The 72,089-nt window shown below is 37.2% G+C and overlaps 1 non-coding gene and 1 pseudogene across 1 annotated transcript; both read right to left on the bottom strand.

Moving 5' to 3' along the window:
• Positions 1-39,239: 39,239 nt before the first annotated feature.
• LOC134739363 (putative ankyrin repeat domain-containing protein 30B-like) lies at positions 39,240-61,437 on the bottom strand (annotated as a pseudogene).
• Positions 43,585-43,691, bottom strand: LOC134739376 (U6 spliceosomal RNA). Its single transcript, XR_010125971.1, has one exon. It is a non-coding gene; the product is annotated as a U6 spliceosomal RNA (small nuclear RNA).
• Positions 61,438-72,089: the final 10,652 nt, after the last annotated feature.

The following is a 72,089-nucleotide window of genomic DNA, read 5'->3' as shown; positions in this document are numbered from 1 at the left end:
TCAAGATACGTTTTGTAAAATCCACATGTGAGTGAAATCATGAGATATTAACCTTTCTATGCCTTATTTCAACAACTATAGGGTCCTTTAGGTTTATCTTTGTGACTAAAAATAAGATTTTCTGTTTAAAATACAGTATTCCATTGTATATATATACCATAGTGTCTGTATTTCCTCATTAGACAATGGACACATATGTTGATTCTATGTTCTGGCTTCTGTAAAGTGTGGTGCAACAAACAGAATTGCAGATGTCTGTTCATCAATCTAGTTTCATTTGTTTTGTGATAGATATCCAGTAATTCAATTACATGTTAGATTTTTATTGTTTTGCAGTTTCTATTTTTCATAATGTCTGTTTTTATTTACATTGACACAAACAGTGTGAAAGCTTTCCTCTTTCTTTTTTTTCAAGTTTACCAACAATGTTTTTAAACATTCTAACAGGAGTGAGTTTATATCTTAGAGTTGTTTTGGTTTGCCTTTCCTTGATGATAATTGACTTTGAGCCATATTCATCTATCTGCCAAGCTATATGTATGCCTTTCTTTGAAAATTATTTATATAGATCTTTTGCTTATTTTTAATGGTTATTTGTTTTTTGTTGTATAGTCCTTTGAGTTTCTTATATATTTTTGATATTAACTGCTTTTCACATGAATAATTTGCAAATATTTTCTTCCATTTTTCAGTTATGTTATTCTGCTGATTGTATCTTTTGGTGTTCAGCAGCTTCTTAATTTTAAGGAATCTGATTTGTCTATTTCCCCCTAAAATTTTGAAGTTAAACCCTAAAGTCACTGCTCAGACCAATGTTGTGGGGCATTCATTCTATATTTCCTCATCTTAGTTTCAGATTTTTCAGGTGTCACATTTAAGTATCTAATTTGAGTTAATTTTTATATATGGTGCGAGATGAAGGTCTGATTTTATTATTTTGCACATGGGTATATATTTTCTCAACATCGTTTATAAAAGAGACTGTTCTTTTTTTAAAAAAAATCGTCATCTTTATTTACAATCAGTTGTCTGTAAATACATGAATTTGTTTCTGGTCTTTCTCTTTTGCTCTGTTGGCCTATGTGTCCATTTTTATGCAAGTAACACTCTGTTTTGATTACTGTAGCTTTGTTGGCCATTTAAAAGTCAGGTAGAGTGATTCCTTCAGCCTTTTATTTTTCATTTTTTGCTTGATTTTCTTAGATATTAAGGCCTTTTGTGGAGCAATATGCATTTTAGACTTTTAAAAATCATTTCTGTGGAGAATTTGACTGGTATTTTAATAGAAGTTTTATTATATCTGTATATCAGTTTGTGTAATGCAGATATTTAACAATATTAATCATGCCCATTTATGAATTAGAAATATCTTTTTGTTTGAATATTATTTATTTTCTAACTTCTTTTTTTTAGATTATAATGTACAGATCTTTCACCTTTTTGGTTACATTCATTTTTAAGTATATTTACTGCTGCAATTATTGTAGATGGGATTGTTTTTTGGTTTTATTTTCAGATACTTTATTGTTAGTGTATAGAAATGTTACTGAATTTTTTATGTTGATTTTGTATCCTGCAGGTTTAATAAATTTGTTTATTCTGATAATTTTTTGTGAAGTCCTAGGTTTTTCCATACTTAAGATTGTATCATCTGCAAGGAAAATATAATTTATCTTCTTCATTTTATTTAAGTTTGCTTTGATTTTGTTGAATAATTTTTCTGTCTTGGTCATTTTGTATTATGTTCAGTAAGATCAAAGAAATTGGGCTGGGCATGATGGCTCACACCTGTAATCCCAGCACTTTGGGAGGCAGAGGTGGGCACATCACCTGGTCAGGAGATCAAGACCATCCTGGCTAACAAGGTGAAACCCTATCTCTAGTAAAAATACAAAAATTAGCCAGGCGTGGTGGTGGGCACCCATAGTCCCAGCTACTCAGAAGGCTGAGGCAGGAGAATGGTGTGAACCTGGGAGGCAGAGCTTGCAGTGAGCCAAGATTGCACCACTGCACTCCAGCCTAGGCAACAGAGCAAGACTCCATCTCAAAAACAAAAAAAAAGATTGGAGAAATTGGACATCCTTGTCTTGTTCTAGCTCCTAGAGAAAAGGCTTACAGTTTTTCCTTATTTAGTATGTTGTTAGGTGTGCATTGTTGATACACATGACATTGCCTTGAATTGCATTTATTTTATAACTAGATCAAGAGATTTATTATGAGGATATATTGAATTTTGTTACACTTTCATTATGCATCTATTTGAATGTTACAGTTGTGACAACCAATCCCACCAAAATACAAAAGATACTTGCAGACTACTATAAATATCTCTGTGCACACCAACTAGAAAATCTAGAGGAAATGAATAAACTCTTAGAAATATACAACCTCCCAAGATTGAATCAGGAATAAACGGAAGTCTTGAATAAACCAAAAATGTGTAACTAAATTGAACTGGTGATGAAAAAAATCTACCAATTATAAAAAGTGCTAAACCAGATGTATTCACAGCATGATTTTATCACGTATACAAAAATAAGTTGGCTGTAATTCTACAGAAAGCATCCCAAAAAATCAAAGTGGGACTCCTTCCTCATTAATTCTATCATATAATATCAGTCTCATCTTTATATATTAATCTTGTAAAGACACAACAAAAAAATTACAGGCCAATATCCCTGATGAATATGGACACAAAAATTATTCATGAAATGCTTGCAAACTGAGTCAGGAAATCAAAGTTATTTCATTGCAACTATGTGGACATTATTCTGTGAATGCAGGAATGTTTTAACATGTGCAATCTATAAATGTGATTCAACATATAAAATAATTAAAAAACAAAACCACATTACCTCAATAGATGTGAAAATATCAATTAATAAAATGTAATATCTATTTATGAAAAAAATTCTCACAAAACTAGGCATTGAAGGAACATACCTCAAAATAATAACAAGCATATAAGACAAATCCTCAGCCAACACCATACTGAACAGGTGAAAGATTAATGCATCCTTCCTAAAAATTGAAATAAGAAAAGTATGTGCACTTTCACCACTCCTATTCAACATAGCTCTGAAAGTTTTAGCCAGAACAATCAGGCAAGATAAAGAAAGAAAAAGCACTCAAATAAGAAAAGAGGAAGTCAACTTATCTATCTTTACTGATGATATAATTTTCTATCTACTTCAAAGACTCCTCAAAAAGACACTTAAGCCTAATAAAAGACTTCAGCAAAATCACAGCAACAACAACAAAAAGCAAAACAACATTCAAAAATGAGGAACATTTCTATACACCAGTAACACTTAAGCAGAGCAAAATTAAGAACACAATCCAGTTTACAATAGCCAGAAACACAAAATAAAATAGTGTTCCATTAAACAAAGGAGGTTAAATATCTCTAGTAGAAGAACTACAAACCACTACTGAAAGAAATCAGACAAAGTGCAAATAAATGGAATAGTATTTCATGCTAATGGATTGGAATTATTAAAAAGTTCATAATACCCAAAGAAATCGACAGTTTATTTCTATTTCTATCACTCTACTAATGCCATTTTTTATAAAATTAGACAAAAAACTATTCTAAAATTTATATGAAAACAAAAAAGCTCAAATAGCCAATGCTATGCTGAACAAAAAGAATAAACCTGGAGACATTATATTACCAAACTTCAAACTTTACCAAAAGCTACGGTAACCAATATAATATGGATACAGATACACACCCACACACTACTCTACTGAACAGAAGAGAGAGCCCTGAAATGAAGCTGAACTCTTACAATTAATTGATTTTTGACAGCATCAACAGAAACAAATGGAAAGGACTCCCTACCCAAAAAAGGGGGCTGGAAAAACTGGTTAGTCATATGCAGAAGAGGAAATCTCGACCCCTACTTCTCATGATATAGAAAATTAACTCAAGATACATTAAAGACTTATCTGTAAGAGTTCAACCTATAAACATCCTAGAAGAACACGTAGAAAATTCTCTCCTTGGCATTGGTCTCTGTAAAGAATTAATGACTACATCCTCAAAAGTGAAAGCAACAAAAATAAAAATTAAAAATTGTGACCTACACAGTGAGAGAAACTATTAACAAAATAGACAACCTACAGTAAGGGCTAAAATATGTGTAAACTGCATACAACAAATAACTAATATATACGTTTTATAAGGAATTTAAGAAAAAATGTTGACAAAAAATGTGAACATATACTTTTAAAAGAAAGACAAAAAAAGCAGCCAACAAACATATGAAAAATTGATCAACATTTCTAATGATTAGAGAGATGTAAATCCAAACCACAATGTGATAACATCTCACCCCAGTCTAAATGGCTATTATTAAAAAGTAAAAAAAAAAAAAAAAAATTTTAAAATTGTGTAGAAAAGAGAACACTGTTATACTCTTAGTGGGAATGCAAATTAATTCAGCTCATGTAGAATGCATTTTGGGAATTTCTCAAAGGACTAAAACTAAAGTTACCATTTGACCCAGCAGCCTCACTACTGGGCCTATACCCAAATACAAATAAATTATTCTACCAAAAATACACCTGCACTTGTATGTTTATTGCAGCACTAGTCACAATAGCAAAGACATGGAATGAAACCATGTGCTCATAAATCTTAAGATGGATTTTAAAAATTAGGTAATTACACAACATCCAATACTACGCAGCCACTGAGGAAGAATCATGTAATACTCTTTGCAGCAACATGAATGCAGCTCAAGGTCATGATCCTAAGCAAATTAACACAGAACCGAAAACCAAATACTACATTTTCTCACTTATAAGTGGAAGCTAAACATTGGGTACACATGGAAGGAAAGATGAGAACAATAAACACAAAGGATTCCAAAATGGAGGGAGAAGGGTTACAAGGGTTAAAAAGTACTTGTCATGTATAATGTACACTACTTGGGCAATGGGATTATTAATTGCCCAAACCTCAACGTCATGCAGTATACCTATGTTACAAATCTGCCCGTGTATCCTTGAATCCAAAATAAAAATAATAAAATACTTCATGATATAATGCCATGTTAGATTTCTCCAGTTTTGGTTAATGGTTGGAATTAAGGGTGGAAGACATAGAATTTTGTCCCCTTTAGACATAGGGGTGAATGTTTCTATAACAAGTCTCCTGACATCCTATAAGCTATTTTCTCTGAAATCTCTTGGCCTTAGTGTTGAGTGTGCAGCTAAAATAAATAACTGTACATCAAGCTTGTCCAACTCATGGCCTACAGGGTGCATGTGGCCCAATATGGCTTACAGTGCAGCCCTAAACAAATTCATAAACTTTCTAAAAGCATTATGAGTTTTTTGTGATTTTTTAAATCATCATTGGTGTATTTTATGTATGGCTCAAGATAATTCTTCTAGTGTGTCCCAGGGAAGCCAAAAGATTGGACACCTCTGCTCTACATCTTTATTTTTCATCTATTTACAGTATGCTAGATGATAGTGTTAATTTATTACTCTACTCCTTTGGGAAACAAAGATGGTCAGTGGTTTAAGTTTCTTTGGAACCATTTTTGAAAATATGAAGCTATGGTAATCATACCTAAGTGACATAATTAGGAAGTAAAATTTCTAGAAAAAGCATGTAAGTGTTACGATTAAAGTTCAAGAACAATGAAATGGGAGTATTGACTATTTAAGATAACAGTCCTGCAAAGGCAATCATTTCATTACAACCATTTTGGTGAAAAAGAATAATTTGTCAGAAGGAATTTTTAGAATAATTTTCAGATTATATGGCAGTGTTAAATTTTTATTTGTACTATTTGTCATATATAAGTCTGTAAATCCAAAAGAAGATGGCATGACTTTCAGATGAATCTTTTCACACATATATTCTCCCTAGAAGGGCACTGATGTGTTTTTCAAAAGGGGTAGCATTGCTGGCTTTCATTGTGCTGCTATGTTTGTGTGTTAAATGAAGGCAGAAAGTGAAGCAGAGTCAACCAGGACATTTCTAGTTTCTACATCCACATCATCTGAAATCTAGTGTTATGTCAATTGGAAATAATCCTGGGGCTAAGTATTTTAAAACTGAAAAAAAATTGCATTGATAAATATATTTTCAGTTTATTTTTATAGTTTATAAAAATTTATAGTTTCTGACTTATTATAAGTTAAAACAATTTGAACATGCAGATAACTAAAAGTTCCATCTAGATGATGGTATTAATATTTAATAACTTATGTTTGTGAGCCACAATTGCCCCATTTGGCTTACGGTATTTTAAATGGAGGATAGGATTTCCATAATTCCAAGCATACAGATCTTTTAAGATAAGCACTATGCTTAGATTTTAATAGGTTGTGTTTGTAGTAACAGGAACTTTAATATTTTTTCTAACAGGAGCCAAAAAAAGCAATAAAAATAGGTAGTCAAAATTAGTTCAAAAGAAATTTCACATGTGGTCATTAAAGGAGGAGCTGGGGTTACCAACATGTGCCACCATGCCCAGTTAGTTTTGTATTTTTAGTAGAGATGGGGTTTCACCAGGTTCATCAGGCTGGTCTTGAATGCCTGACTTCAGGTGATTCCCCCCACCTTGGCCTCCCAAAGTGCTGCGATTACAGGCATGAGCCACCATGCATGGCTGGAAAAAGTATTCTTATGTTACTGTTTCTGAAACTTTCAGAAACTTTAGTAGACTCAAAAGATGATGATGTACATGCAGACCACAAATTATAAATAAAATAATAGGCTTTTAGCTTTTAACATTAAAACTAAATATATGTCAAAAGTAAAATTAGTGGCTCTTTTAAGTCATGAGAAGAATGTCAGTGTTAGAAAGCTTTTAGCAAAGTATTTGTGTTAGGCTTAGTAATGAGTGCTTTGCACCAAAAATTAAGTTCATTTGTTTTTATATCTGTCTTTTTTCTTTTTTTGTTATTTCTAGAAGTATTTTAATTTTAAAATGTAAACTATGACTGTGTTAAATGCCTTCATTTCTATGCCTTTTTGTTAATATTTTGCCTGACTGACTGAGAAGATGAGTTTTTTAAAAAAAATTCTTGAATCAAGACTATTAATTAACATAGAGACAAAATAGTAATGAAAATCGACCTTGATTAGTAAAACAATTATCTAGCTCCCAGTAATCCTTACCTGTCTCACTCAACATAAAGTCTACATCTTTGCATCTCTCTTAGTTATAAGGAAGTGGCATTTGATCAAATTGGTCAGCACGACATTGGGTAAAATGTAACTATGTTTTGGTCTGACAGTTGAACTGATTTATTACCAAAGAAGTTGATTTTTTTAGTATGTGATATTCTACTATTTTCTATTTATTTAGGGAAACTAAACTGAGACAGCACGAAATTAAAATTTTATTTCAAATGGAAAATGCTTAAACTTTTTTTATAGTAACTAAAGCTAAAAATATTTTTGGATTTTTAAGTTAAAGAGCATCTCAAGTACTTCAATTTACCTTCCCCTGACAGTAGATTACATTTTACCTTATTGCTAAAATGGAGTTTGGCTGTCTTTTTTGGCTGTATTCATCATTTTCATTCTATTTTTTTGTGCAATATTTGCATCATGTATTTCACATTTTAATAGTTGTAGTTCATGTGATGTGATTTTCAAACAATTGTCCTATTTACGTGGCAAGCCATCTGCTTAATCAGCAGTCACGTTATTTTCAGTCTTTTCAAAGTGACTTTGCCCGAGGAGCAAAGAGACAATTCAACCCAGTGTGCCAAGCTGGTCTCCTCCAGTGACCATCTATTCAAATTCACACAGGTGATCTTTTCGTGAAGGAAGGAAGGCGCACTTCAACAGCATTGTCACAGCAATGTGGAACATATATTATAAAATACAAGACGAAACATTGCCTTCAAGAAAAAAAAGTTGATTTTTCTTATTTTGTGTACATGAGTATTTGATGGTTCTAAGGTTGAAAATAAAGAATAAAGTTGGGCCAGGCTCAGTGGCTCACGCCTGTAATCCCAACACTTTGGGAGGCTGAGTGGGTGGACCACAAGTTCAGGAGATCGAGACCATCCTGGCTAACACAGTGAAATCTCATCTCTACTAAAAAGTGTAAAAAATTAGCCAGGTGTCATGGTGGGTGCCTGTAGTCCCAGCTACTCAGGAGGCTGAGGCAGGAGAATGGCATGAACCCGGGAGGCAGAGCTTGCAGTGAGCTGAGATTGCACCACTGCTCTCCAGCCTGGGCAACAGAGGGAGACTCCATCTGAAAAAAAAAAAAAAAAAAGTAAAGTTAGAGAAAGAAAACGCTTTACATTAGTAGTACCTTTTTGTTTGTCTAAAACATCCTGAATGGTTTTGTCAAGTATTAGGTTGCCATATCCATCATTTGTTAGACTCTGATAATCATTTTCTATCTTACCAGTGTAATTATGCAATTGCCATCATCCGGAGTTCATGTCTTTGATTCTTAGGTTCTCAGACATAAAACTATTAAATTATTATTGATAAAAATATTAGGTTTTATTTGCCTGTTTGTTTTACTACAGAACTTTTGATGCCAGTAAGCTTAAGTCCCTTGAACCTTTGAAAAAAATGCTTTAGCTTTTCCTGTTTGGAAAGTCAAATTTGGTCAAAAGCAAATATAACAATAAACTTGAATATAAATTATTTTTTAATTGAATCCAAAAATTGAATAAAACAATACATTGGATATTTACTTGACTATATGTCAGAAATTTTCAAAAAATTCAAATAGATACAAATTTGTGACTAAGCTGAAACTTGAAAAATATACCTGCTTCCATGACAAATCATTTTGTGATCACATTAATTTTCAGTTTAGCCATGTTTTATAATAGACTTCAGTAAAAGTCAGCTGTGGTCCAAATGTAAACACTGACATATTAGAGAAGAAAATGTTGGTGATAAAGAATACAAAACAAAGCATAATAGTACTTGCCTTGATTTATTTCCAACCAGCAACTCTAAGACCAAGATTTGACTGTTACATCAACATTGTCCACAGTGGAAAAAGCAGAATTTTAAAATCAAACACATCTGAGCTTGATTTGGGTCATTAGCTGTGTGTCCAGGATAAATTATTCCACAACCTTGAAGGTTTAATTTTTTTTTAGATGGATTCTCACTCTTGTCAACCAGGCTGGAGTGCAATGGTGCAATCTCAGCTCACTGCAACCTCCACCTCCCAGGTTCAAGCAGTTCTGCTGCCTCAGCCTCCCAAGTAGCTGGGATTAAAGATGCCTGCCACCATGCCTGGCTAATTTTTGTATTTTTAGTAGAGACGGGGTTTCACCATGTTGGCCAGGCTGGTCGTGAACTCCTGACCTCAGGTGATCCGCCCACCTTGGCCTCCGAAAGTGCTGGGATAATAGGTGTGAGCCACTGCACCCTGCCTTAATCTTTATTACTAATAGAATTACTATTTTTTCCAGGGCTATTTTAATTCATACATTGTAGCTATAAGTATTTTTCATTAAAAGTCTTGTCTAAATATGGTAAATATTTGAAAATAAGATTATCATGTAAAATATTTTATTGTAATTGTATAGGTTCTGTTATATTTAATGTATTTTTTAAATGCTAATTTTTTATTTGTTGTGGCAAGTCAGGGACCCCAAACAGAGGGACCGGCTGAAGCCATGGCAGAAGAATGTGGATTGTGAAGATTTCATGGACATTTATTAGTTCCCCAAATTAATACTTTTATAATTTCCTATGCCTGTCTTTACTGCGATCTCTAAACACAAATTGTGAAGGTTTCATGGACACTTATCACTTCCCCAATCAATACCCTTGTGATTTCCTATGTCTGTCTTTACTTTCATCTCTTAATCCTGTCAGCTGAGGAGGATGTGTGTCGCCTCAGGACCCTGTGATAATTGCGTTAACTGCACAAATTGTAGAGCATGTGTGTTTGAACAATATGAAATCTGGGCACCTTGAAAAAAGAACAGGATAACAGCAATTGTTCAGGGAATAAGAGACATAACCTTAAACTCTGACTGCCGGTGAGCTGGTGGAACAGAGCCATATTTCTCTTCTTTCAAAAGCAAATGGGAGAAATATCACTGAATTCTTTTTCTCAGTGAGGAATATCTCTGAGAAAGAGAATGCACCCCTGAGGGTGGGCCTGTAAATGGTCCCTTTGGGTGTGGCCATCTTCTATGGTCAAAACTGTAGGGATGAAATAAACCCAAGTGTCTTGTAGCACTCCCAGGCTTATTAGGAAGAAGAAATTCCTGCCTAATAAATTTTGGTCAGACTGGTTGCTCTCAAACCCTGTCTCCTGATAAGATGTTGTCAATGACAATGGTGCCCAGAACTTCATTAGCAATTTTAATTTTGCCCCAAGCCTGTGGTCCTGTGATCTTGCCCTGCCTCCGTTTGCCTTGTGATATTCTATTACCTTGTGAAGTACGTGATCTTTGTGACCCACACCCTATTCATACACTCCCTCCCCTTTTGAAAGTCCCTAATAAAAACTTGCTGGTTTTGTGGCTTGGGGGCCATCATGGAACCTACCGACATGTGCTGTCTCTCCTGGATCCCAGCTTTAAAATTTCTCTCTTTTGTACCCTTTCCCTTTATTTCTCAAACCAGCCAACACTTAGGGAAAATGGAAAAGAACCTACGTGACTATTGGGGCAGGTTCCCTGATATTTATTGGCATAATAAACTAACGGTTTCTGTATTGTGACTTTGGTAATTTTTACAAATGGTTTTTGCCTGGTACCGTTGAAGTTAGGCTGAATTTTGAACCAGTAGATTTGTTGTTTACCTTATGTGGTTTTGGGTTCATTTGTTCTATATGTATAATGCATATTCTTTTGGGGGTAATTTGGCTTTATTTCTGCTTTTTTATTTTTACATCTGGGACTGGAGAAATTGCTAGAATTTCAATAAGGTTGATTTGAAATCGGGCAATAGAAAATCCCAGAAAACACTGAAGGTTGTATGTACTGGATAATGCCTTTAGGTGAGGTTTATACCTAAAACAAAATTCAGTAAAATTTATATAATCATTACAAGTTTGTTAAATTTGAGAACAAAATGCCTATGACATATTAGGCACTTGTCTTAATTTGTCTTTGACATCCCTATCTTGCAGAAGCTGATATTACATGAAAGGATATTGCTAATATAATATAATAAGATGTGGAACAAATACTTATGTGCTAGAAAAATTCCCCTTAATAACACTTGAATACATTTTATTCTGTCTCAATTCCTTTTTTTTTTTTTAATTGATGGAGTTTCACTCTTGTTGCTGAGGCTTGAGTGCAATGGCATGACCTCGGCTCACTGCAACCTTTGCCTCTTGGGTTGAAACTATTCTCCTGCCTCAGCCTCCCATGTAGCTGGGATTACAGCACCTGCCACCATGCCCAGCTAATTTTTTGTATTTTTAGTAGAGATGGGGCTTCACTATACTGGCCAGGCCATTCTCAAACTCCTGATCTCAGGTGATCTGCCCACCTCGGCCTCCCAAAGTCCTGGGATTACAGGGGTGAGCCACCACACCTGGCTGGCTCAAATCTTTTGGCACAACTATTTTTGATCCCAGAGGCTTCTTCCCACCAAATTTAAGCCATGGTGTTTTCAAGGTGTATTTTTAGTTTTATTTGCTTGTTTTGTCTTTTACTTTCTTGGAAAAGGGAGTGTGGGCTTACCTCTGTAAAATGAGATCAGCCTATTTGTAGTTTTAACCAGTAAGCTTCATAGTTGACATCATTACATTGAGTTTCCCCAGGCCACCCTGGGCTTCAGAGTTGACCATCCTACCTCATTCCTCTTGGTTTTTCAGGCTCTGATGTGAAGTCCCTGTCACTTCAAATTTGAGCTTTCATCATGCCTCAGTTCAAAAGAAGCAGAAGAATGTGTTGCCATATTTATTTGGGTGAGGATCAAGACTTTACATCCATCATTCACAGTACAAAGCAACACATTTAATAAGACATGTTTCACTCAAATTAAATATAAGCAGTTTTATCAACATGCCAATATAGTCAAAATAAATATCAAGTTAACCAAAATGTTCTGCTTTAGATTTTCCCAGCACGAAGATCAATATGTATGCATTGGTGGATGTTAGGGTGTTTTCAGTGTAGGTTTTTGTTTCTTCGTTTTTATTTTTTACAGATTTCATCCTACTATACATTGATGTAAATTTAACTACCCAAGGCTTATCAGAAGCTTTATTTTACATTACTTCTACCAAAAATTCATATTCTCAAATATTAAAAGTGGCATTCTGTATTACCATTTTTCAAGTAATGTAGTCTGCATTTATTAGTACATTTCAATATTTTTTTTACATGGGGTAAGGTTATAAAAATGCCTTGCAGTTGATTTTCTAGGTAACAATGGAATCTGCTTTCTCAAACAGTAGCATGAGAATTCTTGATATACCACCTTCAGATGTACTGAAAACAACTACATAATTTTGCTGAAATTTGGATTTTTTCATAATTGCTTCAGAGGCTGAGTCATGGCAACATATGAAAGCTGAATTTATTCTTCTTGTCTAAATGTTGTGGAGCCATATCCATCTGTGTAAATAACCCTAACTGGGTAAAAGCTTTTTTATACTAAGCCGGAAATCATACCTGGTGGTTTTATTTTAAATATATGAACAGTATTCTATAACATTCAAATAAGTAATAGAAATTTAATTCTATATATATGGGAAGAAAAGTTATACAGGCACACTGAGAATAAATTGGAATCTGGAACTGAATGCTGATTAGCATGGCATATAAAATCAAAAGCAAGTTAATTACTTCTAAGATACAATGAGGGTACCGGCATTGGGTGAGGATGCTCCCATTCCAAAGGCCCCATGCAAGTCCAGAATCCAGCAGGGTAGTCATTGAATTTTAAAGCTCCAAAATAATCTCCTTTGACCCTGTCTCATATTTAGGTCACACTGGTGCAAGAAGTAGGTTCCCATGGTCTTGGGCAGCTCTGCCCCTGTGTCTTTGCAGGGTACAGCCCTATTCAAAGCTGCTTTCATGGGCTGGCATTGAGTGTCTGCAGCTTTGCCAGATGTACAGTGCAAGCTGTTGGTTGATCTTCCATTCTGGGATCTGGAGAACAGTGGCTCTCTTCTCACAGCTCCACTAGTCAGTGCCCCATTGGGGACAGTGTGTGAAGGCTCTGACCTCACATTTCTCTTCTGCACTGCCCTAACAGAGGTTCTCCATGAGGGCTCCACCCCTGCAGCAAACTTCTGCCTGTATATCCAGGCTTTTCCTTACATGCTTTGAAATCTAGGTGGAGGTTCCCAAACCCCAATTGTTGACTTCTGTGCACTCACAGGCTCAACGCCACATGGAAGCCAACAAAGCTTGGGCTTGTACCTACAGAAGCAATGGTCTGAATTGTACCTTGGCCCCTTTTACCCACAGATGTAGTGGCTGGGACACAGGGCACCAAGTACCGAGGCTGCACAAAGGAGCAAGGCCTGGACCGTGCACACAAAGCCACTTTTTCCTCTTAGGCCTCCTGGTCTGTGATGGTCTTCTGTGAAGGTCTCTGACATGCCCTGGAGACATTTTCCCCATTGTCTTGGTGATTAACATTAGGCTCCCTGTGGCTTATGCAAATTTTTGCAGCTGGCTTGAATTTTTCCACAAATAATGGGTTTTTCTTTTCTATAGCATTATCAGGCTGCAAATTTTTCCAAACTTTTATGCTCTGCTTCCCTTTTAAACATAAGTTTCAATTTCAGATCATCTAAGTTCAAAGTTCCACAGCTCTTTAGGGCAGGGGGAAAATGCTGCCAGTCTCTGCTTAAGCATAGCAAGAGTGACCTTTGCTCTTGTTCCCAATAGGTTTCTCATCTCCATCTCCAGATCCAAATTCGCTTTTACCTTGCTGGGTATCTTTATAGCAATACCCAACTCTACCAGTACCAATTTACTGTATTAGTCCATTCTCACACTGCAATAAAAATCTTCCCAAGACTGGGTAATTTATAAAGCAAAAAGGTTAAAATGACTCACAGTTCCTCATAGCTGGGGAGGCCTCAGGAAACTTACAATCATGGCAAAACACAAAGGAGAAGCAAACTGGACCTTCTTACATGGCAGCAGGAGAAAGAACATGTGTGTGTGTGCAGAAAAAACTACCATTTATAAAACCATCAGAACTCATGATAATTCACTCAGTATCACAAAAACAGCATGGGGGAAACCACCCCCCATGATCCAATCACTTCCCACCAGGTGTCTCCCTTAACACCTGGGGATTACAATTCAAGACGAGATGGGGGCACACAAAGCCTAACCATATCTATCATAAAGACATAGTCCCAATTCCCTGATATCTCTTCTTCCTGACCCCTGTATGAGACAGGCTATATGTGTCCCAGAATAGCCTGTTTCTCTTGATTTGGGGGTGAGTGTATTAAGCACCTTTCAGCAGAATTCACCTTCTCTTTATGAACTAAGTCCTAGGCATTATTCAAAATGCCAGCTCTCAATAAATTTGTTACTGTAATTTGTTTCCAGAAATGATATCAGAGCAGAAACACAAAGCAAAAGAAACCAAAATATAGGTAATGCTGAATGGTTGGAAAGTATATTTATGAAAGAGCTATGCTTCACAAAAGCATCTTTGCTATGATTCAAGGGAGAAATCACTAAACACCAACCCCATCATATCCACATAAATCCAGCAATCTAGAGACTGTTGATCTTTTTTCTTTTCTGCATTATGTTTCTGCCCTCAGTAAAGCAAGGTTTTAATTGTAATATTGAAGCATTGGAAATTTAACACTGAGATATTTTCAAAACTTACGTGTTTTTTTGTTTGTTTTTGTTGTTGTTTTTTTTTTTTTTGACAGAGTCTCACTCTGTCACCCAGGCTAGAGTGCAGTGGTGTGATCTCTGCTCGCTGCAAGCTCTGCCTCCCAGGTTCATGCCATTCTCCTGCCTCAGCCTCCTGAGTAGCTGGGACTACAGGTTCCTGCCACCACACCTGGTTAATTTTTGTGTGTGTGTGTTTTTAGTAGAGACGGGGTTTCACCATGTTAGCCAGGATGGTCTCGACCTCCTGGCCTCATGATCCACCTGCTTTGGCCTCCCTAAGTGCGGGGATTACAGGCGTGAGCCACCACGCCCGGCCAAAGCTAAGTTTTAATTATAATAAGGAAACTAATGTGAGGCCAGAAATTATTGACTTTGTTCACAGAATGCTAATTTTCCCCAGACAAAATATGCAGAGCTATGATTCATTAATATGCAGAGCTATGTTTTATTACCAAAACACACTATTGCCAAATGCACAAAAGGAAAAAATATATTTGTACCCTGTGCTAAGATAGATTCATTTCTGGTATTTAAATGACAAAACTGGAATTATTTCAACCCAGAAATCATTGGTTCCAATTTCCATGGTTAAAGGTTTGCTCAAGCAAATCTTAAAACACAGGTATGTATTTCAGAAGATCAACCAAATTCAAGAGTTTGCATGCCATTTTGGGTACCTTATAAATAGAAACTTCAAAATCTTCCTCAAAAACATCTGCATTTGTTTTCCAGATTCTTGCAACCCAAAACAAAACTTCAAAGAAACTCTGCACAAGAGTTGGTAGACAGCTAAACCTTCTCCAAATTGAGTTATGGACAATAAGGTCTTGATTATAGCAGAACTGGAAGGTCTATTAACAAGTCTGCACACAGTGTTATATAAATTGGCTGCTGGGGCAAGTTGATTGGCAGGGAAAGTCCAGGGAGGCAGCTGAATCCCTGGCATTTTTCAAAGCTTTTTTTCCTAGTTTCATTATTCCTAGAATTTTGAAGCTTATTAAGACATTCCCTATCCTATGTCATACTCTAGAGCACTCTAGTCAGAATCCTGATAGAATAAACTCTTTTTTTGGTTTTTTAAAGTGTACATTTCAATGATTTTTAATAATTTTTTCTTATACTTTAAGTTCTAGGGTACATGAGCACAACGTGCAGGTTTGTTACATATGTATACATGGGCCATGCTGGTGTGCTGCACGCATTAACTCGTCATTTACATTAGGTATATCTCCTATTGCTATCCCTCCCCACTTCCCCTACCCCACAACAGGGCCTGGTGTGTGATGTTCCCCTTCCTGTGTCCAAGTGTTCTCATTATTCAATTCCCACCTATGAGTGAGAACATACGGTGTTTGTTTTCTCTTCTTGTGATAGTTTACTGAGAATGATGGTTTCCAGCTTCATACATGTCCTTACAAAGGACATGAACTCATCCTTTTTCACGGCTGCATAGCATTCCATGGTGTATATGTGCCACATTTCCTTAATCCAGTCTATCATTGTGGATTTTTTGGTTGGTTCCAAGTCTTTGCTATTGTGAGTAGTGCCGTAGTAAACATACGTGTGCATGTGCCTTTATAGCAGCATGATTTGTAATCCTTTGGGTATATACCCAGTAATGGGATGGCTGGGTCAAATGGTATTTCTAGTTCTAAATCCTTGATGAATCACCACACTGTCTTCCACAATGGTAGAACTAGTTTACAGTCCCACCAACAGTGTAAAAGTGTTTCTATTTCTCCACATCCTCTCCAGCACCTGTTGTTTCCTGACTTTTTAATGATCGCCATTCTAACTGGTGTGAGATGGTATCTCATCGTGATTTAGATTTGCATTTCTCTGATGACCAGTGATGATGAGCATTTTTTCATGTGTCTGTTGGCTGCATAAATGTCTTCTTTTGAGAAGTGTCTGTTCATATCCTTCACCCACTTTGTGATGGGGTTGTTTGTTTTTTTCTTGTAAATTTGTTTGAGTTCTTTGTAGATTCTGGATATTAGCCCTTTGTCAGATGAGTAGGTTGCAAAAATCTTCTCCCATTCTGTAGGTTGCCTGTTCACTCTGATGGTAGTTTCTTTTGCTGTGCAGAAGCTCTTTAGTTTAATTAGATCCCATTTGTCAATTTTGGCTTTTGTTGCCATTGCTTTTGGTGTTTTAGACATGAAGTCCTTGCCCATGCCTATGTCCTGAATGGTATTGCCTAGGTTTTCTTCTAGGGTTTTTATGGATTTAGGTCTAACATTTAAGTCTTTAATCCATCTTGAATTAATTTTTGTATAAGGTGTAAGAAAGGGATTCAGTTTCAGCTTTCTCCATATGGCTAGCCAGTTTTCCCAGCACCATTTATTAAATAGGGAATCCTTCCCCCATTTCTTGTTGTTGTCAGGTTTGTCAAAGATCAGATGGTTGTAAATGTGTGGTATTATTTCTGAGGGCTCTGTTCTGTTCCATTGATCTATATCTCTGTTTTGGTACCAGTCCCATGCTGTTTTGGTTACTGTAGCCTTGTAGTATAGTTTGAAGTCAGGTAGCGTTATGCCTCCAGCTTTGTTCTTTTGGGTTAGGATTGTCTTGGAAATGTGGGCTCTTTTTGGTTCCATATGAACTTTAAAGTAGTTTTTTCCAATTCTCTGAAGAAAGTCATTGATAGCTAAATGGGGATGACATTGAATCTATAAATTACCTTGGGCAATATGGCCATTTTCACGATATTGATTCTTCCTATCCATGAGCATGGAATGTTCTTCCAGTTGTTTGTATCCTCTTTTATTTCATTGAGCAGTGGTTTGTAGTTCTACTTGAAGAGGTCCTTCACATCCCTTGTAAGTTGGATTCCTAGGTATTTTATTCTCTTTGAAGCAATTGTGAATGGGACTTCACTCATGATTTGGCTCTCTGTTTGTCTGTTATTGGTGTATAAATGCCTGTGATTTTTGCACATTGATTTTGTCTCCTGAGACTTTGCTGAAGTTGCTTATCAGCTTAAGAAGATTTTGGGCTGAGACAATGGAGTTTTCTAGATATACAATCATGTCATCTTCAAACAGGGACAATTTGACTTCCTCTTTTCCTAAATTGAATAATTTTTATTTCTTTCTCCTGCCTGATTGCCCTGGCCAGAACTTCCAACACTATGTTGAATAGGAATGGTGAGCGAGGACATCCCTGTCTTGTGCCAGATTTCAAAGGGAATGCTTCCAGTTTTTGCCCATTCAGTATGATATTAGCTTTGGGTTTGTCATAAATAGCTCTTATTATTTTGAGATACGTCCCATCAATACCTAATTTATTGAGAGTTTTTAGCGTGGAGCATTGTTGAATTTTGTCAAAGGCCTTTTCTGCATCTATTGAGATAATCATGTGGTTTTTGTCATTGGTTCTGTTTATATGCTGGATTATGTTTATTGATTTGCATATGTTGAACCAGCCTCGCATCCCAGGGATGAAGCCCACTTGATCATGGTGGATAAGCTTTTTGATGTGCTGCTGGATTTGGTTTGCCAGTATTTTATTGAGGATTTTTGCATCAATGTTCATGAGGGATATTGGTCTAAAATTCTCTTTTTTTGTTGTGTCTCTGCCAGGCTTTGGTATCAGGATGATACTGGCCTCATAAAATGGGTTAGGGATGATTCCCTCTTTTTCTATTGATTGGAATAGTTTCAGAAGGAATGGTACCAGCTCCTGTTTGTACCTCTGGTAGAATTCAGCTGTGAATCCATCTGGTCCTGGACTTTTTTTGGTTTATGTCTGATCAAAAATTTATATCCAGAATATATGAAGATTTGTAGGAGATTTTTATATATTCTGGATATAAATTTTTGATTGGACATAAACATTGCAAATATCTTCTCCCACTTTAACTTGACTTTTCTTTCTCTTAATGGTGACTTCGTTAATACCAATTTCTTAATTTTAATGTAGTTCAACTTATCAGCCTTTTTCTGTGTAGTTAATGTTTATTTAGTCTTGCTTAAGAAATTTTTGTCTACCCCATTGTCATAAACGTATTCTTTTGTGTTACAGAAGTTTTTTTTTGAATTTTTAACCTTTCAGATTGAGCTTTATAACCCACCGATGATTGACTTTTGTTGGTGACATAAGATACGGGTTAAATTCTTTTATTCCCCCATATTTATATGCAAATTATCTACCACCATTTATTGAGAAGATTATTATTTCCTCACTGCACTACAGTTTCACCTTTGTCATAAATCAGGTGATGGTATAAGTATGAGTTTGTTTTTGGTTTCTCTATTTGTATGTCCTGCTAGTATCATCTTATTTTAATTGTAATAAAGTTGGAAACATCTGATGGCATACATTCTTGAGCTCTGTTCTTCTTCAGAACTTTCTTGGTTCTTCTTGTCCTTTTAAGTTTTCAAAAAAATTTTAAATTAGCTTGTCAATTTTCAAATTACCTGAAAGGATTTTGAGTTGGATTGCATTCAACCATAATTTAATGAGCAGAAATGACTTATTTACAATATAACGTCATTCTATTCATAAACATTGTGTGTCTTTTTATGTATACAATATTTATATCTGTTTTAAAAATTTTACTTTAAGTTCTGGGATACATGTGCAGAATGTACAGGTTTGTTACATAGGTATACATGTGCTGTGGTGGTTCGCTCCATCTATCAACCTGTAATCTAAGTTTTAAGCCCCACATGCATGAGGTATTTGTCCTAATGCTCTCCCTCCTCTTCCCCTCAACCCCTGACAGGCCTCTGTGTGTGTTGTTCCCCTCCGTGTGTCCATGTGTTCTCATTGTTCAACTCCCATTTATGAGTGAGAACATACACTGTTTGGTTTTCTGTTCCTGTGTTAGTTTGCTGAGAATGATGGCTTCTAGTTTCATCCATGTCCCTGCAAAGAACATGAACTCATGCTTTTTTATGGCTATATAACTTTCCATGGTGTACTCTAATTTGTACATGTACAAATTAGAACTCAGGATTAAGAAACTCACTCAAAACCACACAATTACATGGAAATTGAACAACCTGCCCCTGAATGACTACTGGGTAAATAACAAAATTAAGGCAGAAATAACAAATTGCTTGAAACCAGTGAGAACAAAGAGACAACGTACCAGAATCTCTGAGACACAGCTGAAGTAGTGTTAAGAGGGAAATTTATAGCACTAAATGCCCACAACAGAAAGCTGGAAAGATCTGAAATCGACCCCCTAATATCACAATTAAAAAACCTAGAGAAGAGTAAACAAATTCAGAAGCTACCAGAAGACAAGAAATAACGAAGATCAGAGTAGAACTGAAAGAGATAGAGGCACAAAAAAGCCTTCAAAATATTAGTGAATCCAGGAGATTAAATCACGAGGTCAGGAGTTCGAGACCAGCCTGGCCAATATGGTGAAACCCCCTCTCTACTAAAAATACAAAAATTTGCTGGGTGTGGTGGTGTATGCCTGTAGTCCCAGCTACTGGGGAGGCTGAGGCAGAAGAATTGCTTGAACCCCAGAGGTGGATGTTGCAGTGAGCCAAGATAACACCACTGCACTCCAGCTTGGGTGACAGTGAGACTCCATCTCAAAAAAAAAAAAAGAATGATCAAGGAGGTATCACTATTGATCCCACAGAAATACAAATTACCCTCAGAGAATACTATAAACACCTCTCTGCAAATAAACTTGAAAATCTAGAAAATATGGATACATTCCTGGCACATACACACTCCCATGACAAAATCAGGAAGAATTAGAATCCCTGAATACACCCATAACAAGTTCTGAAATTGAGGCAGTAATTAATAGCATACAAACAAAAAAAGCCTGGGTCAGATGGATTCATAGCTGAATTATACTGGAGACATAAAGAGGAGCTGGTACCATTCCTTCTGAAACTATTCCAAACAAAGATAAAAGAGGGCCTCCTCCCTAACTCATTTTATGAGGCCAGCATCATCCTGATAACAAAACCTGGCAGAGACACAACAAATAAAGAAAATTTCAGGCCTTTATCCCTTATGAACATTGACTAGAAAATCCTCAATAAAAGTGAGATTAAAAATAAAAAAATAAAAAAAAAAAAATAAAAAAAAAAATGTCATAAGTCAATTTGGGGAAAAGAGGAAGCAGGATAACTTTAACAATCTGTAGAAGTTCCACTTTTCCCATTAAGGTCAACTAAATTAAACTGAACAATTAAAGGAAAAAAAAAAAAAAAAAAAAAAAAAAATAAAGTAGTCTTGCAAAAAAAAAAAGAAGAAAAGAAAAAAACCTGAATATGATTGAGACTTTAGATCAATTGATCAGTTTACAGGAAATACCAGGGACAGAAGTACATGGTAGGTAATACCACGGCATTGCTGTCAGTATAATCCACACTGTGGTCATCTCTACACAATGGGCCTGTCAGTTTCGTCAACCAAATAATTGCCAAAAGAGGGAATCTGTGTGGGAGCAACTTTATATACAGAAAATGAAGAAGCATATCAACTAATTATAGAGTATGTAGCTTATTTATACTGTAATTCAAATAAACAAACTTTTAAATAAAATATGGGGCCTTGGAAGACACGAGACTATATCTTAGAATTATCAATGACAGAATACATTTTAAAGATAAAATTGATATTGTGCTATGTTTATAGGAATTCTTATATTTTAAAGAAACCTACTTAGGTATTTACAAAATAAAATGCCATTCTGTATGGGATCTTTGGTAAAATAATTTGAAGTGAAGAAAGGAATTTTGAATATTGATAAAAAAGATTGGTGGTTTTGCAATAATTTTTGGAGCTGACAGGTACATTGGTTTTAGCATACTATGTTACTCTCTCATATATATACGTATATATTTGTTATTTATATATACATTCATTTCCATAATAAAAAAGATAGACAAAAAAAAAAAAAAAAGACTGGCAAAATGAATCCAGCAGCACATACAAAAGCTTTTCCACCATGTGCAAAACTTTTTTAAAGGCATGCTTCAATAAAGAAACACTTCCATTTAGTCAGGAGACTATCTCTTTGAGTCTAACATAGATTACATCCTTGGCATGAATAAGATTCTTCTTTTATGTACTCAATAAATGTTTACTTACAGCGTATGTTATGCTGGGTAGTATTATGGGAACTGGAGAGAGAAGGTCTATCTTTATGGAGCTTGCAGTGTAGTGACAGAGATAGAACATAAATGCATAAACAGTTGCACACTAAAGTGATGGATGTACTAAGCGCTATGAAGAAATATATTAGCCAAGTGTGGTGGTGCTCACCTGTGGTCCCAGCTACTTGGGAGGCTAAGACAGGAGGTCTGCTTGAGCCCCAGAGTTTGAGGCTGCAGTGATCCATGATTGTGCCACTGCACCCCAGCCTTGGTGACAGAGTGAGACCCTGTCTAAATAAAAAGTATAATAATACAAAGAAAATAAGGTAGGGTAATCACATTCAGGGTGTCAGGGACTGCTACTTTAGGTAGGGAGCTCTGGAACAATCTTTTTGAGGAGATGACACTTGAGCAGGTCAGAATGGCATGACGGAGTGAGTTAAGCAAATGTCTAGAGGGCAGAGAGAAGAGACACTGTGCAGAGTCTGAATACAGTCAGTACTTGATGAGCTCACAGATCACTACAAAGACCAGTCAGGCTGCAGGCACTGGGAGGAGGAAAGGAGAATGCACAGTCTGAGGAGCAGATAAACACAGACCATAGTAAAGAGCTTGGATTTCTTTGTTAATTGTGATAGGTAACAACTGGAGGATTCAGGGCTGGGAATGAAATAGTATAAAATATGTTCTTACAGGAATAGTCCAGCTTTGTGGGAGAATAGATTACAGATTACCATAAATAGAATAATAATAAATGCAAAGGCAGCTTAGAAATGATTATATCTGTCCAGGGGTTGATACTGGTGGTGTTAGAAATGTGAGTTCCAGTATGATAGCCACCAGCTGCATTTAGTTTTTACATTTAAATTAATTAAAATACCATAAAGTTTATTCCTATCAGGGACTTGGGAGGAAAGGGAGAATGAGGAATTATTGCTTAATGAGTACAGAGTTTCAGTTTGGGGTGAAAAATATTTTGGAAATACATAGTTTTGATGATTGCACAACATTCTGAATGTAATTAATGCCTCCAAATTTTATGTTTAAAATGGCAAAGCTTATTACATATGCTTTACTACAATAAAATTAATCACAGAACCAAAACTCTAAAACCATTTTTTAAAATTGTATATATTTAAGGAGTGCAAGTGCAATTTTGTTACATGGGTATATTGGGTAGGAGTGAAGTCTGAGTTTTTAGTGTGTTTATCACTGGAACAATGCACACTGTATCCACTAAGTAATTTGTCATCACCCTTCCCCCTCCCACCCTCTTACCCTTCTGAGTCTGCAGTGTCTTATCATTTTACACTCTTTGTTCATGTGTACACATTATTTATTTCCCATTTTTAAGTAAGAACATGCAGTATTTGATTTTATGTTTCTGAATTGCAAAACTATAAAACTCTTAGAATAAAAAATAACAATAAATCTTTATGGCCTTGGATTTGGCAATAGTTTCTTAGATATGGCACCAAAAGCACAGTGATAAAAGAAAATGTACTGGGCTTCATCAAAATTAGAAACATTTGTGTTTCAAAGGATGTAACAAAGAAAATAAAACGACAACCAGAAAAGTGGAGAAAATGTTTGCAACTTATATATTTGATTAGAAATTTGTATCCAAAATGCACAAATAACTTTAACAACTCAACAGTAAAAAGAAAAAATACATAAAAATAGGCAAAATATTTAAATAGACATTTTTGTGAAGAAGATGTGAGTGTCCAATAAGTGCATGAAGAGAAGCCTAACATCACAAGCCATCAAGAAAATGCAAAATCAAAACCACAAGCAGATATCACTTAACAACTACCAGTGTACCTACAATAAAAAATGACAAATGGTTGGGCGTGGTGTCTCACGCTTGTAATCCCAGCACTTTGGGAGGCTGAGGTGGGCAGATCACGAGGTCAGGAGATCCAGACCATCCTGGCTAACATGGTGAAACCCCGTCTCTACTAAAAAATACAAAAAATTAGCCGGGCGTGGTAGCAGGCGCCTGTAGTCCCAGCTACTCGGGAGGCTGAGGCAGGAGTATGGCGTAAACCCGGGAGGCAGAGCTTGCAGTGAGCTGAGAGTGCGCCACTGCACTCCAGCCTGGTGAGGCCATAGAGAAATTAGATCTTTCGTACATTGCCGGTGAGAAAGTAAAATAGTGCACACTTTGGAAAACTGTGAGGTGATTGCTGAAAAGGTTATGCATAGGTACCTTATGACCCAGCAATTCCATTCCTAGGTACATACCCAATAGAAATGAAAACTTATGCATGAAATATACAAAAGTTTGTACCTAAATATTATAGCAGCATTATCATAATTTTGAATAATACATACTAAATCGAAGGGATATTAAAAGTAATATTGATGAAATAAAATTAGAAATATAAAAATTTTACCAGCGATTGATTGACCTGATTCAAATTACTTCTTACAGTCTTCAATTCCGTATTTTGTATATTCGGAGAGCAAGTTCAAGTTGCTTCACTTCTAACTTTTTCTTTTGTTGCTCTTCGATTTTTCCTGATTCTTCCCTAATTTTTTCATTTAATATATTGACATTTCTTCTCTTCTCTTCTTGGTTTAAAGTCAATCTGCCACTAAATATACTTATCTTAAAATTCATTTTGTTAGAAAATAGAATTCACTTTGAGATCTACTTCTTCCTATATTCGTTTATTATTCCAATAAAATTCCTATATTATTGAATATATTTTTCCTTTCTAGTTCTGAGGTATTTAATTTATTACTGAACTCTCTTCCAAATGATACACTTACTTGAAAAATAGTGACAAAAGAACATCTTCCGGTTAGACAGGTTCTGTTACTAGTAACTTCAACAACTGTTATGGAAAAGAATACTGGAAGCTATCCAGTAAAGTTATAAGTTGAAAATTATTATTTTAAAAATATAACAGTCAAAATTACTCCTCAATGAGGACAGATCATTTAGAGTTAACTAATTAAAATGACATTACTTTTTATAAACAAGTTTACATATTCAGTAGACATAAATATTCATCTTTATAAAATAAGGCAAGTATCCTTAAAAATAATTATAATATTAAAATCTGAGACTAGGATGAAGAATCTAATATCTGTTATCCCATATATCTTTTGCTTCTTTTTTTAGTAATACTTTAAATGTATCTTGTTGATTATTATATATTTTATCAACAAATTTTAAATCTCTTTTAGAATAAGACAGAATATAATATTTAATTAAAAAATAAAAATAATAAGTATTTTAAATATAGAACTCTGAATTAATTTTATTTATGTAGGAGAGAGAGAGATGTTGAATATACTAGTCATGAATTATTCTATATTTTTCTTTATACTCCATGCATATTAAGATTACAAGTGTATAATTAAAGGAAAATGATTATTGGGGGTAAAGGAATGGCCGTTTCACACTCTCTTTGTTGAACTATAAATGAATATACATTTTCTTGAGAACAATTTAGAAGTAATGAACAAAGAGCTTCTTAAAAACTTCCTATAATTTAACCAAATACTTTTATATTGAAGAATTTATTCCAAGTCAATAATTAGAATGGTAGAAAAAGATTTACATGCAGTTATGCCTTGCAGCACTTATTATAAGACAAAAAAATGAAAAAATTAATTTGTTAAGTAAATAATGGGGTTTCCAAATAATGGCCTTCTATGTAGCCATTAAAATTGTGATTTAAATAAATATGTATTTAATTATCAGGAGATGTATTCACAGTTAAGAACTTGTATTATTTAAATGAATTTGACACTCTACAAGACAGAGATTTCTTTCTCCAGTTAAACCTCAGAAGGTAAGTCAGCTAGTACAAAAAGTATCCTATATACTAGTATGTCATACCTCACACTGCAGAGCTCTTGTTCTCTTTTAACTTTTTGATTCCCTATGATTTCATTTCTTTTGCTTCTGATAGTTCGTTTTGTAGTACATGAAGCTTATTGTTCATTTGTTTCATTTTTGCTGTAAGTTGTTCACAGGGATTTTTTTTTCTTTTTTCTTTTTTCTTTTTTTTTTGACAGAGTCTCGCTCTGTTGCCTAGGCTGGAGAGCAGTGGCACGATCTCCACACACTGCAAGCTCTGCCTCCCGGGTTCATGCCATCTCCTGCCTCAGCCTCCCGAGTAGCTGGGACTACAGGCACCCGCCACCACGCCTGGCTAATTTTTTTTTTTTTTGTATTTTTAGTAGAGACGGGGTTTCACTGTGTTGGCCAGGATGGTCTTGATCTCCTGACCTCATGATCTGCCCACCTTGGCCTCCCAAAGTGATGGGATTACAGGTGTGAGCCACAGTGTCTGGCCCACAGGGATATTTTTTAAGTTCCCTTGCTCTTTCACAAGAAAGACTGCATCTGACATTTTTGATAGGCTAGTTGAATCTGTCTCAAGGGAGGAGATAGAAATAAAACATATTAGTACTTTTGGGATATAAAGAACTGCATATTTTAACAATCACTAATTCATACACTGAACAAATATATATTGATTGCCTACCACGTGGAAGGCATTATACTAAGCTCTGCAGATTAAACAGAAAAAAACAAAAACCTCTGCCCTTGTTTAACTTAAAATGTGCTAAAAGACAAAGCCCCAGAAAAGTGACAGTTATAAATTCAGATAGATACTGTAAGAAAACAGATTGCTAAGAATAAGATCTACACTAGGCTCATGGAAAATTCCCCCAAGGAATGTACAGCTACACTGAGGAATGAATAATGAAAAGGAAGCAGTTGAGTGAACAGGGAAGGAAAGTATTTTAGCCAGTCTGTGGCAGGTACTGAAACTCTAGAGTAGTCTGCCTCTAGCCAAGACAGAGCAACAGGTATGATTTTTCTTCTTAGCTAAAATAATTAAAATCAAAACACACAAAATACAGTAAACAATTTTTCAGACACTAGACATTAGGCAAAGAAGATAATAATCCCTGAAAAACAGAAGAAAAAAAGAAAAAAAAACAAAAGAAAGCAAACCTTATGAATGTTTCAGCTTTCTGCCTTGACAGAGATTCGGAGACATGACACAGGAAGAAAAAACTGAGGTGGGATCTACCAGACTCTCTTGGTTACAATGATGAAGCTTAGAGTCTGGTAAAACCAAAGCAGACAGATATTACAGAACAAACACTGAGGAGGAGAGAGAGATACAGAAGCAACGGAAAGAAACCCCCTTGTCAGTATTTAGCAAAATTTTGAAAATTGCATGTGAGCTAGAAAACTACCTAAGAACAAACCGGGTGGGGGTGGGGGGTGGTTTATAAAATTAGAGGAAATCACACCTGATGCTCACACAGTGCCAAGAAGAGTGTCTATTTTTATAGATTTGCCTGGGAAAACTCAGACTTCACAGCAAAATGAATATTCAGAAAGGCCTTGCCTCAGGTATGGGGAGTTACCTTATACCATAAAAAGAAAAATGAAAAGGATCAAGCTGTTTATAAGTAACTCAACTCTATTCTACTATAAAAATCAAGAAGATAAGTAAAGCAATAGAAGATACTTTTAAAAACCAAATTGCACTTGTAGAGATACAAGTTACAATGCTGGAGATGAAAGCTGCACTGAGTAGATATGAGCATGGAGTAATTCGCCATCACGAAAGAAAAGATTCACAAATTTGAGACACTAGTGAACTATGAGCAAACTTCCAGCAGGTAATATATAAGTCCCCAAAGAGGTAGGAGGAGAGCCAGAATAAAAAATTTGAGGAAAAATTGGCTAAATGTGTTCTAAACTTAATGAAAGCCATAATCCCACAGATCTAGGCTGGGATCTGGCTGATAGAAAAGAAATGAAAATATGATTGTAATTTCTTATACCATCTATGATATGATATAATATTACTTGAAGGTAGATTGCGATGAGGTAAATTCATACACTATAAATCCTAAAGCAACTACTAAGACAGCAAAGAGTTATACCTAATATCAAATAAACTTATACCAAAAAAGATATGACTAAATCATAAAGAAATGTAAAACTAGATTAATTACCAAAAAAGTTATGCATATACAGATATGTAACTAAATCATAAAAATTACTAAACTAGTCTGAAGGAAGCAGAAAAAGGAAAAAAGCAAAGCAAAGAAGATCTGGGACTAATAGAAATCAAACAGTGTGATGACAGACAATTCTAATCATATCAGTAATTATATTATAAATTAAACTGGTCTACAAACCTCTTCTCAAAGGCAGATTGTCAGAATGGATAAAAAAGCAAGTTCTACCTGTATAGTGCGTATAAGAAATAAACTTTAAATATAAAGACAAAAATTGGTTAAAAGATGAAACAAGATATACCACACTAACACTTGACAAAAGAAGGCTGAGGAAGAGTGGTTGTATTAATACCAAAGTACATTTCATAGCAAAAATATTACCAGCAATAAACAAGGTCATTTTATAGTGACAAATTGTTCAATTAATCAAGAAAATGTAACAGTCCTAAATGTTTATGTACATAATAACATAAATGTTTCAAAATACATGATACAAAAATTGATAGAACTGCAAAAGAAATAGACAAATTCCCAAGTATAGTGTAAAATTTCTAAACCCCTTACTCAAGTGGTATAATAAGGAGGAAGAAAATTCCGGAAAAATGTTGGCATGTGTACTCACCAGTCTAGACATTTTCCCACTCCCTGTGTATGTATGCTGCTTTAGTTACAAAAAGTTAGGTAGGATCTTGGGAGATTTCTTCTTGGATACAAGAAATATCAACCACATCAACAGTATACCTAACAACTCTAAAATAATTCTTTTGAACAGATTAACACTGAAGAAATTGTAAGTTAAACCCAGTAGGCTTTTCAGTAATTTTACTGCTTGAAATTCTCACATTTAAAGGAAATTTGCAACATCACTTTCTCAGACTCCTCTCCTACATTTCTTTAACCACTGCTCAGTCTCCTTTACCAAGTCCTTTGACTCTTGTGAAATGTTGATATTCCCAGGGTTTTGTCAATGGCTTTCTTTTTATTCTACATCTTCTGCCTCATGAATAAGCTCATTGAGATCTGTGGCTTTGCCTAATAATTATAACAAAAGTTTTCTAAGCCTGCATCTTCAACCAGAGTTCTATCTCCAGCTAGAAAGGCATATAATCCAATTACCTACCGAAAGTATCCCACATGAATGTTTCATTCAACTCAATATGTAAAGAAAACTGTTGGTCTGTCCCATGACTGTTTGCACTTCTCTGTTAACCTGACAAATTCCTACTCCTTCCCCATGAGCATTGTAAATGCTTGTGCACAATCTGAAAACTTATGAATGACCTGAGATTGTATCTGTCCCCTAGCTTTTTAAACTCAATTATCACTAAGCCATATTAACTGCACCTCTTTTCTGCCTTTGCTTTATCTTTCCAGTGCCACTGGAAATACAAACTTATTTATTTTATGTTTATATTTCCTAGTTAAACATGTCCCCTTAACTGACGGCTTTCACAGGGAAAAAGAAACCCTACAAATTACTGTTCTTATTTTTTAAGATAAAAAATTAATCAAAATAAAAGAATGCCAAAGAAGGACCTACGTGTTTAAATGTGTAAATTGAGCTTCTGAACTTGATTCATTTTACCCTTGATGGATCAAACATTCATAATAGATTGATACTAGGCCACAGATTGGTTACAAAAAAAAAAAAAAAGACTATCGCATGAACTACCACAAAAGATTCATCTTTAAATCTTTTTATGTGCTTATCCTCCATCTATCTTCTATATGAAGCACCAGAAACTATAGGCCACAGGCCAAATTCAGCTTACTAAATGGTTTTTTATACAAACTTTTATTGGAGAAAAATCAAACCTCTTTGCCCATACATGTTATCTATAACTCCTTTCACCCTACAATGGCAGAGTTGAATAGCTGTAATAGAGACCACATGGCCCAGCATATTTGCTATCTGGCACTTTACAGGAAAAGTTTGCCAATCTCTGCTTTATACCATGACCAGAATGACCTGATACTGAAATCTAATCTTATGACTCCCCTGCTCAAACTTTTCCACTAAATTCCTGCAGAAAACATTGCTGGCTTCCTATGCATAGTCATTATTTATTCTTTACTGCTGCAGAAACACAAGTTCATTTAGATATTTATTATTCCATTACCCCCATCTAATCTTAAAAGAAAAATCATTATTCTAAGCTAATCACAGCAATTACATTTGCTTTCCTAGTGATTGGTATAGAAATAAGCATGTGGTATAATCCAGCCAATAAAATGTTACAGGAAGATTACTGCAAGCTTCCAAGTTTTCTTCCTATTTTTAAAAAAAATGTGAACAAAAGCAGCCCTCCCAGCCTTCAGATATTGTCTTGAGATAGCATGATGATTTGAGCTGTTGCTAATTAGCCAGCCAAGAAAGGAGACATGAACAAAACACTGCCAATAGCACAACTAATAATGGGGAGGGGAGTGAGATCCTATAATATCCCTGTACCACCAACACAACTTTGGTTTCTATGGTTTTAGCAATTGTTAGTTGGTTCATCTAATATTTACAGCCAGAAGTATTCTGGGAATTTTTCCAGGACCTACAGAATAAAATCTACTCATTTCTACACTATTAAAATGTGTTGCCTAAGCTTGCATTATCTAGACATTCAAGCCATTCCCGACTAATCCCATACCACACTATTTCCACTAGGGAACCCAAAGTGTCAATAAACTCTACAAAGCTCACTCAAGCATCTTACCATTTGTACTTTCTTTCTTAGCTTTTTTTTTTTTTTTTTGTAGGACATGTGATCATCTTAGATGTTCCTTCTTCCAAAACTTAAATTTTATTAGATGTTACTGCTGCCACGCATTCAGTCTTTACAGATGTTTCTTCTTCCTCCCATGTGGTCTTCGTAGGTCTTTCTTGTGGCCATGCAAATTTCTCAGATGTTTCTTTCACAGGCCTTGTAATTTTCCTAGGTGTTTCTCCTGCTGACTGTTCAATCTTTCCAGATATTGCTTTCCCTAAACATTGAACTTCGTCAGATGTTCCCTCCACCAAGCATGCAGCTTCATGTTGGAAATAACTTTTTGGTGCCACAAAGAAGAGTTAGCACTCCAGCAACAAGTTAACACTCCAGCAATGCAAATTTACTTCTATAGAAGGGTGAGTCTTGTGGATGGAGCAATGGCAAGAGCACACTGTATAAGAGAGGGGAAAGGGTTCTCATTCCTAATGCAGCTAGTCCCTACTGCTGTGTCTTTCCCCTATTGGCTAGGATTGGACCACACACTCTAAGCTAATTTTGACTGGCTACTTCAAAGAGGACAGGGGTGCAAGCCAGAGTGGTGGGGTGGGTAGTTTCTGCAGGAAACACAGGGCAGGTGACTAAGAATGACTAAGGACAGAGCAGGTGACTAAGAATGACTAAGGACAGAGTAGGTGATAGGGACTAGAAGGGGGTCATTTACTGAAACTAGGGGCAAGGAGGCATAAAGGATGAGGAAGTTAAACTTTAAAATGGAGAACAAAGAACAGAGAAGCTGAACATACTGACATATTGGTTCTTTGAAGAGGAACTCAGAACCCACTGTACTTAACAATCTTCCCTCTCTTGAATTTTAAAGGACATTAACAGGCTATTCACTGTAGTCTACAATTCCCTCTTTCAATTTTTATAGCCCTTCCTCTTCAAACCTTTTTAACATGTCTTGGCTTTTTTTTTTCAATTTGATCCTGTAAAAGAAAAAGTCTATCTAAATAAGGTGGAGAACAGCTAAGGGAGGTTTTAGGAAGTGTTGTTTCTATAAGCCTTTGCACTAGCCCATGGATGCATGGTATGACACAACACCCAACAAGAATGAGTACACCCGTTACTGCTGCAAGAGAAGTAAGAATTGAGGCTATGATTTATTTCCATTTTCTGAACCACCTTTCTAGCCATCTTGAGAAAGGGTTATTGGCTCCAGAAGTTTTAGCTAATTCATTGGATAAAGTGGTAAGTCCTTGTAGGCCCCTTGTTATGCTCCCATTGGGGACAATGTTGTTTGCCCCCAAAGGATAAAGGTACAACACTGAGTTTTAATCATAACACAAACACCACCTTTTTCAGCTAATATCATATCTAGGGCCATTCTGTTTTCTGAGGCCATCTGGCTAGTGGGCCTCAATTGTTCTGCTATTCCTTTGACAACATCCCTGGTGTAATTAATAAAACACTGTTGATTACTATAGATGTAATTTATCCAATCTACATTTTTGTTGTCATCCAACAAAATATCGAGTCAAATCCTGTAGCTATTTGATCTTGGGCTTAAATGTATCTGGTACTCCTCATGGGATTCCAATAGCATCTAAATAAATGTGGGAGTCAAAAGACCCATAAGGGACTTCCCTTGCTTTACGATGTTGTGTTTTCCCTTTTTCTGGTTGATGAAATGCCAGAGTGAAAAGTATAGCCAACTGGACTAGAGCATGAGGGGTGCTCCAGTTACTTGGCAGAGTGTCCAGTAAATGTCCACCACAATACTACCATACATCTGCTCAGGGGTGTATAAGGGCTGACTGATTGGTAAGTTCTTGGAAAGTCTTAAGCTTACTGCATCCTTTTAGGTCTCCAAGCAATGCTAAGTTTCCTCCTTGTTGTGAGAGACATGAAGTGAACTTAGTGTCAGGAGACAGAAGCTGGATGGCCCTTGGGGGCTGACCTGCAGAGTGTTGAACTTTGGGATATAGCAGAGAGAGAGATTGACATGACTTGTTACCCCAGGCTGTGGAACCCTGGAAAAGAGCTACCATACAGCCCATGCCTGGTTGACTGAAGGACCATCCTAGTGGAAAGGGGACAATCTGGGCCTCTGGTCTGCCGTGCACACAAGCATAACAATTGCTTTTGTTTAAAGTGCAAACGGAATATTTGATCCATTCCAACCAGGCAATCACATCTTGATATCCTGTCTCAGTTGCCAAAGTTTGTTTTAGGTCTTTAACTTCTACAATAGTTACCTTGGTCTTGCCATTAGATGGAGGAGGAACAACAGTTTCATTGTGAGAGTTTTTGGAAGAAGACTTAGGGGAAGCTGTAGGCAGTAGGGGAGCAATGAAGCATATTTCAAAAGATCCAATAGGGTCTGTTTCTGAAAACTCAGCCCCCATATCATAAAACCAGCTTAAAGAAGGGAATTGGCTTAGAGAAGGGAAAGAACTTTGAGGGTTTGAAATAATAACCTGTATTGGGTTGCACTAGTTTATCTGAAAGTTAGGGGGAGCTACATCTTTAGCAAAATGAATGTATGGTTTTAGGAATTACAACTACTGGTTGGGGCAGTCCATCCTTGCTCTCACTTGCACGTAGTTGGACCAACTACGTCATAAAAGCTCTGTGTCAAGGGGGCAAGATTCCCAGTTGATACTGGGGGATTCATTGAAACTTTCCCAGACTAAATGATCCAAATTCACTAATGTCCAGTCTGAGGAGAGCCAGGAAGTACAGAGGTACTTTTCTGAAGTGGAGAGCTGTCTTTGACTTGACAACTCTCCACAAGGTATAACAAGGCAAGCATCAAATATAATAGTTTGAGGCAAAATGTGTTCCATTGTCTGAGTCAATGGTTTCTATTAGTGTAAACCTGGGCACTATATTTTCAATTAAGGCCTTAACTACATTATTGGCCATCACATTTGAAAAGGGAATAGCTTTGACCCAGTGAGTAAGGTGATCTACTATCACTGGTACATATTTTAGATGACCTATTGGAGGCATCTCTGTGTAATCAATCTGGATACTTTAACTCTGGACTCCTTCTCTCAAGGGGTAATCTTTCTATAATTTGTTTATTAGTTTTCTTACATACTAAGCAACTGTCTGTAACCTGTTTGGCCAGAGTATAAATTCCTATACACCTAAAAACTTTCAGAAGTGTGTCACACATGGCTTGGGACCCCCAGTGGGTCCCTTGATACAGTTGGGACAAGTTTCCCCTCATAAGGGGTTTGAACAACATTTCCCTCTGTTCTGGCAATATCCATTTTTCTTCTGAATTCTCTTTAGCACCTATTTTTATTAGTTTCTCTTTTCAGAGGAAGAGAAAATGGAGATTATGGTAGGAGGAAAGAAAGACTTTTCTGGTATCTGGGGACATGGACAATCACTATTTCTTCTGGCAACTGAAGGTTATTCAATACTTGGGTGATTAGCTCCTTATGAACAAGATCTTGACGTTTCCTATTAAAGAGATCTCGTTCAGTCCAAATTTTTCCAAATGTATGAGCCACTCCAAAGGTGTACTTAGAATTGGTATAGATGGCTCCTTCCTGGTTCTGCAAGTACTTTAAGGCTCAGCTGAGTGCAAACAGCTCACAAGTTTGGGCAGACCAATTCTTAGGCAATTTTCCTGCCTCAATTTTTTCAAGAATTTCTCCATCAATTACTGAATACCCATTGCATCTTTTTGCCTCAATCACCTGGGAGGAACCATCTATAAATAAGTGTCATCCCATACAGAAGGCAGTTTCTCCTAGGTCTTGTCAGACCTTTGTATGGTAATCAGTTAAATCTAAATATGTGTGCTATCTCTTTAGATTTGGATCCCCTGTTAGGAAAACTGCTGGGTTAAGGGAATTATCAGTGGTTAACGTTAAATCATCTTTTTCTAACAGAATAGTCTCATACTTCAAGATTCTTGAGTCAGTAAGCCACCTACCTGCTTTCTGGTTTACTATAGTTCTAACTTGATGGGGCGTTCTTACTGTCAATTTTCCTCCAAAGGTTAACTTCCTGCTTTCTTTGACCATTAGTGCTGTAGCCACAATGGATTGGATGCACTGAGACCACCCACAAGTAACTGGATCTAAGACTTTTGACAGGAAGGCCACCATGGGCTGCCGAGGGGCTCTGTGTTCTTAAATGAGCACTCCTAAAGCTACCCCATTATCCATGTTGACAAAAATGTGGAATGGTTTTTCTAGGCAAGGTAAGGCTAAGACAGGAGCAGTTATAAGCCTTTTTTTCAGCTCTTCAACCTGATCAACTTCCTCAGAATTCCACAGGAGATGGTCAGTCTTCCCCCGGGCAAGTTTTGGATATAGAAGTTTACTGTTTAGTGCATGTGAGTTAATCCATAAGCAGCAGTATCCAACTAACCCTAAAAATTTCCTGAGTTCTTGTTTAAGTTTGAGGTAAGGGTAGGGATACGATTCCCTCAACTCGTTCAGGCCCTACTCTTCACTTCTCTGCATTTATCAAGTGGTCTAAATATTTAATTTCAGGTTCTACATACTGAAGCTTTCCCTTTGAGACTCATAACCCATCAAACTGCAGATGGTTTAGAATATGTGTAGAGAAGCCAGCTACCTTCTCTATATCTTCACCAGATATAAGAATATCATCAACATATTGGAGCAGGCATATTTGTTTGGGATGATAACTTTTTCTAATACTTGTTCTAAAATTTGACTGAAAAGGTTAGGGGAGTCTGTGAACCCTTGGGGTAAGACTATCCATCGATATTGTTGTTTCCATCCTGAATGGGGATCCTCCCACTCAAAAGCAAATATATCTTGCCTATCTCCATCCAAGCAACATGCCCAAAAAGCATCCTTCAAATCTATTACAGTAAACCATTGATTATTATATGGAATCTTGCTGAGAATGGTGTAAGAATCGAGGACAATGGGGTGGGTAGTTTGGACCATTTGGTTAATAGCCCTAAGGTCTTGCACCAGCCGGTATGACCCATCTGATTTCTTGAGTGGCAATATTGTGGTGTTATAAGGGTACATACAGGGCTCAAGAAGCCCATCTTTAATAAGAGCTTCAAATATAGATTTCAACCCTATCCTGCCCTCTAGGGGAATGGGGTATTGTTTCCTCCTTACTACTTCCCTGGGGATTTTTAGCTTGATCTGGTTGGAGGGACTCAGAGTTTCCCTCAGTTTCCTTCTTTGGATCAGACATTAGGATTAATATATTTTTCATCTGCAGTGGTGAGTAGCTTTAATGAGGTGAGGAATCCTCTTGGGCTGAGTTGCAGGCCTATGCCTAACTTCAACATTAAATCCCTCCCTAGTAAATTAGTCCCTGCTTTAGGGATTAACAAAAACTGAATATGAGCTGATTGAGCCTGGTATCTGACTTCTGTGTTTTCTAAAATTTTTCCTTTAAATCCTTCTCCCTTTACCCCACAAACCAAAAGTTCCTCTGAAGAGCAGGCAATATTAGATGGGGGGAAAACAAACAGAGGATTGAGCCACTCCTGAATTGACTAAAAAGGCTATAAACTCATGCTTAGGTCCCACTTCTAGACTTATCAAGGGCTCATGGTGGGACTCAAGATAAAAGAGAAAGAACCCCTGACCCCATTATTCTTCCTCAAAAGCCATGAGTGGAAGGGCCTCTTTTTCCTTTTCTAATTTGGGACATTCTCTCTTGAAGTGGCCTGTTCTTCCACATTTGTAGTGCCTAACTTGCCCTTCCCCACTCTCATTTCTGGGATTCTTTGATTTTGCTCCCCCATACTATTTAGAGGGCCTGGTAGACCAGAGCCTTGATCCTCCCAATGGAGACTTGGGTCATTTAAAGGAGGGTTTGGAACCTTTATAGTTTCTGGCCCACTGGAAGCTCTGTTTAAGGGTACATGGGTTTGGAGTCATCTGTTGGAAGGTCAATAACATAAGTTTTGTCTTTTGTTTTTGCTTTTCTTCATCTCTCTTCACAGATACTTTTTGAGTCTCTCTGAGAAGTTCACTTGAGGTCAGTTTTCCCAATCTTCTAATTTTTGTAACTTTTTTGAAATATCTGGACAACGTTGGCCAGGCACAGTGGCTTATGCCTGTAATCCCAGCACTTTGGGAGGCCGAGGTGGGTGGATCATGAGGTCAGGAGATTGAGACCATCCTGGTTAACACGGAGAAACCCCGTCTCTACTAAAAATACAAAAAAAATTGCTGGGCATGGTGGTGGGCACCTGTAGTCCCAGCTACTAGGGAGGCTAAGGCAGGAGAATGGAGCAAACCCAGGAGGCGGAGCTTGCAGTGAATCAAGATCACATCATTGCACTCCAGCCTGTGTGGCAGAGAGAGACTCCATCTCAAAAAATAAAAAGAAATATCTGGACAACTTTTAGTGACAAAATGGAGCTTTAACATTCCCTGTCCCAGGGGATTTTCCAAATTTAGGCCTGCATATTTTCTCATTTGCTCCTTTAGTCTGTCTAAGAATTTCATAGTCCACTCATCTCTCTCCTGTTGTATATCAAATGCTTTAGAGAGATTTTGAGTTTGGGGTACTGATTCCCTAGTTTCTTTCATTATCATTTCCCTTATGTCTTGCATGTTTTCTTGGTGAGCTGCATTATTATTATCCTACCGGGGATCTTGGGCAGGGAATTTTTGGTCTGTGGTAGGAACGTTTTGACAAGGAGGGTGTTCATATTCCCAAATTACCATAGCAGCCCTATGGATCAGATCATGCTTCTTTCCTCCTCTGAAAAGAGGATGGCTAGAATGGACATAAACTCTACCCAAGTGTATAACTGAGGTCCCAAGAATTGATCAACCTGATCTGCCACCTCATAAGGGTCATCTAACAATGGCTTAATTTCCTTTTTCAAACTTCAGACTTCTGAACTGGTCAAGGGAGCATTCTCAAATACAATGGCTCCTCCTCCTTGTGGCATGTCTTTTAAGGGGAAGAGAGTTGGGGCTGACTCCTTAGGTGTGGATGGAAAAGGGAAGTTCTGAATGTCCTTTTTACATTGCTGTACCTCATGTTGGAGTCCCTTTAGGGAGAGGTATTTAGGCTGACAGGGGACAGGCTCATAGGATGATAACTCCCAAGAATTAGAGTTGTAAGGAGGAGGAACAGTGTGAGCAGGAGAAGGATCTGGGGTGGGACCTGGGGTGGCAGCAGCTGCCCGATGGGAAGGGTCAGAGACACTGAGCAGGGCAAAGTGGTATAGGGGATCCCATGTGCTGGCTTTGGGTGTGGGAGTCAGCTCATCTGACTTTTCAATTTGAGATGCTGGATCGGGTTGTTCCCTAGTTGTCTTTAAGGGAATAAAGACAGGTCCCTGTCTCCAACAAAAAGCATAGTCTAGTTCTTCTTGAGAAACCAGATTTTTATCATTAACATATTGAATTAGAAGTTGACACATTACATTCTCATTCAACCCAAACTTTGGCCAGAAGATTGAGGGATTGAAAATGGGACCTTGGGTCCAAATGAAACAGCAGTATTTTATCTTCTAATGCTTTTTCTTATGTTTAGTCCTCTCATTATCCTTCCAATATTTTAACATGAGACCCAGGGGACTATCAGGGGGCATGTCTTTGTTACTATCATCTTCTTTTTTGCTCCCTGTCTTACTTGGGGCTTTTCCCATGTTATGTCCTGGTAAGGCTCAATCTCATATGCTAGAGATTTCTTCCCTAGCCTTTAGCCCCACCTGCTGGAGGCTCCTTGCACCCTTCTTTCGCTTCATACACTCTGGCTGCTTCCCTCCCAGGAATTTTAGGTCCCTCTTAGCATTGGCATCATGGTATAAACCCCACAGCAAGATCTGCCCTGAGCCCTATGAGGATACAGTGAATTCCTCTTCAAAGGTTTTTTATTCAAATAAAAAACCGCAGATAGGACCCACTCACTCCTCACAGAAATAATGCTTAGTATCATCCACACAAACAGCACCACAAGCAGTAGTGCTTGTGATCATTCACACACCCGTTCAACCTCCAGAATATCCCGACCACCAAGGAAATACTTTGTCACCCCTGTGACATTTCTTACCTCGGTCTGTGCACAGTTACCTGGTCACCACGGTATGTGAAGATTCTTTCCCCAAAGTTACTGGCTTGTTTCTTTCCACATTGCTGAGAGCCCGGGTTTATTAATCATTTATTAATTGAGTCTTGATTCCTTACCTTTATGGCCACTGCAACGAGGCAGCGGGGTGCGCCTTCTCACGGGGGAGGACTGGACCCTCCCCCAGAGGAGAATGGGAATGCTGGGTGGGCCCCCAAATTTGTGGAAAATAAATTTTTGGTGCTGCAAAGAACAGTCAGCACTCCAGCAACAAGTTTTTTCAGCAAGGCAAATTTACTTCTATGGAAGAGTGGTCTTGCAGATGGAGCAATGGCAAGATCACACCTGACAAGGGACAGGAAAGTGTTCTTATTCCTAACGCAGGTAGTCCCTACTGTTGTGTCTTTTCCCTATTGGATAGGGTTGGACTGCACACTCTAAGCTAATTCAGATTGGCTGTTTCAAAGAGGGCAGGGGTATGAGCTGGAGTGGTAGGGTGAGTAGTTTCAGCAGGAAAGACAGTTACAGAGCAGGTGTCTAAGGATGACTAGGACAGAGCAGGTGATTAAGAATGACTAAAGACAAAGCAGGTGTTAGAGGCTAGAAGGGGGTTGTTTAATGAAACTAGGGGCAAGGAGGCATAACGAACGAGGAAGTTAAACTTTAAAACGGAGAACAAAGAACAGAGAAGCTGAACATACTGACATATTTGTTCTTTGATGAGGAACTCAGAACTCATTGTACTTAATCTTACCCCTCTTGAATTTTAAAGGATGTTTACAGGCTAAAATCTTTGAAAAGGAATTGACTGTATCCTATTCGTCAGGTGTTCTTTCCACCAAGCTTTCAGCCGTGTCAGGTGTTCTTTCCGCCAAGGGTGCAGCCTCGTCAGGTGTTCCTTCAGATGTTCCTTCTGCCAAACACACAGTCTGGTTAAATTTTCCTTCTGCTAAATATCATCCTTCTGACTCTTTACCTGGAAAACTTCTACTCATTCAGCTTGCTTTCCTTAAATACTACCAAAATTTGTTTTCTCCTTTTTTTTTTTTTTTTTTTTTTTTGGGGGGACAAGAGCCTCGCTCTGTCGCCCAGGCTGGAGTGCAGTGGCACGATCTCAGAAGATCACTGCAACCTCCACCTCCTGAGTTTATGAAATTCTCCCACCTCAGTCTCCCATGTAGCTGGGATTACATATGCACGCCACCCAGGCCCAGCTAATTTTTTGTATTTAGTAGAGATGGGATTTCACCATGTTAGTCAGGGTGGTCCCAAACTCCTGAGCTCAAGCAATCTGCCTGCCTTGGCCTTCCAAAGTGCTAGGATTACAGGAGTGAGCCACTGCTCCTGGACACTACCAAACTTTTTAAAGCTTTAATTCTTCACATTGAATATAAAATGTCTGACACATACTGAATATGGTAATGACATAATAAGTGATAATTATAAGCTCCCAAAGGGGTTCTGGCACAGAATAAGCACTAAATAAAGTAGTAAATAATAAAAAAGATAATAACAAGAAAAATGCTTAGTTCCTTAATAAAGTAGTAAATAATAAAAAAATGACAATGATAATAACAAGAAAGATGCTTGGTACCTTAAAGATACCTGACAGTTATTTGGTAAGTGGACAAGTGGATAAATAAATAAAAAAACATAGTTAGGAAATTCTGTTGGGAAAATGCAGAAATTCAACAGAGACAGCTCTAATGTGTTATGAGCACCTTAAAGACCCAGACTATGTGTATTCCATCTTGGTCTCCTGCAACTTGCAAAATCTAACTTAAAGAAGTCCTTTAATAAATATGTAATAAATTAAAGATGTGCTCATACAGTTCATATTGTACAATGTATTATGTCGCATTTAGGTATCACAGTAGCACTTTTGTTACTGTGAAAATTTTTTCCACTTTTATTATAATTTGTTGAGCCTAGAGTTGAGCTAGTTGAATATTTATTATGATAATATTTTGGCTAGTAGGAACAGAGTATCTTGTTGTAACAAAATTACTATTAACACACTAATTATCCAGCAGATAGAACAACACATCTTGTTCTAATGAAGTAAATATATCTTATTTGGTTTCAACTTAGAGGGAATGAAGTTGATAATAGTGAGACCTTGTTGGTACAAGACTATGTAACATAACCTGTGCTTCTCAACAAAGAATTGCTTTTCTGACTTCTGCACTCAGTAGGTATCTTTGAAAAATAATCTCCTATTGGTACTGATGCACCCTTGCTAAGTTATGTTAATTCTTATTGACATTCATTTATGGTGCAAGAAAAGTATCATTGAGTTCCAAATTCTAAAGATAGTTACTTTTTTAGTGACACAAGTCACTATGTCACCCAGTTGATCTTTGAATAAGAGTTTTCACTCTAGGAGCCCACTAATAGACAGATTTTTCTTTTCCTTTGCCACTGCAAGATACCAAGACAAATCTCTCCTCTGCCTCCTCCTTATCAGCCTACTCAACATGAAGGCAATGAGAATGAAGTCCTTTATGTATAATAATTCACTTTCATCTAATAAATAGTGAATATATTTCTTCCTCTTTATAACAGTTTCTTTTCTCCAGCTCACTTTATTCTAAGAATACAGTATATAGTACATATAAAATAGAAACTATGGGTTAATTGACTGATTATGCGTTCACCTTTTTTCAGGCTCCAAGTCAACAGTAGAATATTAGCAGAGTTCTGGAGGAGTCAAAAGAAACAGATTTTCATATAAAGCAGATTTTCATCTGCATGGGGTATCAGCACCCTAACTCTCATGTTGCTCAAGACTCAACTGTAATCAATTCTAATTTTCTAAATGCAAATCATTTATTGTAAAAATTAAATAAAGTCCAGAAGTTCAAGACCAGCCTGGGCAACATAAGGAGACCATGTCTCTACAATAAAGAAACAAACAAATAAATTATTTATTTGTTTATTTAACAAATAAACATTTTATATATTTGTTTATGTTTAATAAACCAACATAAATATTTGTTTATTTAACAGTTTAACTGTGTTCCTTTATAGGTTATAATATTCAAATGTTGCAGTTTTCTGTTATTAATTCCTACTTTTCATTATTAGATGTTCTATTATTTGTGGCTTGTAATTCAAGGCATCTAAGCTATTTTATAGTTTGTAATAAAATTTATTTATAAATATATTAATTCATTAAATTTGATAAGCTGATAATCCCCTATTACTGAGCTCATCAATCACACCAAGGATTATACATTTTATAACAAGCATAAATTGTTATGACAGTTGAGGAAACATACAATATATAAACTTAAAAATTGTTTTACTTATTTATTCAAAAGTATTATATAGGATATTAGGAACCACGATTAAACAAACATTTCTTCAGATAATATTTTTGAGATTATAAACCAGCTACAACTAAATTCTTAATGAATTCTGAATTATAAACTAAAAAATTAAATCAAAGCTATGTATATATACAAACACTTACATATAGGTATATATGTAAACACATGCTACTTACACATTGCTTTTTTAATAGCTCTTTTGTGATCAACACTCCTATAATCTTATGGTAGCACCACCAAGAGTAGTTTACTGTCAGAGATCTTACCTGGATTGCTATTTTGAGAATTTTTAGATAGCTTTTGTTTATATTCCAAAAGTTGTTGATGAATACTATGTATAAAAATGAAATGAATAAAATTACTATTTTAACACTGATATAAAAAACATTTACCAAATTTATTAAGTTCTTAGAGTATTTCAGACAATATTAGAGCTAACATCAGAACATTACTTTTTCCATAGATTTTAAGTTTGTAAGCTCTATGAACTTATTAAGCTTCTAATTAAAGAAGAAAGAAAGATAAAACACTCATGAAGTGAGGGCAGTATAACTCAGTAAATTAACTAGAGTTAGCTTGACATATGGAAAATGTCCTTAACTCAGAATAAGTCCTAGAATGACTAGCAACAGGTATTTTTCTTGAACAAGTTGCTTCTGTTAGACTCAATGTCTTCTAAAAATGAGGATTTTAGGGCCTTATTTCACTAGGTTATTATAAAGATTTAGCAAGATAACATTTTAAAAATGCTTAAAATAAAAAGTGAAGCAAAAAAAAATTTGTTCTTGAACCTTATTGCTGAAACTATTTAAAAAGTCCCAGTATAACTCAATATATTGGCCTGGTGAAGTGGCTCGTGCTTGTGATGCAAGCACTTTGGGATGCTGAGACAGGAAGATTGCTTGAGTCCAGAAGTTCAAGACCAGCCTGGGCAACATAGGGAGACCATGTCTCTACAAAAATTAAATTACAAAAAAAACAAAAACAACAACAAAAAAGCAAATGTGTTTCTTCATAGGTTATAATATTCAAATATTGCAATTTTCTGTTATTCATTCCTACTTTTGGATATTAGATGTTCTATTATTTGTGGCTTGTAATTCAGAGCATCTAAGCTATTTTATATTTTGTAATGAAATTTATTTATAAATATATTAAATCATTAAATCAGATAACCTAATTATACTCTATTACTGAGCTCATCAGTCACACCAAGGACAGAAAATAATAGATGTCAGCATCTGGCTTGGACTACTACCACTCCTTATCTACCTCCTTAAACTCTGAACCAACAAATCTTTGTTAGAATGATGCTTAGTCACTATGTCCATTTCGAGCTGCTGTGGAAGACAAAACCCTACCTTTATTTTTTGTAAGTTCCACGAAGAAGATGCAAGTTGGTATTTTCTCATTTCTGAGATCCCTACTAACAAAATATCGCACACAAGATCTTATGTGTTACCACATCTCATTTCATAGATCACCTTCCATAAATGGTTTTTTTGTATGAAAATCACAATTGCAATACTGGTTGTCACCCATTTTGCTTTGACTCACACCATTTCCTTGGAGCTAGTTAGGAAGTAGTAGCTCCTTTTGGGGACTGCAAGGAATATGTAACACTTTACAGATTTGTATGTCATCCTTGTGCAGGGACCATGCTGATCTTCTCAACGTTGTTTCAATTTTACTATATGTACCACTGAAGCCAGCACAAATCCTTACTTTTATACATGAAGACTGATCAGTGATGGATGAAGCTTAGCTCTGTTAAATCTAACCAACTTACCTGAGATTTAGTGAAGTCTATTGAATGGCTTCATGGTGATGCAGCATTTGAAAATATTTTAAAAACTCGAGGTAGAGATGTAAGTAGCATCGGAGATTTTTACTTTTAGGAAAAAAGAATCACTTGAGGGGAGAACCACAAGTTGGAACCCACTACAACTTGGGGAAGATGACATGGGATTTTAAAGAATAAGATGAGACCTTCCACTACCTACAAAATTGTGCTACACAGGATATAAAGGGCCAGGGATATAGATCTGGTAACAAAGAGAAAATGGATCTCGAATTTCTTCCTGTTACATTATTTCAACCTGACTTACAGTTTCAAACTACCACAACTAATACTGGCTAGAGAAAACCGAAAAAAGCCACTCAAAGTATAACTTACTATGAACGTCTAGGCCATGTCCAGGCTAAGATGTGGGTTTCACATCAGGTTTTGTGTGTGAGGAGAAGGGTCAATTTGCTCACTATGTGTGTGGCTAAAGCTAAAAGTTCTAGCTGCCAGAGTGGGGTGCTGGTACTTTGTAAACAATGGCTGAGAATATGTACGTGAACTTTAAGAACATGTAATAACTTCGAAGTCTACACCATGAAGACTGAGGGATCTGTGTTAGTAAGGGCATCCTGGTCACAAAGGTCAATCATTACCAGACTGCAGGAGCAGTTTCAATGGCAACGATGCAGGAACAGAATCCATGGAAACAACAAAATGAAGAGAGTGGCCATTTCCCCCCCAATCCTTCTGACTTGTACAAAAAGAAAGTCTTCCTTGGACTTAGGTTCAGATTCTTATTAAAAAATTCAAGAATGAAGGTAGGGAAGACAGTCCCCAGGGGACACTGTCAGGTTTTCTGCTTCAAGTGGACATTTTGAGACCCAAATAACTAATTAGAAAAACAAAAATTGTGACATTATGTTTGTCCCGTGCATAGGGGTTATACTTCAAATCAAGTAGACAACATTAGCATCCCTAAAGCCCTAAAGTAAGGAATCCTGGAGCCATTACTCCTTCTAACTAGTCTAGCTTTTTGCCTAGTTTCTGGCTGATGAAGTGGACTAACTCACTGTCCTTCAAAAACTACCTAAACAAACTATAAAATCTCACCCAGCCTTTAAATGTAATCACTTACAGATTAAATCCACAAGCAACAGCATAACATTCTGCAGTCATTCCACACGTATCTTCAGCATAGATGTCAACATTTTGCTGAAGAACCATGCCAACTCTCTCTAATGATCCATGACATTCAGCAAGCATGAGGCCTGTGCTAAAATAACAAAGAGATAACTTCATTATTAGGAACAGAACTAATTTAATATGTGCCTGTCAGTGTAGAATTAACCATTTACATGTATTAACAAACGTTAAGTATCTTGAGTGCTCGAGTGTTTATCCTTGTAAATCATGACCAAGGCTAAAAGGAAGGGGCAAAAAGACTCATGTCTCACTGGGATATGGCATAGTAGAATTGGCTAACATAAAGTCCACTGAGGGGCAAGAAAATATGTTCTGTTCCCTAATCTAAAAGAGGCAAAGTTTTAAGTGAAGAATTGTCTATTTCCTCCTTAGTCTGATATAATATTTTGTACTTCAAAATTAGCTAGAAGTTGGACAAGTGAGAGCAATCTGAAGACTTAAAACAATATTAGGAATAATATTGTCCTAAGTAGCTGGGACTACAGGCATGTGCCACCATGCTTGGCTAATTTTTATATTTTTCACAGAGATGGGGTTTTACCATGTTGGCTAGGCTGGTCTCAAACTCCTGGCCTCAAGTGATCTACCCACCTTGGCCTCCCAAAGTGCTGGGATAACAGACGACAGCTACCATGCCCAGCAAATATTGCATTTTTTAAAAGTGTATGAAAAAGAGAAGTTAGAAAAATACTATAAAGATGTTAATCATTCAATATTGAATTATAAAGTCAACTAAAAATTCATACTTCTTAAAACTAATACAGAACCACTTTAGCTAATAGAAGATAATGCAACCAAAAACATCAGATTACAAATAAGAATCAGTCAATATAATAAAAGAAGAAAATCCTACTATATACTGTTCTTTATGTTGACCAGTCCAAATAATTGCTTTTCTTCCTAACTGATAATTTGTGTTGGTATTTTTCTGTAAAATCTAATAATTTTAAGTAAGTGTTATTAATTTAATATTTCTGGCTTGAGTGTTATTACTCTAGCACACTACTCAAGTGTTTTTTAATAAAAAAAACTACTATACCATTTAAACTTATCAACTGCATTTGCATTTGCATTTTTTTGTCAGTAAAAATCCCACAGTTTGCTCACTTCTTTTCCCTATGGCCAGTAAAAGTGGTGTGTGGCCAGCCTGTAAAACAGCAAAAACAATTTGTAATTCATGAAATTACATATTTCTCAGCTGAACTGAATACCCTATATAATATCCTATGAACTTAAACAATAGAAAGTAAATCAATAGCAATCCCTTCTTTCTCACTTTTCTGTGCTTTCCCATGCACTGCACCTTCTCTTGTAAACATTCAGCCTCTGCATCACCACATTAACTCTGGTTATCTCCAAAAATCATTACATTGTAATGATTTTATTGTTTCCCATGTAAACCAAGAGCTTCTTGAGGGCAGGGGCTGTATCTTTTACCTCTATATCCTTAAACCCTAAGACATACTAGTAAATACTTTGTCTTTTACTAAATTAGTAATCTAAATTATTACCTCTAGAACAGTGATTCTTCAACTCTATTCCAAAGAATAATTACCTTACCAGAAGCACTGTACCCCAACAGATTCCACCATCATCTATGTTCAAGAAATGTTATAAAACTGTGAATTAAATGTTCATTATTCAAGAAATGAATTGAATTTTACCTAATCCTTATTTGACAATATATTTTTGTGGCAAATGTTAACATTTGACAAATTAGAATTTCAGGGATGCAGTTTTGAAAGCTTCCCCCCAAAAATGGAGGTTTCCTCTGGGTGATACAAACTCACTTGATTCTCTTCTATCAATGATCCCAACATTCCAGATGCCAATGTCAGGCACTCCTGCTCTAAATTGGTCACTAAGGAAGTGGCTCTAAATTAAAAGAGATTGGCTTCAAATAAACTTTGATTGCTTATTATTAAATGGTCCATGAGGTTTATCCTATTACCAGACAATAGGATTTTATCTCAGCTATTAGAAATTCCATATAAGAGGCCAGGTGAGGTGGTTCATGCCTGTAATCCCAGCACTTTGAGAGGTCAAGGTGGGCAGATCCCAAGTTCAGGAGATCGAGACCATCCTGGTCAACATGGTGAAACCCCATCTCTGCTAAAAATACAAAAAATTTAGCTGGGCATGGTGGCACATGCCTGCATCCCAGCTACTCTGGAGGCTGAGGCAGGAGAATCACTTGAACCAGAGAGGCAGAGGTTGCAGTGAGCCAAGATCATGCCACTGCACTCCAGCCTGGTGACAGAGTGAGGCTCCATCTCAAAAAAAAAGAAAAAAAGAAAAGCAATTCAGTATAAAAGTTTATTCTCAATTATAGTGATACTCCTAGGATCCTAATGCATATCTACTTCTTAAAATGCAATAATCCATTTTTATTCTGGTTTCTATTGTAATTGATACTATTTTTGGCAAAATATCAGAAGTAAGAATAAAATGGCTTATTAATGAAAGTTCTAACTCATGTATAGGGATTAGCAAAATAGAAGCCACTAAATCACTTGACTTTTAAGGGACAATTCTGTGGAGAAAGATATAATATTTTCTGCAATATGCATAACCTATTCAAATATAACCATGATTAATCTAAAAAGGCTTAAAGGCCTTCTAACAGAAGATGATTATTTATGGTTTATATGAAGAAAAATCATCATTTAAAAAATATTCTAAATTCCAGACGATAACCCCATTATTAATGAATTAATGTAAAATATAAACTATATATTATAAACACCTATAAACTGCCTTCAATAACTTGAAATCTTTACCAAAACATACTATGAGAGAGGAATTGATAACTGAAATATTTACAGAGGCAAAAGAGGTAAGTTGAATAAGTGATGTAACTAGGTTGGCACAGTAGCAAACTGGAAACATGCTTTATGTAAAGCTAGAATGTCTTCATAGCATACCAAACAGTCATATGGGCTCAAGAGACACCAGATTCAATCCTTTAAGAGGAAATCCAGATTTCTGCATGTCTCCTAAATTTTACATGTTGACTCAATTTATGCAGGCAAATTTTACTTTCCTGTAGTTTTACACTAACTGGAAGGAAAAAAAAACTTCAGTGGGAAAGAATATTTGAAAAATTTTACCTTTAACAAACTCAAATATTTATCATAATGCACAGAAAAGCCATACTAATAGTTCTTGTAAAAATATTAATATTTAAAGCAAAATCCTAGACAATTAAGTTTTGTCAAACTATTTTCATAGAAAAATAGGAATGTTTGAGCTTCCAAATATAAAACAATTTACATATGTTAATGTTAAAACAAATGGATTTCACATATTTTGAAAATAACATTGGTTAACGTTTACCTTGTTCTTCACTTCGACGTCTGCACCACAGGACAACAATTTTGCCACCACTGACAAATTCTTAGTATAAACAGCATAATGGAGAGCTGTATTGCCATACACATCTACAATATTTGGATCAGCACCAGAATCTATGAGAATATTTTCACAAGCCTCCCTCTGGCATTGCAGAGCCTGTCAATATTAAAGCAAGAAGTAAATTATAATTTATAGGAAATATAAATAAATATTCCACAGGTTTCACAAACTAGTTATATTTCAATGAGATAAATTCATTTTTATTCTATGTATTTAAACCAAATCCATCTCCCACTGAAAGAACTGGCTACCATTTACCTTCATCAGAGGTGTCCTGTTTTTGCCATCAAGGACGTCAAGCTGGCACTTTCTATCTACCAGAAGTGTTACCACTTCTGCATGGCCGTTGGCACAGGCCCAGTGTAGAGCAGACCTACAAGAGTGAGAGGACTTTTTAGTGAAGTTTAGTCCACTGTCTCAAAGCATATAATGATTTATGTAATTGCCAACATTAAATACCATGCTCTTTCTCTGTCTTCAAAACAAATATTTAGTATTCTCCTGAAGAAAGTACAACATTCATTCACTCTTATTACTCACTACATTAATGAAAGAGTGACCTATTTGAATAGAAAGAGGTTGGCCTTTGGATTTAGGTCAACTTGGGCTTGAATATTACTTTAAAGTCTTTCACCTTCTAGCTATCACTCAACCTTTCTGTGCCTCAATTTTCTCATCAATAAAGTGAAGATGAATACAGCAGTTATCTCACAGGACATCACTGTGATGCCTCATGAGAATCTGTGCAACGTATTTCCAAGAATTCCTAGCACATGTAACAGCTCAGTAATTGTTAGATATTGTAATTATTTCTACTACTTAACAAAGAAAACACCTTAAGTAAAATGGTACAATTATGCCTACTTTGTGGTATGTTTTAAAGGTTAGAGATAAAACTGTATTTTAATAATTCTAAGATACTCTATTTCTCATATTTTAACATCTATGACATTGAAATTCCACTTATAATTCATTATTTATTACAAGTATATTTTGCAGAAATTTAAACAATCTTTTATTGGTACACAAATAAGGAGGCATCACACAACTCACGATGCCTTCCATGAAGTGGAATATGGTATATACAGCAGGATGATGGCAGTCCTAGTCATAGGATTAACACTTAAAGAAATTTTAGCTTTTAAGAGTGCTACGCAAAAGGAGAGTTGAAATAAAAACAAACTGTTAAAACAAAGTACTTCTTTAATATTTTTAAAACTTCAAGCCAAAGAAAACTTGGGATTCAAGTAGGTATGGCTCATTTTATTCCATATTTAGATTTACAGAATGTATGTAAATTCATATTTAAATTTATAGACTGCACATAAATTAGGTATTTCCAATGATTAATATTACTATTTAAAGCTGTTATAAATTTCCAAAATCGTGGTTGGTAGTTATCTTTTACTAGTTTCTCACTTCAGAAGCATTTTTGTTTTAAAGATGAGAGGAAAATCTTCAACTGAGATTCAGTCCTAGCACTCCAACTTTAAATCTCTCACTTTGCCAAGGCTGAGCAGGTAAATGTGAAATTTTTAAGGATGAAAGGATCTTGAGAGTTAATGTATCTTCTACATAATAGGCATTCAGCTTACATGTGATAAATTGATTAAAAGGATGAATACAGTTGAGAAGTTCAATACCTTAAAAAAACTGCTATAAATAAAGCACTTATATTTTCTATTTTCTTAATAATAAAACCACACTAATTAGTCTATAATTATTGACATATATGTAATAAATCTATATATAATAAAAATATGTGCCTGATAAGATGTATATGTAAATCAACAAGCACAGGTAAAAAGATTGTCTTTTGAAGATACTAAAAGTTCACAGAATATACTAATCCACACACAAAAAAATTAAACTATGGAAAGTGAGAAATTATTTTTATTGGTGCAAAATTATATTTCTGCTCTTCCCCAAAATTATTTCATTAATAATAAACTTTTTCTAATAGCATTGTACATGCTCAATGTGGAAATCAAAGATAATAAAAAGGGAAAACATTTTATATTAAAACAAATGCCCTCAAATAACAAATTTTATCATATTTCATACACAATTTCAGATAACGCAAGACTGTAGTCTGTGTGTATGTATTATCAAACTGAACTTTACCCTCACTTGATACACCAAAATACATTTTCAAATGTCACCTACTTCTCTACATATTTCTACCTTCAGTGGTCACATATTATCCCATGCTGTAAATTCACTGAAATGTATTTATAAAAGCCATTATATGGATTCTTCTTAATAATATGGTACTTACCACCAAATTGTCTATTTGAAAAGTTATCTGCAACTTAAACTTTAAACAGCAGTATAATTGTCACTGCTCTTTATCCTCACAAACTTTGTAGATAGAAAACAGTATTTGATTCCTCTTTTAACTTAAATGCCTTCTCTAACCAGGAACACTAAATATTGTTTTCTGTGTGCATAGGTCTCTTACAGATCTTAAGAAAATACTTTACCCAATTTTAAATTAGAAGCAAAGTACTATTTTTAGATCTGCAATTTAGATCTCTAATTTAAATTGCTCAATTTTAAATTGGAGGGTTTTTGTTGATTTCAGTGAATTATCTATAAAATGATGATTTTTAAATCTAATATGTATACACACACGCACATACATGTGTAGTAAATATTTTACAAGTATGCTGCCTTTTATTTTTTCTCATTACAGGTTAATTTAATTTTGTTTTGCTTAATTATCCTGCAGACTGCTTGCTTCTGAACTTCTCAGAAAGGTGTTGTCAATGTAGAAATGTACCTGTGTATATAGGCATTTATGTTTTCTTCTGGTGCTTTTATCATTTTGTATATTAAAAAAATTAATCTATATTCCATCAGAAATTTACTTTGTGGTATAAAAATCTAGTTTTCTCCAAAGAGCAGGCATTTCACTTATGAAACTAATTCTTTTCTTACTAGTATAAAGTGTGAGCATTATCAAGTTCTAAATTCTTAGATATTTGGGTGTTTCTGGATTTTCTATTCTGTTGTATTCATTTACCTGTCTTTCCAGCTGTTATCAAAGAATTTGTGATTTATTTATTTATTTTTGAGACAGAGTCTCACTCTGTCGCCCAGGCTGGAGTGCAGTGATGGGATCTCAGCTCACTGCAACCTCCACCTCCCAGTTTCAAGCGATTCTCCCTCTTCAGCGTCCTGAGTAGATGGGATTACAGGCTCCCGACATCGTGCCTGGCTAATTTTTGTATTTTTGTAGAGTCAGGGTTTCACCATATTGGCCAGGCTAGTCTTGAATTCCTGACCTCAGGTGATCCACCCGCCTCGGCCTCTCGAAGTGCTGGGACTACAGGCACGAGCCACCACGCCTGGCCCTTTTTTTTTTTTTTTTTCAAATTTTATTTTATTTATTTATTTATTATTTATTTATTTATTATTATTTTGAGACAGAGTCTCGCTCTGTCACCCAGGCTGGAGTGCAGTGGTGCAATCTCGGCTCACTCCAAGCTCCGCCTTCCGGGTTGACACCATTCTCCTGCCTCAGCCTCCCTAGTAGCTGGGACTACAGGTGCCCACCACCACACTTGGCTAATTTTTTGTATTTTTAGTAGAGACTGTGTTAGCCAGGATGGTCTCTATCTCCTGACCTCGTGATCCACCCACCTTGGCTTCCCAAAGTTCTGGGATTACAGGCATGATCCATCGCGCCTGGCGGTGGCCCATTTTGTGCAAATTAATAGCACATTTTGAAATCTAGAAGGGCAAGACTTTTCTACTCCGTTACAAAATTTTTTAAATGTCATCACAATAGTAAAAGCGTGGGTAATTTTAAAAATGTTAAAACGTTGATAACTTTATTTGGTTTATGTAAAACTGATAAAGAGTTTGCATCTTGAGAAAAATGAGTCTTCTTAAATTCGAAAACATAAACCATCTTCCCACCTCAAAGTTACCTTCTAAGGTCCCTCAGCAAAGAATACATTTACATAGACATTCATTGATATTGAAATGGATACTGGACTTTATCCAAAAAATTTTTAGCCAAGAAGTTAACATATTATGAGAATTATTTCATAATGCACCTTTTCATAATGTATCTAACATTATCTTTTAAAACCTGTACATTAAAAGTAAAACCCTGTATGTACTTAATTTTGTAAGTTAAATCACTTTAAAATTCTCTACACAGTGCTCTGTGAGAGGAAGTGGGAGTGAAGGAGAAAGCAGCTAAAGTTTGGGGTTGATTTTAAGGTGGCCTGGGCCCTCCACCCTGCAGGGCGCCCCCATCCAAGGCCTCGGGGGCCTGCCCGGGAAGAAGGCCAAGACCTCGGGGCCCAGGACGGCCGCCCCGCTGCCCGCCACTCCTCCACCTGCTCCCCTCGTCCCCAGGACCCCCGGCCCCCACTCTGAAGGGGCGATCCTCCCACAGCCGCCTCCTCCTCCTTTAGTCCAGGCTCAGGCAGGGCCTGGTACCTCTTCTTCGCATCTCTTATGTTCAGGTCCATTGTCGTCTTCTTCATCATCCTCTCCAGCTTCCAGGCTTGGCCCCAGGAGGCAGCTTTGTGGATTTTCCTGAGATCCCCATGGTGAATCACGTAAGAGTTGTTGTTGGTGTAGACCAGCTGACTGAAGGGGCTGCGGCGCTCCGGCCCATCTCGCCCTTGACAGCGGCGGCAGAGAGCCTCTCCGTGGCTGCGGCCACCTGCTAGAGAGAGCCCGCGCCTCCCGCTGCTCGCCCTTCCCCAGTCCCCGCCGCTCACCCTCTCCCTTCTTCAGTCCCCGCACCCGCCCTGACACCAGTAGAAATCTCAGTCGGGCCAAGCTTTTGGACACTCCAGCCTCTCCCGGGAGAAAATGGCTGCGCAAAACCGTTAGGCAGCTGAGCAGAACCTTTAGGCAGCTGAGCAGTACCCTTAGGCAACAGCGCATGCGCAACTCAGCAGACCGGGGAGACATGCGAGGCGGGAAACCGCCCTGGCTGCACTTCGCCCAGCACCACGTGCAGGTGGCAACTGCCACTGAGGCGCTGTCAGGCTGGCGGGGCTCCCTGGAGCGGAACGTGGGGGGCTCCCTGCCACACGGCCTGCTTGACAGAGCCGCCCCTGGGCCCTCCTCAACCTGAGATCCAGGAGCTGGGCCCCGGCACTGGGCATCGTGCAGCCTCCACGGTGGCTCTGAGCATCAGTTCCCGCCCTCCTGCAGCCAGGGCCCCAACCCCTGACTTAGGCGCCCTGGAGGCTTCTGGCCCAAGTATCCGCGCTGCTGGTGGCGCTGGCAGGATCGGGGTTGCAGCTTCTCCTGCCACGTGCCATGTTCAGGTGGCAGCTGCAGCTGAGCCCATGGTAGAGGCTACAGGGCTGGGCCCAGACTGCTGAGCATGGCCGAGTACATCGCCCTTCCACCCCGGGCTCTGCTCTTCCTCGGCTCGCGCTGGCAGCGCAGGCTTGCGACCACTGGGCCCTGTACAGCTGCGGCGATGAGGCTTTGCGGCAGGTTCCCACTATCCTGCAACTGAGGTCCCACTGCCTGACTTAGGCGCAGTGGCGGTGTCCGACCCTGGGGTTCGCCTGCTGGTGGCGCGGACAGGTTCTGGGGTTGCCACAGCTGCTGCCACCTTCAAATGCCAGCTGCAGCTGAGCCCACGTGGGGTAGAGGCTCCAGAGCTGGGCCCGACGGCCTGAGGGTCGCCATGTGGCACACGCCCTCCCACTCTAGGCCCTGCTCTTCCTTGGCTCGCGCTGAGCGCTGGTTTGCAGGCTCTGGGCACTGTGCAGTCGCCAGGATGGGGCTGAGCAGCAGGTTCAGCGCTGCCTGGGCCCAGAGGGGAAGAGGGGGGTTTGGGGTTGCTTGGCCGTATTTGCCTGTGCGCCAAGTGCAGGTAGCGGCTACAGTTCTGACAGGCACGGATGGCGGGTCCCGTTTAGAGGGCTTCAAGTTTGCTGAGAATGCCCGCTGCCAGGCCTCAGGATCCCTTCCTCGTTGACCAGCATCTGGAGTATGGCAGTGGCGCTAGGTAATCTGCAGCCATCCTGGATGGGGCTGAGCTGCAGTTCTCACCCTTGGACTGAGAGGGAAACTCGGCTGAGTAGAGCAGATGGAGAAACAGTTAAATTGAACTTATCTATAAAGACTTCCAGGCTGGGCGCAGGACCTCATGCCTGTACTTACAGCACTTTGGGAGACTGAGATAGGAGGATCACTTGATCCCAGGAGTTTGAGACCAGCTTAGACAACACAGGGAAACTTCATCTCTATAAAAATAAAACCAATCAGCCAGGCATGATGGTGCATGCCTGTGGCCCTAGCTACTTGGGAGACTGATTGTGGCAGGATCACTTGGGCCCGGGAGTTCGTGGGTACAGTAAACTGATTGTGCCACAAACAAGGAATGAGAGGTCCTGTTGCTCCTCATCCTTGACAGCATTTGACCTTTTCAGTCTTCTGGATTTTGGTTATTGTTTGATTGTTTGTGCTTCTGCACTCCAAGCCTGGGCAACAGAGACTCTCTCTCAGAATAAATAAATAAAAGACTTCTAGTCACTATATCATATCTATGTCGAATTCTTTTCACATTAAGCTTGAAGAGTTAAAACCCACAGTGCCCTCTGATTATGTGATAAGGATCATGTGATTAAAGTGGGTGACCATGTTCTTGCCTCCAGGGGGCCCAAGTCAAGGGATGGGTCCCCATCTGCAGAAGGGTGGGAATGGATGCTCAGCGCCACCCCGGAGGCTACACAATGCCCAGCCCCAGGGCCTAACTCCTGGATCCCGGGTCATGAACAAAAACCCAAGAATTGAAGACTTGACTCTTAGATATGCTCATTTCTGCTGGGATATCATTGGTTCTAGACCGTCTTAGCTTACAGAGCAAAGAAATAGATGTGTGTATACAAAGCTGTGTATACACATAACTATAAATATTTCTAAATGTAATGTGTGTAAGTGTTAGTTCATACTGATGTCTACGACTCAATTCTTTTATCACATGATCATTCCAGCCTTCTTCCCTTGCCTACATGTAACCTCCCACTTTAATAGTGAGAAACCAGGCTCCTGTCATTTGTCATCTGTTTGCTTAACTGTCTAGTTCCAATATACATTTATTCTCTATCAATATCAGAATCGTTATCCCATTTCCTGTAGGAAACAGCTATACCAACCAGATCACATGAGTTGTTTGCAGTTTCTCTTCCTTTCAGTCTTCAGGCATTTTCTTTGTTTCTTTTTCTTTTTCTTTTTTTTTTTTTTAAGATGGAGTTTTGCTCTTCTTGCCCAGGCTGAGGCTGGAGTGCAGTGGTGTGATCTTGGCTCACTGCAACATCTAACTCCCAGGTTCAAGAGATTCTCCTGCCTCAGCCTCCTGAGTAGCTGGGATTACAGGCACCTGCCATCATGCCCAGTTAATTTTTGTCTTTTTAGTAGAGACGGGGTTTCACCATTTTGGCCAAGCTGGTCTCAAACTCCCAGCCTCAGGTGATCCGCCCACCTTGGCCTCCCAAAGTGCATGGATTACAGGTGCGAACCACCACGGGAGGCCCATCCATTTTCTAAGATGCTTATGTCAGCACATTTTTCCCACTCCCTAGAGTGAAGTGGCTTTATACATTTGTAGTACCTTAGATTTTTTATCACATTCTGCATTCCATCCCAGGATCCCCAGAACACCTACTTTGTTGTTGTTGTTGTTTTAAAATTTGCATATATTAAGTGACACTCTTTGTGCTGTGAGATTCTTTGTTTTTCAACAAATGGAGGCCGGGTACAGTGGCCCACGCGTGTAATCCCAGCACTTTGGGAGGCCAAGGAGGGCAGATCACGAGGTCAGGAGATGGAGACCATCCTTGCTACACGGTGAAACCCCGTCTCTACTAAAAATACAAAAACAAAATTAGCCAGGCATGGTGGCAGGCACCTGTAGTCCCAACTACTCGGGAGGCTGAGGCGTGAGAATGGCGTGAATCCGGGTTGCGGAGCTTGCAGTGAGCCGAGATCGTGCCACTGCACTCCAGCCTGGGCGACAGAGCAGACTCTGTCTCAAAAAACAGACAAACAAACAAAAAAAACGCAAATGCATACTATCATGATTCCAAAGTTGTGGTATCATACAGAATACTTAGACTGGTCCAAATAATGCCCACGTGCTTCACCTATTAAACCTCCTCACTGAATCTTTTGCTAGATCATTTACTTTTTTAGGAAGTAATATTCCCTTATATGATGTATCACAATGGTTTTTTTTTTTTTTCCATTCATCAATTATGAGACCTCTTGGTTTCTTCCAGTTTCAGGAATTATAAACAAAGCTGCTATATATATATTCATGTGCCAGTTTTGGTGTGGACATAGTTTTCAAATAAGGTGGATAAACACCTAAAAACACATTTGCAGCCAGGCACGGTGGCTCACGCCTGTAATCCTAGCACTTTGGGAGGCCGAGGCGGTCGCATTGCCTGAGCTCAGGAGTTGGACACCAGCCTGGGCCACATGGTAAAATTTCCCAAATCAACAGGTTATACTGCCTCTAGTAAAATACACACACACACACACAAAAATTAGCCAGGCATGGTGGTAGGTGCCTGTAGTCCCAGCTACTCTGGAGGCTGAGGCAGGAGGGTTGTTTGAACCCAGGAGGTGGAGGTTGCAGTATCCTTCTATTGCACCACTGCACTCCAGCCTGGGTGACAGAGCGAGACTCTATCTCAAAACAAACAAAAGAACCACAATTGCTATATTATATGTAAGACTTTTTTTTTTTTTACATATAGTATAGCAACTATGGGCATAAGAAATTGCCCATCTGTCTTCCAAAGTGATGGCTTCTTTTTGCAAGTGGTGAAATTAAAAAAAACAAAAAACAAATGCTCCTGGTTTTTGGGAAAAAGCATCCCATTCCTCATCATTAAGTATGATAGTTTTAGGGGTTTTGTAGATGTTCTTTGTCAAGTTAAGAAAATTCACCTCAATTCCTAGTTTTCTGAGAGTTTCTCAAATTATAGATGGGTGATAGATTTTGCCATAAGCTTTTTCTACATCAATTGATACAGTGACATGATTTTTCTTCCTTAACCTGTTGATTTAGGAAACTCTGCAGATAATTTTCTAATATTGAGTCAGTCTTGCATACCGTCTTACCTAGAATAAATACATAGTTATATTCAATTGTCTAGTATTTTGTGAAGGATTATTGAATCTTTGTTCATGAGAGATATTGATATATTGATTTTATTTCATGTTATATCTATTGGATTTGGTAAGAGGGTAATATTTACCTCATAGAATGAATCAGGAAGTGTTCTCTCTAATTCCATTTTCTTGAAAAGTCTGTGGAAAATTGGTATAATTTCTCCTTTAAATGCTTGATAGAATTCACCACTAAAGCCATTTGGGCCTGGAACCATGGTGGGGGTGGGGGTGGGTTATTAACTATTTATTCAATTCCTTTTATAGATATAAGAGTACTCATGTTATCTATTTTTTCTTTTGTGAGTATTGGCATATTGTGTCTTTCAAGGTATTTGTCCATTTTATATAGGTTATTGAACTTGTGAGTATAGAGTTTTTAATATAGTAAATATATTATCCTTTTAATGTCCACAAAATCAGTAGTCATAACCCATACCCCTCTTTCACTTCCAATATTTGTAAGTTGTGCATTCTCTCTTTTTTCTTTATTAGTTTGTCTAAATGTTAGCAAGTTTATGGATTTTTTCAAAGAAACAGCTTTCTGTTTCATTGATTTTCTCTATTGTTTTCCTGTTTTCTATTTTACTGATATCTGCTATACTTTATATATTTTGTCCCTTGTTATTTACTTTGGATTTTCTTTTTCTAGTTTCTTAAGGCAGAAGCTTAGGTTATTGAATTTATCTCTTTTTTCATAATAATATGCATGTAATGCTATAAATTTAGGTACTAGTTCTACTGTATCTCATATATTTTAATAAGTTGTGATTTCATTTTCATTTAATTCCAAATATTTTAATTACTCTTTAGTCTTTTTTGGGGATGCATTTAGATGTTTTGCTAAGTCTTCAAATATTTGAAAAATTTTTCAGTTATTCCTGCTATTTATTTCTACTTTAATTTTATTGTGGTCTGAGTGTGTACTTTGTATGAACTTTATTCTTTGAAAAATTTTAAGATGTTTATGGCCCATAATGCAGTGTGTCTTGTACAAACTAGAGAAGAATGTGTATTCTACTTTCGTTGAAGTAGAATATAAACATTAATTATATTCATTTATTTTTATTTTATTTTGAGATAGAGCCACACTCTGTCTCCCAGGCTGGAGTGCAGTGGTGGTCTTGGCACACTGCAACCTCCACATCCCAGGTTAAAGTGATCCTCCCACCTCAGCCCAGAGTAGCTGGGATTACAGATGTGTGCCACTACACCCGGCTAACTTTTGTATTTTTAATAGAGATGGTGTTTCATCATGTTGTTCAGGCTGGCCTCAGGTGGTCCACCCAACTTGGCATCCCAAAGTGCTGGGATTACTGGCATGCGCCACTGTGCCTGGCCTGCCCTCCTCTTATTTCAATTGAGCATCTTCTATGATTGCGTTTTTGTCTCAGCTCTTGGTGTATCTCATCACCTCATGAGATGCGATCTCATCACTTCTTTTAAAAACTTGCGGTGGTTTTCTTAGAATTGATTATATGCATTTTAAGTCTACCTTTAAATTAATTAGAATTGATTATATACATTTTAGGTCTATCTTCAAAGAAAATTGTCACTTCACATGTAGTGTAGGTATCTCATAAAAATACTACCAGATTGTACCTCCTGTACCTTATGACATTGCTATTGTTCATTTCATCCATCCACATTCTATAATTACCCATTTTTTGTTACTAAACAGTTATCTTATGGATCAATAAGAATAAAAAATTTTTAACTTTAATTTATTCTTTTTCATTTATTTCTTTATTGTGTATCTGAATTTCTCACTTGCATCATTTTCTCTCCCCTTGAAGAACTTCCTTTAGTATTTCCTGCAAGACAGGTCAGCTGACAATCAGTTAAATTTTGTTTTTCTGAGAAAGTTTTCTATTTGCTTTCTTTGTTAAAGGAAATTTCAATATATAGAATTGCTTTATCCCCCTAAAGTTGTATGCTGTTGAATATATTTTCAAATACTTATTTGCCATTTTTATATTTCCTTTGGTGATTTATCCATTTATATTGTTTCCCCATTTTTAACTGAATTGTTTGCTTTCTTATGAAATTTGAAGCATTTCTTCTGTATTTTGAATAATAGCCTTTATTACGGATTAGTGGATAAAGAAAATGTGGCATATACATACAATGGAATATTATTCATCCTTAGAAAAGAAGGAAATCCTAAAATTTGTGATAGCATTGATGGACTGAGAGAACATAATGCTAAGTAAAATAAGCGAGACACAGAAAGACAAATATACTGCATAATCTCACTTATCTGTGAAATCTAAAAAATTTAAACTCATTAGATGTTAGGGATTAGAAGGTAGGAAAAATGGGGAGATGCTTTTAGTTAACAGATGAATAAATTCTGGATACCTAACATATATAGCATAGTAGCTACAGCTGATAAGAATGTGTTGTATACTTGAAATTTGCTAACAGGGTAGGTCTTACGTATTTCCTTACAAGCACACATAGACACACACAAAGTGTAACTTTGTAAGTTGTTGAAAATGTTAATTGACTGTGGCTATTACTTCACAATGTATACACACATCACATCATATTATATAACTTAAATATGTACAGTTTGCATTTATCAATCATACTTCAATGAAGCTAGAAAGAAAAATAAGAAAAAACATTTGTACAGCATAATTAATTATGAAAGGGATACATTTTCTAACAATTATGATATCTTTTTCTATGCTTATTTTAGAATATTGTATTGTTATTGGGATTATTGCCACCATTTTCTTCTCTGCACCTGTATTCCTATCTTTATCACAGTGACCAAATCTCCTCTGATAACACTTAATTTTTGCCCATCTGAAATTATATCTTAAATTCCAAAAAGTAAATGTTTTCTGATTTTTAGGGAAAAATAAGTATTTTTTAGATTTCCTAGGTGACGTCTAGAAAAACTGTGGCAATTTTTGCCTTATAAAATGAGTGAGGCTAAAATAAATTGGGCTTCTTTGGTGTGCCCCATATTTCTTCATTAGTTGCACACATCTGCGTGAGTTGCATGAGGTCAATTCTAAAGGGCTCAGCCTTCTCAGTTCATTTTACATAATCTTACATATTAAGATGAATGGTGGCGGGGTCCGGTGGCCCACGCCTGTAATCTCAGCACTTTGGGAGGCTGAGGTGGGCAGATCAGGAAGTCAAGAGATGGAGACCATCATGGCCAACATCGTGAAACGCCATCTCTACTAAAAATACAAAAACTATGTGGGCATCGTGGTGCATGCCTGTAGTCTCATCTCTTCAGGAGGCTGAGGCAGGAGAATCACTTGAACCCAGGAGGCAGAGGTTGTAGTGAGCCAAGATCGCACCCCTGCACTCCAGCCTGGTGACACAGGGATACTCTGTCTCACAAAAAAAAAAAAAAAAAAGGAGGTGAATGGTTTAAGAACTGTAGACATTTAACTCATAGATTAGAGACTGTAATAGGAAATTGGAGAGGTATATGCCCCCAGGTGAAACATTGGTCAAGTCTTTATGAGATAGTATTGAACCTAATGCAGAATTTTATTCTTCTCCATTTTTATATTATTGTTTACTATATAAATTAAACAGCCATTTAGTTGAGTCTCTAGATGATTTTTGTTTTCCTCTGACACTTACTTGAATGTTCTCCCATAAAGTACTGAGCATAACAACTTACTTTTAAATCTCATTGTTTTAAGGATTTATCTTTTTGCCTCATTGATAGATAATTTTATCAAAGCAAAAAACTGACTCAACATCCAGTAGAAGGAGTATTAATTACACAGTTTCTGTTTCCATCTCTGATCCTCAATTTTATATACTACACCTTGTAAGTGAAATACGTCATTCAAACGCTGTCTAATTTCTATTTTTCTCTGAGAATTCAGAACAATATATTTGTACTTACTCTCCATGCTTGTAGGACAACGTATTATTATTGTAGGACTTTCCCCTTAGTTCAGCTAAAAGCTGCATTCTTGTCACACAGCCATGAAATATTAGGCTCACAGACGCTTTGAAGGGTGAGAAAAATGGAATTTATTGGCAAAAGGGAAAAAGGGGGAAACAGAGACTGTCAGTAAAGTGAGTCCTGCTTCCCAGCTTCCTGCCTCATAGATTGAATCCCAGCCTCCGCCCTGGAACAGAAGAGGCCAGGCTCCTCCCCGCTGCAAATTTCCCGAGGCTCCACCTCAGTGTGCACTCCTGTCAGTGTGCAAGCTGGTCGGAGTTTCTGCCGGGGAGCCCTTTTTACTTGCTGTCTCATTATTTGCATAGTTTCATCAAGAATCTGTCCTTTTTTCTTGGGATTTAATTGGACATCCAAGGCCATACATGTGTTTATAAGGTACGAAAACACCTGTTAAGGAACAAGATTGTACTTTAAATGTTGAGCCAATACCTACTAAGTCCTCCACCTGTTCTATGGTTCCAGCATCACATTGGTAAGGGAGTGTTTTCAGAAGGCCATGAATCTTACATTTTAGAACCTGGTGGAGGGAAAGCTTCAACTATGTGTTTAACTCCTCTTTCTGAAGCTACATAGATATTCAGGGTCAAATATAGTAAGATAAACTTTTTCTTTTTTTGATTAAGAATAACACTTGGAGGCCAAGCCAGTGGCTCATGCCTGTAATCCCAGCACTTTGGGAGGCTGAGGCGGGCGGATCACGCATTCAAGAGAGCGAGACCATCCTGGCTAACACAGTGAAACCCCGTCTCTACTAAAAATACAAAAAAATAGCCGGGCGTGGTGGGGGGCACCTGTAGTCCCAGCTACTCTGGAGGCTGAGGCAGGAGAATGGCGTGAACCCGGAGGCGGCGCCTGCAGTGAGCCGAGATCGTACCACCGTACTCCAGCCTGAGAGACAGAGCCAGACTCTGTCTCGCAAAAAAAAAAAAAAAGAATAACACTTGGAGATTATTGACATGAAAATAAGGAACTGAGTTAGTTATGGATTAGCACTCACAGAGGACATATTTGTGATAGGGGACTGCTAAGGAAAAGTATCTAAAACTCTGACATAAGACATGTATTTTTAGTGTAATATTACATTATTAAAAGCTATCATCTAAAAGGCCAACCCAAAGATTACTTCATTTTCTTTTGACTTGGCTATGTATTAGTTGATTTGATCCTAGACGCTATGCGATTATGTGATAACTTCTAGGTTTCTCTCTAGTAGAAAAAGACAATGCCAGACCTTATGGATCTGTTTCCATGAGGGATATTAATCAGTTTTAATTCACAACTGATAGGAGTTCATCAAGCATCAGAAAAACTGCTCTTGAGTGCATTTACTGTACACATTTTTGTGAATTACTGCATTATATCACATTTCCAATTCCCTTTTTCTAATAAGTTTAATAAAGTTTAAATTTTATGCTTAATAACCAAAAATACAGTGCAATTGGGAATACATATTTTTTCTTTTAAATTTCTTTTATAAATTGTGGTAAAATACACATACTGTAAAATTTATCACTTTAATGAATTTTAAATGAACAGTTCAGAGGGCATTACATTCACCAAATTGCACAATCTTTACCACCGTCCATTTCCAGAACTCTTTAATCATCCCATATAGAAACTCTGTACCCATTAAACAATAACTTCTCACCCACACTAGTCCCTGGTAATGATTATTCTTTCTGTCTCTATGATTTGCTTATTCTAAGTACTTCAAGCAAAATTTATCCTTTTGCATCTGGCTTATTTCACTAAGCATAATGTTTTCAAAGTTTACGTATGTTGTAGTTATTGAAATTCTGTTGTGTATATTAGAATTTCATTCCTTAATAAGACTGAATAAGTTTCCATTATGTGAATATTGTGTATTTTGTTTATTCATTCATTTATTGATGAACATTTGAGTTGCTTCCTGCTTTTGGTTACTGTAAATCATGGTACCGTGAACATGTGGTGAATATCTGTTGGAGTATCTATTTGCAATTACTTTGGGCATGTATATAGGCATAGAATTGCTGGATCACATAGTAGTTCTATGTTTAACTTTTGAGGAGCCACCTAACTGTTGTCCACAGAAGCTACACAATTTTACATTCCCACCAGCAATGCACAAGGGTTCCCATTGACTCTAAATCCTCACTAACACTTGTTATTTTCTGGGGTTTCTTTTTTGCAATCATCCTAATGGGTGTGAAATGATATCATTATTTTCATTTGTGTTTTTCTAATGCTAGTGATATTGAGCCTCTTTTCATGTGCTTGTTGGCCATTCATATATCTTCTTTAGATAATTATTCAAGTCCTTTGCTTATTTAAAAAATTGAACCATTTATTATTGTTGTTGAGTTGCTGGAGTTCTTTATTCTATTATACATGTTATATCCACATATACTGATGTCATATCACATATGTGATTTGCAGACATCTTCTCCCATTCTTTGAGTTGTTGTTCCACTGGCTTGAGGGTGACTCTTTTTTTTTTTTTTGAGACGGAGTCTTGCTCTGTCGCCCAGGCTGGAGTGCAGTGGCACAATCTCAGCTCACTGCAATCTCCGCCCCCAGGTTCAAGTGATTCTTTTTCCTCAGCCTCCCAAGTAGCCAGGATTACAGGTGCACACCACCATGCCCAGCTAATTTTTGTATTTTTAGTAGAAATGGGGTTTCACCATATTGGCCTGGCTGGTCTCAAATTCCTGACCTTTTGATCCACCCGCCTCAGCCTCCCAAAGTGCTGGGATTACAGGCATGAGCCACCACACCTGGTCAACGGTGACTTTTAATGCACAGAACTTTTACTTTTAATGAAACTAATTTTTTTTGTTATTTTTTCATTCCCTGTACCTTTGATGTCATATCTAAGAAATCATTGCTAAATCTAACATAAAGAATATTTTCTCCTATGTTTTTTTCTAAGAGTTTAAGGGTTGTAGTTGTTACTTTAAGTCTTTGATCTATTTTAGTTTATTTTTGTATGTTATGTAAGTTAAGGGCCCAAACTTTATATTTTGCCTGTGGATATCCAGTTTTCCCAGTACTGTTTGTTGTTATTAATCAATTTTGCTTCTTTCTTTTTTTTTTTGAGATGGAGTTTCACTCTGTCACCCAGGCTGGAGTGCAGTGGCACAATCTTGGATCACTGCAAGCTCTGCCTCCTGGGTTCACGCCATTCTACTACCTCAGCATCCTGAGTAGCTGGGACTACAGGCCACCACGCCTGGCTAATTTTGGTTTTGTATTTTTAGTAGAGACCGGGTTTCACCATGTTAGTCAGGATGGTCTCGATTTCCTGACTCTGTGATCCACCCACCTCAGCCTCCCAAAGTGCTGGGATTACAGGTGTGAGCCACCGCTCCCAGCCCAGTTTTGCTTCTAACATAGTTGTCTTATTCTAACATTTCTTGTTTTTGGGGAAAAAATCCGTAATTATTTTTTTTTACTTGCTCTTGGAACCAGCTTTCCCACCTACTGATTTCCTCAGGAATAAGTGAAATAAATTTTGACAGAGGTTTATTTTGTATTTGTATGTGAGTTTTATTATTAAGCTCATTATTAAGTTTTACTATTAAGCAGAGAAAATTATACTCTGGCCATGTAAATACCCACAGTGTATTACTTTCAGAATGTCCTGATTTTTTCTCTTGCTATAAAGAAGACTCCAGGAATTTACAATAACACACCTGAGTGTTAGAGTCAGGCAGCCATTGTCAGTTGGTGGGCCAGAACTGTACATAGATTTTGAAACAAACAACAGCTACAATGACAATTTCTTATAGACAGAGAATGTAAACCCATGCTTTATTTACTTCTCTCCCAACAAACATAACTAGGCTTATTTTTTATTCTGAGACTTCTCTAAAGGGGCCTTTCATTTGTTCTATGACAGATAACTTGATGGATAAAGTGGGTTAAAACTAAAATAATAGTGTGAAACACCCAGTTATGTCCTTGTAAGCATTGTATGTTGACATTTGCAGTAGGCTTTCATGAAATGATTTAAGGCTTTGAGACCCTGGAACAAACTTAGAACCACTATATTAATAGTGGGTACAAACTAGTATTAGCCAGAGGGGTTTTGAAAGATTATGTTGATTTCTTAGATATATTTGTGTCAGAGAGGCAGCTGCAAGTTAATCTCTACTCTCAGTGAAAGGCTTAATGTGGACACCTATAAAATCCCTAGTGGTCATAACTTCCAGGAATCTCTCCAGAGGGATAGCATCATACCCAGTAGGGCAACATTAATTTCCTCAGGACAGATCAGCAATTAAAAAAAATACAGAACTAGGCATGTGTCAACTTCTCCCTTAAAATTGTATTTCTCATCTAAATGAAAGCACATTTTTAAGAAAGAAAGATGTGTAAGATACAGAAATATTAAAGTAAGGGCTACAGTACATATAATACAAAGCAAATGAAGAGAGGAGGCTAAATATCAAAGTTGTGGGTGGTGAGTTATACTTAGCTACTTCATTTGACAGTTTAAGAAGTCAGATCTAAGTCAAAAGAAGTAACTTCTATCTCTTTGGAAAAGTGAATTGATAATATGCCATTGTCAATAAGTGAAGATGGTATCAGTGTTCTCTAGATGTTCAAAATATTGTAAGACATTTGTTCATATAAAAATTGTTAATCATCTTGCTTGCTATGGGCTTTTTAAAAAGAATTAAGGGCTACTTCTTTTAATAAACATGTAACTCTCTACACTGAAAAAATCCAGTTGTAAATTGACTTGCTATCCTTTCCTTCAATACAAACATTAGCCTCAAATGCAAAAGTGGCATGGATTCAGAGTAAATTAAGTGAAAATATGAAGGGGTGGCCAGCCCCTCCACACCTGTGGGTACTTCTAGTCGGGTAGGATGAGAGACTGGGAAAAGAAATAAGACACAGAGTCAAAACATAGAGAAAGAAAAGTGGGCCCAGGGGACCGGTGCTCAGCATACCAAGGACCTGCACTGGCACCGGCCTCTGAGTTCCCTCAGTTTTTATTGATTATTATTTTCATTATCTCAGCAAGAGGAATGCGGTAGGACAGCAGGATGATAATAGGGAGAAAGTCAGCAAAAAAACATGTGAGCAGAAAAATCTGTGTCATAATTAAGTTCAAGGGGAGGTACTATGCCTGGATGTGCACATAGGCCACATTTATGTTTGTCTCTGCCCAAACATCTCAGTGGAGTAAAGAACAATAAAGCAGCATTGCTGCCAACATGTCTTGCCTCCCACCATAGGGTGGTTTTTCTCCTATCTCGGAATTGAACAAATGTAAAATCGGGTTTTATACCGAGACAGTCAGTTCCCAGGAGCAGGCAGCAGACAGTGGCCTTCCTCTATCTCAACTGCAAGAGGCTTTCCTCTTTTACTAATCCACCTCAGCACAGACCTTTTATGGGTGTTGGGCTGGGGGATGGTCAGGTCTTTCTTATCCCATGAGGCCATATTTCAGACTATCACATGGGGAGAAACCTTGGACAATACCTGGCTTTCCGGGGCAGAGGTCCCAGCGGCTTTCCCCAGTGCATTGTGCCCCTGGTTTATCGAAACTAGAGAATGGCGATGACTTTTACCAAGCATACTGCTTGTAAACATTTTTTTAACAAGGCACATCCTACACAGCCCTAGATCCCTTAAACCTTGATTCCATACAACACAAGTTTTTGTGAGATCAAGATTGGGGCAAAGAGGTTGGGGCAAAGTGATTGGGGCAAAGTTACAGATTAACAGCATCTCAGGGCAAAGCAATTGTTCAAGGTACAGGTCAAAATGGAATTTCTTACATCTTCCCTTTCTATATAGACACAGTAACAGTCTGATCCCTCTTCCTTTTCCCTACAAAATAGAAATGATCGTTAGCAGCAGAAGAAAACTAAAACGAATAACTTATTTTTTAAAAGTAACATATTGGCTAGGCCTAGTGGCTCATGTCTGTAATTCCAGCATGTTGGCAGGTGGAGGTGAGCAGATCACTTGAGGTCAGGAGTTGGAGATCAGCCTGGCCAACATGGTGAAACCTCACCTCTATTAAAAATACAAAAAATGGGCTGGGCACAGTGGCTCACGCCTATAATTCCAGCACCTTGGGAGGCTGAGTCGGGTGGATCAGGAGGTCAGGAGTTCGAGACCAGCCTGACCAACATGGTGAAATTCTGTCTCTACTAAAAATACAAAAATTAGCCAGGCATGGTGGCACATGCCTGTAATCTCAGCTACTCAAGAGGCTGAGGCAGAAGAATCTCTTGAACCTGGGAGGCAGATAGCCGGCCACGGCGGTGCGTGCCTGTAATCCCAACTACTCAGGAGGCTGAGGCAGAAGAATCACTTGAACCTGGGAAGCAGAGGTTGCAGTGAGCCGAGGTTGTGCCATTGTTCTCCAGCCTGGGCGACAGAGCAAGACTCTGTCTCCAAAAAAAGAAAAAAGACAAAAACAAAAAACAAGCTGGGCATGGCTGGTGCCTGCCTGTGATCTCAGATACTCAGGAGGCTGAGGCAGGAGAATAGCTTGAATCTAGGAGACAGGGGTTGCAGTGAGTCAAGACGGCACCACTGCACTTCAGTCGGGGGAGACAGAGTTAGGCTCTGTTGAAAAAAAAATGCAGCAGCGTATTATGCTTATGCTTAGGATTTAGGCTGAACTACCATTTAAAATGTATTGTATCCTTTCACTCTTCCTTTCCTAAGATTCCACATAGATATGGTAGAGAAGTCCAAACTCAACACCATTTGTTTACATTACTAAGGTCTTTAAAATTTTAAATAGATTTAAGTATTTACCTTAACCAAAACTAAATGCCTAGAGACTTGTCTCCACAGAAAATGAGCTTAATTCATATTTTTCTCGAACACTTGCCAAAACCTTAAACTTAAACCCATTTTCAATGCAAGTAGTGGCTAACTTTTTTTGTGCATATCTTTTTGCCTTTTTGCCATTTCCTTAGCCAGATGTGCCTATTTATTTATTTATTTTTGAGATGGAATTTCGCTTGGTCACCCAGGCTGGAGTGCCATGGCACGTTCTCGTCTCACTGCAACCTCAGCCTCCCGGGTTCAAGTGATTCTCCTGCCTCAGCCTCCTGAGTAGCTGAGACTACAAGTGTGCACCACCATGCCCAGCTAATTTTTGTATTTTTAGTAGAGACAGAGTTTCACCATGTTGGCCAGGATGGTCTCGATATATAGACTTCGTTATCTGCCCACCTCGGCCTCCCAAACTGCTGAGATTACAGACCTGAGCCACTGTGCCCAGCTGTGCCTATATTTTTAAAAGATCAAAGGTTTATCTGAAATAAAAAGAAACTACAGGATTTTGTTCTGAGATTCAGTCAAGACCTGGTAAGACAGATAATTTAGAGCAAGCTTTGATCTTATCAATGTTTATATCAGCTGAAAGAAATACTTGCACACTCAGAGTCTTTCCTAGTGATTAAAGAATTTAATTTTCATTCACAATTCACAGTAAGGAATTTTTGTAAGAAAATCCTGGATTTCAATATAGCATTTTCTCCTTTTTTTGTTGTTTTAATGGCATAATATTCTATGTGTGTGGTCAACATGAGGAGAGACAAAAAGAACAAGTTTATAAATGTGGTTATATTGTCCCCTAACCTAGGAAAAAATGACAATGTCGACATTAAAATTCACATTGTTTGCCTCTGGCTTTCATGGGAATTATTTTGTTTGTTTGTTTTTGTTTGTTTTTTTTGTTTTTGTTTTTTACAATTGGTATGCCATTTTTAATGTTACCTATAACTAGCATTAGAATTGTATGGGAGTTTTTGTTTCTTTTGTTTTGGAGGATGTGATTCTTAAAATGAAATTAATTTTTTTAGAACATAAAATATATCAAGGCAAGGACATTTCTAAGAGTAATACTGGAAAAGAACATTAATCGGTGAATTCACCAGTAAGTTTAAGTCAATTTAAAATTAACTTAGCAAATTATATGTTCATAGCACTCTGTGGACCAGTAGGGAATACAAAAATGAAAAAATCCTGACACTGCTTTATCAGTGAAAAGAGACAGGTCATTAACTTGCTAAAATGTACGGCAGAGTAATGTATGTGCTAAATTATGACATATACAATAAAGGCTGCGGGAACCAAAGGATATGTCAACGAGTTTCAATAAAAGTTCACAGACATCTTCAGAGGGGACAGAACAGTGGAATTTTTTAATTTAAATTTTATGGGGGATGGTAGGAAATTCCAGGTGGCCAGATTGTTTGACTAAATGCATGGTAGTTAGAATGTGTTGGCTCTACTCATGAAACAATGAATTCCCTATGTCTGGGACATTGGGTACTGGTGTGAACATGGAAGAAAATTGTTGGGGGCAAAGGCGAAAAAGAGTAAATGGGAATTTCTGTCTGCATCATGCCAAGCATTATAATTTTACTTTCTAGACCAAGAAGATATTTTATTTTTTTGAGCAGACAAGTGACAAAGTGAGATATTTGTGCTTCAGAAAGGTTAGTTGTATCAAAATGTAGAAAATATTTTAAGAAATAAGAAATAAAGACTGTATGGTAAACTTTGAGATATTTTAAAAATAGGCTAAATTAAGAGCCTAAACTGGAAAAATATTTTTTCTAAGAGAAATGATGTGTTGGTACTATTAAACATGATAGGGGAAAACTGATGGGAATCAGTGACTAATTAAACATGAGATGTAAGGAAATGAAATAATTTGATAGAATTCTGAGGTTTTAAGCCTGGGTAACTGGGAGAATGGTGATGCATTTTGCAGAGGTACGAAATGAATTAGTTTGATAGAATTCTGAGGTTTTAAGCCTGGGTGACTGGGAGAATGGTGATGCATTTTGCAGAGGTAGGAAATGTTGAAGATACAACTGATTTTTGATGACTAGTAAATTTACGGTCATGCACCATGTAAATACATTTCAGTAAATGGTGGACCACATATTGGTCCTGTAGGATTGTAATGGAGCTGAAAAATTCCTGTTTCCTAGTGATGTCATTGTCAATGTAATATCATTGCACAATTCATTACTCACATTTCTGTGCTGATGCTGGTGTAAACAGACCTATTGTGCTGCCAGGCCTCTAGCACATACAATTACTTACAGAACGTAATACCTGATAACAATAATAAGTGACAATATTACTGGTTTATATATTTACTACTCTATTCTTTTTATCTTTTTTTTTTTTTTTTTTTTTGAGACGGAGTCTCACTCTGTTGCCCAGGCTGGAGTTGCAATGGTGCGATTTCGGCTCACTGCAACCTCCACCTCCCGGTTTCAAGCTATTATTCTGCCTCAGTCTCCCAAGTAGCTGGGACTACAGGTGCCCACCACTGCACCTGCCTAATTTTTGTATTTTTAGTAGAAACAATGTTTCACCATGTTGGCCAGGCTGCTCTTGAACTCCTGCCCTCAAGTGATCCTCCTGCCTCAGACTCCCAAATTGCTGGTATTATAGGCATGAGCCACCATGCCTGGCCCTTTTTATAAAGAAAACTGAAGAGTAGAGCAATTTCAGGCAGGTCCTTCAGGAGGTATCCAGAAGGAGGGATTGTTATCGTAGGAGATGACAGCTTCATGCATGTTATTGCCCCAAGGAACTTCCACTGAGACAGGATATGAAGGTGTAAGACAATGATGTTGATGATCCTGACCCTGTATAGGCCTAAACTAATGTGTGTGTTTGTGTTTGTTTTTATAAAACAGTTAAAAAGTAACACAAAAATTAAAAATAGGATAAAGCTTATAGACTTAGATATAAAGAAAATAATATTTTTTAGAGCTGTACAATATGTTTATCTTTTAAGCCAAGAGTTGTGACAAAAGAGCCAAAAAGGTTAAAAAAAAAGCATATTAAATAAAAAAATTAAAGCAAGCTAAAGCTAATTTATTATTGATAAAAGAAAACAATTTAAAAAATAAATTTGGCATAGCTTTAGTGTACATCCAGTATTGCTAAAGTCTACAACAGTGCCCGTAATATCCTAGGTCTTCATATTCACTCACCACTCACTCACTTACCCAGAGCAACTTCCAGCTGTGCAAGCTCCATTCATGGTAAGTGCCCTCTACAAGTGTACCCTTTTTTTTTTTTACTGCACCTTTGCTATGATAAGATGCAAAAATACCTACCACTGTGTTACAGTTGCCTGCAGTATTTAGTACAGTAACATGCTGTACAGATTTGTAGCCTAGGAGCAGCAGTCTATACCATATGCTCTAGCAGTGCAGTAGGCTATCCCATCTATGTTTGTGTAAGTACACTCTGAGATATTTGCACAATAACAAAACTGCCTAAAGACACATTTCTCCAAATTTATTCCATCATCAAATGATTCATGCCTGTATGCACACATATGCAGGGGCATGAAGAAAGGGCAATTCCTGTGTCCCAGGCACTGCTTTATGCTTGATAAACCTGTTACTCACTCTCACTACAATCTTACCCGGAGACAGGCACCATTATATTCCCCATTTCACAAATAAATAAACCGAACACGGGTAATTTATGTAACTTGCCTAAGATCACATAACTAGAAAAGAGAGAAAAGAAATTTAAGCTGATTATAGAGCTCTTTCTATTAACGATTATGATATACTTTGTAATGTTATTTCTAGC

The sequence above is a fragment of the Pongo pygmaeus genome, chromosome 23, assembly GCF_028885625.2.
Source record: "Pongo pygmaeus isolate AG05252 chromosome 23, NHGRI_mPonPyg2-v2.0_pri, whole genome shotgun sequence".
NCBI lineage: Eukaryota > Metazoa > Chordata > Mammalia > Primates > Hominidae > Pongo > Pongo pygmaeus.
This window is presented reverse-complemented; position numbering and strand designations above follow the sequence as displayed.